A 72,089-nucleotide genomic window follows, 5' to 3' on the forward strand; every position below is an offset into this window, starting at 1 on the left:
TTACAGACTGTATATAAGAACCACAGACAATACTTACAGACTGTATCTTAGAACCACAGACAAAACTTACAGACTGTATATAAGAACCACAGACAATACTTACAGACTGTATCTTAGAACCACAGACAATACTTACAGACTGTATATAAGAACCACAGACAATACTTACAGACTGTATATAAGAACCAGACAAAACTTACAGACTGTATCCAAGAACCAGACAATACTTACAGACTGTATATAAGAACCACAGACAATACTTACAGACTGTATCTAAGAACCACAGACAATACTTACAGACTGTATCGAAGAACCAGACAATACTTACAGACTGTATATAAGAACCACAGACAAAACTTACAGACTGTATCTAAGAACCAGACAATACTTATAGACTGTATCTAAGAACCACAGACAATACTTACAGACTGTATCTAAGAACCAGACAATACTTATAGACTGTATCTAAGAACCACAGACAAAACTTACAGACTGTATCTTAGAACCACAGACAAAACTTACAGACTGTATATAAGAACCACAGACAATACATAAAGACTGTATCTAAAAACCACAGACAATACTTTGACTGTATCTACGAACCACAGACAATACTTTAACTGTATCTAAGAACCACAGACAATTCTTAAAGACTGTATCTAAGAACCGCAGATAAAACGTACAGACTGTATCTAAGAACCACAGACAATTCTTACAGACTGTATCTAGGAACAACAGAAAATACTTATTGACTGTATCTACGAACCACAGACAAAACTTACAGACTGTATCTAGGAACAACAGACAATACTTATAGACTGTATCTAAGAACCACAGACAAAACCTACAAACTGTTTCTAAGAACCACAGACAAAACTTACAGACTGTATCTAAGAACTACAGACTATATTTACAGACTGTACATCGGAACCAGACAATATTTTCAGACTGTATCTAGGAACCAGACAATATGTACAGACTGTATTTAAGAACCACAGACAATACTTTTATGCCGTATCTCAGAACCACGGTCAATACTTACAGACTGTATCTAGGAACAACAGTTTAAACTTGCAGACTGTATCTTAGAACCACTAAGAACCACAGACAAAGCTTACAGACTGTATTTTAACACCACAGACAATAAATACACAGTATCTAAGAACCACAGATTAAGGTTTCACTACAAGTATCACTGACAATTCATATTTTACATAGATCCTATAATACACACATGCACATCTAACAACAATAATTCAATATACCAAATATATTTGACCTATTGCTTAATATAGTACTTGAAAAAAGACCAAAACACAACAAACTTAACATTGACCAATGAATCATAAAAATTAGATCAAGGTCAGATGAAATCTGCCAAACTGACATGTTCCCCTTTACTAGTCCAAATAATTATGACGTCTGGCAAGGCTATTTTAATTTTTTTTCTGGGACGCCTTCTCAAGGCTGAAAAAAATTAAAATAGCCTTGCCAGACGTCATAATTATTTGGACTACCCCTTTACATACATAACATATAGTTGACCTGCTGCGTCCAATATTTTATAAATAATAAATAATGATAATAAATAAGCAAGTCGGCAAGATATACAAACAGAGACAACATTAGCTCTAATGAGATTTTAACCGACATAAGAATGGATCTAATCACAGAACTTTAAGGTCAAGGTCAAAAGAATCCGGTCTGACTGAAATGTAGATCTTTGAAAAAGACACACTGACAATATCTTAGAATCACAGACAATTCATACATGTATACATGAAGACTCTTTTTAAGAAAACCATATAATTCACAGATTGTATCCTGTTCTAGTTTTACTTACAAAAAAATAGGTGAAAATAGTAAAGTCATCATTTAATAAAAAATAATTTCACACAAAAAGTCATGCTTAGCTACAATACTAAGTTCAATTCAGGCTTTGGGTTGCACTCAATTCCTTCTGTAAAGAGGAAATGAACTTTAAATATGATAGTTGAAGCAATTTTCTCTCCGTTTTCTATCTTTTGCTGTTTTATTTTCTATATGATGCAAGTTATATTTAAACTCAGTATCTATTACTGGAACAGCCTTCCTTTTAATAAACATATTGGATACAATCAAATCAATCAAAACATGTTTTATTAATTTTATTCTTTATTATAAAACTTTAAATTTTTTAAATTTGTATATATATATATATAAATGTAAATGAAAACATTATCATAAATACCTAACAAGAAAATTATCTATAAATTAGTGACATGCATAAAGCACAATTTATATTTATCATGCATAATATCATGGTACAAAACAAAATAGACAAAAAAGTAACCTATTAAAAAATATGGAGCAAGAGGGCACAAAGTGTTTTTGAGAGATTGTTTTTAATAGGAAGACAAATTCAATAGATATCTTTATATTATATTAATCTTTTATAGACCAAGTAAATTTATCAACAAATTTACAAGTTTCAAAAATTAATAATGAACAAACAATTTATCTTACAAAAAGACAATGTTTAATACATTTTCTTTTATACATTTAAATAATTATGAATGAATTAATTGTGACTTTTTGACTGAGGCTTGTTACTCTAAGTCCTATGGCTTTTTTTTGTTTTTCAACACATATTGTCAACAATCAACAAACATAAATATGATTAGTCAATTCCAGTTTATATATTCATCTTAATTTAAAGTACAATTATTTGCAACAATGAAGTATTAGCATATCATAATCATTATGTATGTTTTTCTGTACATGTATTTATGACATTTAAAAATCACGTTTTGAGGTATATTAAATTATATGATAAACACATCCTCTATGCAATGAAGACAATCCCAATAAAAATACTAAGATTTAGAACTAACCTTTATGAGGGTGGTAAAGGGTTATTTTCGTGCAGCGTTTTCGGCCTTTTTATTTCACGTGTTTTCGTGTTTTTGTGTTTTATTTCTCGTTTTCTCGTGTTTGGTTCGATGTGCGTGCTTCGTATTTCCCCTTATTTATTTTCCGTGTTTCGTGTCGGTGCTCTTAATTTCTCGTTCTTGCATTGTTCCGCATTTGATTAAAAAGTAAATTGGAACTAACTCAAAGTCAGTGAGTTATAGTACCTTTTGAAACTTGTGTAATATAATAGAAATTGATGTATATTGTTACCATTCTACTTTCTATTGTATATGTATGCTCTACATGTAATAGAGTCCATCATAATAATTTTTTTTTCAAATCAGATGCAAGTAGCATAGGCTAGCCTAAAAAGTGACCACAAGGTCTTTAAGTCCATTAACAATGAACTGCTGAGTAATAACTGCTGGTACTTTTTTTCTTAATGTTTACGATTTTATTCCTCGTGCTTCGTTTTTCCCGATTTTCATTTTTCGTGCTACGTTTTTGCGATTTTTATTTCACGTGTTTCCGTGTTCAGTACCCCCCTTTACCACCCTCCTTTATTATACAAAAAAAAATCACTGTTGTGACACAAAGTTTTTTTTTTGTATGGAGTCTTAATAATTTGTTTATATTTTAGAAATTTATATTTATTTATGCCAAGACTCTCTAATCTTTTCAGAGAGGCATTCATAGTGGACAGTCCTTATGGCATATATTTTTTTCATAACTAAATATAATTGGGGTGGATTAATACTACACATATCAAGAAATAATAAAAACACAGGTCATACTTACAAGGTATTCAAGAATGACATCTTAATCCTAAGAAATAAAAAAACAAAACAAAGTAACCTTACTAAAAACCTTCAATAGTTGTCAATGGTACTCACGTAGGAAAAGGTATAAAAAAAAACAATTACAAGATATCTAAAAAGGAGCAATTACAAAACAGATCGGTATATTAGAACAATACATTACATAAATTTACATAACTCTATCGTAGTGGTAAAATATCAAACATAAGCTCAAAACTAAGTGCAATAAAACAAGTCTTCTCTGTTCTTTAAAGCCATTCTTGCCATTCACTCTTTGACACTTGTATGGCAAGCACTAAGAAGTCTTGATAAACCTAAAATAGAATTGTTTTCATGTAAAATTCACAAAAACTGGTTCAATTATTGAAATAAACATACATAATAAAATGGAAAAAAAAGTTGAACTGTTCAGATCACATTCCAGATAACTGACTTTTCCAAAGATATATTAAGTCAAGTTGGAATGATGTCTTAGTTCTGGTTTTAGGCATGTTGCAAAAAATCTCTTTTTTGGTTTAAAATATTTTACAAAGTATAATGCAATATTATATGACTGGAACATCTTAAGCTCGAAAGTTGGATCAAGCTATCAAAAAATTAAGTGTGATAAAGTGTATTTAAATTAAAAAAAATATATCCTTTTAAAATAAAGGGCAGATAATTACATTGATTTGATAGGACACTTTGTGTTTTGTATTTATTTTTAAAGAACAGAAGGCTGCGGCCCCCTATTTTTATTTGATGTTTCAAATGTTCTTATAATAAGTAATTCTCTGATTAAATTTAAATGTAATGCAACTGGGTGAGTATCGCAACAATAAAAACTTGTATTCTAGTTACTAAAACATAGATATGTTAAGACTCCTGATTCACCTGTACTTTTGTGGAGATCTAACTTCGTAATATATGTAAAGAATATAACAAGGACTTTTGTGATCCTAGTTTGAAACAAGAGTGAACACAGAACAGCATGGATAGGATTTGCCATTCTGAGTGTATTGCATAAAACTGGGAGTCAACCCACTAAAGGATACCCCACCCCCATTCCAATTCATCTTCTGAAATATTTCAGACCAATATGATTTTCCTTCATGCACATTCCCAGGCGGTGTACTGCACTTGATATAAAATTTCAACAATATCGATAAAGCAGATAAGGAGAACATCCACTTATCTTACTAAACACTGTTGCAACATATTGCAACATTATACAATTAAGATCCATTTCCCCCTTAAAATATTTCAGACCAGGATTATTTCCTCCATATACATTCTCTGGTGGTGTCAGTCAACTGTGTTAATTTACATCAATATCCATCAAGGTAATTAAACATAGTTGCACTTACAGGTCCTGTTGCCACTTATTGCAATATTAAACTAATTAGGTTCAATTATCTCCCTTGAAAATTATTGGATCTGGACTATTTCCTACAAACTAAGTAAATTCAATTATCTCCCTTGAAATATTTTAGACTGTGTAAAGTTTCATCTAATTGGTACATACATTACGGAGGAGTTAAGTTTACAAGACATATGAAACAGACAGACAGACAGACAGAGTGATTCATATAGTGGCGGATCCAGAACTTTTCCTAAGGGGGGGCTGACTGACCTAAGGGGGGGGCCCACTCCAGTCATGCATCAGTGATTTCCTATATAATCAACCAAATTTTTCCCACAAAAAGGGGGGCCCGGGTCACCCAGCAACCCCCCCCCCCCCCCCCCTGGATCCGCCTATGGATTTGCTGAAAGTATTTTTGAGTTATTGTCCAATAACTGGAAAATTCCCCCTTTTGTAATGAATAAAACCCCATAACTCTGAACTATAAAATCTAAAATTTATATAATTCTAAAGGGAGCTTACATCAATAGATATAAACAATTCACCAAAGTTCAATAAGAGCTGCAGAAAGTATTTTTGAGCTATTGTTTGAAAACTGGAAAATTCCCTTCTTTTTAATGAATAAAACCCTGTAAATGGGAAACACAAAAAATCTAAAATTTATAAAAATTGAAAGGTAGTTTATGTCAAAAGATATAAACAATTCACCAAAAATTTTGATGAAGTTGTTAAATTAAAGTGCTTGTTTTTCAGAGCAACTAATCCTAAATATACTTCAGTCTCAAACATAGCATTTTTTTGGGGTGATTGATACCATTGTAGGTCCTGGATTTCTTTCAACATCACCAGACAGCTGTAGGATTAACCTTTTGAAGTTCTTCCAGTACCTGCTTGCTAAAACCTTCACTATTGTTACTTCATTACATCCTGAAACAATAAACATATAGATATATATTTGTATCATATATGTAATATTAAAAACAGTAGTTTTATATATTTGATAAATAGCCTGCTGTTTAATATGTATTGCTCAACTTTGATGAGTACCCTTTTACACTCCTACTCGGATTTCACCTTTGTGACAGTAGTGATTCAGACAAAATAAAACGGTCATTAGGGCATGAAGCCATTTATTGAATTGCATCATTGTTTGGCATGTTATGTCACAGACATCAAGCGTTCATATTCTGGCACACGAAATGCAACTATAAAAAAGATCTCAATGAAATACCATACAAAACACACAAAAAATAAAAATAAACAAAATAATTCTATGAACAACATGACTCAAACTGTAAGGTAACACAGGTGCTTCCAATAAATAAATAAGCGTTTCTCTTTAACGCTTTCAAAACAGAAGTAAATCTCAGGTGCTAGGGGTCAGAAAGCAGTTGATATTTACTCTCCTGTTTAAATATATGATAAAGCGTACAAAACATGACAAAATCCGTATCACATGCCATACAAGATATCTTATATAGTTAAAAAGATATCTTATACAGTTTATAAGATATTTCATATAGTTTAGGAGATAATGATGATAAAATTGAGAATGTGTCAAAGAGACAACAACCCGAATATAGAACAGACAACAGACAACGGCAGAAGGTCATTTCCACATCAGACTGTGCTGGCTACCCAAACTTTAGATACACCAAACCAGACCCTTTTCAGAAACATGAAATATGTGGTTTCATTTATACATTTCAATGTGTTCTACAAGGATCACCAGTACTATATACACCTTTCAAATAAAACTCAATTACCAAACTATATTCTGACGTCGCGTACGGTGTTGGTGTTAGTTTTGGTAACGTTAGTTTGACGTTATTTTTCATGCATTGTATAAATAACGTCGTACGTTTTTTTCATTTCGTACAGCTCAATCATACAGCATAATTTATATGAGCGGTTTGCTTGACTTGCTACGTATAGAACCGAAATGCAAAAGCGGCACATATTTTTTTTAAGTACAGTTAAATTAAAACGGAAAAATAATATTCATTGAATAAGTATCCCCTTGGAGTAAAGATATTTTCTCTTTCTTTTGATTGTAACAGGATATTTATGATTAATCCGTTTCCACTTTGAGGGTGCGAGTGCTTCCTTGTAGTCTTATCCTGCTCTTTTTAAAATCTAAAAGGGTGACTTTTATGTGCAAGAGATATTGCTCTCTCTTAACACGGTTTAGTCATTTATCACCCCCTTCAGACGGACTATCATGGTTTCACAAGACCATCATACTCGTAAATGTTGTCAAGGTCTTATTCTTTTATCCGCTTTCGATAATTTCCGAATAAAGATTTTATAAGTTGAATCGTTTGTTTCGTCGCCTGTATTAAATGTCAAAAGAATCAACAGTTACAAGCAAATTCAAAATTAACCACAATAAAATTAATTTAATCAAATTTGCCAATTTCATAAACAAAAGGAAATTTAATCTCAACTATGAACAAGAAAACAGATGGGCGCAGATAATTTTAGCGAAAAACTACTAGGGGACATTTTAGCGCAGACATTAGAGCCCATTTTAGCGCAGGATTAATCCGTTCAGCTGTATTTTCGAAAGCCCATTTTTAATAGCGAAAACTTTCCTAGTTGAATAATACTAAAACCACGAGCATTAATTTATGCTGGCTTAATATCAAAGTTGTATGTATATTTATATGTTTACTTTGGTTCATCATGGAAATAAAAGTAATTCTATAGTTGTCACTCAGCTATTTACGTTTTTCTTGATACTATCATCAAATTGCAAACAACAACTTTTATAAAAATACAATGTATAGGCGAATGTGCACAACAATCTATTATAGCTGACTATGCGGTAATGGCTTTGCTCATTGGTGAAGGCCGTACGGTGACCTATAGTTGTTAATGTCTTTGTCATTTTGGTCTTTTGTGGATAGTTGTCTCATTGGCAATCATATCACATCTTCTTTTTTATATAGACAAGATAAAGAGAAAAAATCAGTTCCTACTGCAACTTTATGAACAGTATTGTGTGAGGAAATAAATTTTGTACAGGGGATATACACAGAGCCCATTACGTACGTTCTCTGGAATATAAATTCCAGGCTAGAACGGACTTTTAAAATTTGATATACCAGATCCCTTTTGCACTGATTGTGCATGGGTTTTCTCTTCTAGATCTCGCGCATGGGTCTTTGTTTTTAATAAAAAGTGTGCAAACAAAATAAATATTGAAACAAATATATAGGAAGGATGAACTTAATGATGTGTTATTAATCCTTGTATGTGCCCGTCGAAATTGATAAAGAAGCATGCCAGCATTTGTTTATCCTTGCATGATCCTATGTCTCTAGAAACACACTATCCATTCTTTCTGATTTGAAACTATGATGTGCAATATAAATTGATCCTTTTTCTATTATAATCGTTCGTTCTGAAGACACCAGGTCCCATGTACTGAATACATAACGTTCAAACTAGTCCCGCAAACTGCCTCAAATACATGTAATAGATAAAAGGGGAGGAAGAGGGTTTCAGAAACATTTAACCTGTTAAGAAAGTTTTGAATAAACATTCAATGACATATTTGTCGCTGGACGTCAGATAAACAATGAATCAATACACAAACAAATGCGCAAATTTGGGTTACGCAATGTTTCAATCAATCTCATTATTATAATTAAATCATACTATTGGTAGAGAAATTCACAATTTGTTACATCAAATTGACTATTTGTTATCTCTAATTGATATTAAATTGTTATATCAAATTGATACTCTGTTATATCAAATTGACAATTTGATAAATTGTTATATCAAATTCATAATTCGTTATATCAAATTGGAAAAAGTTAATAAGCATGACACGTAAATGCTTCCGCAATTTTCGACGTTAGGCACTACATGTCAAGTTTTACAGAACGTAACGTCAAAACAAGTAAAAAAGCATGGTGTGACATTATGACTAGACAAAAGTACTCGCTGACTGTGTCGTTAATACTTCCGACATGTGATCGAAAATGGGTTCAAAAAAATCCCTGAACAATAGATTTTAATGTTATATAGTATTTTTTGTGCTATTATTATTTCAAATTTTCCTCCCTCCAAAACTGTATAATATGACTTATCATACTTGTAACAAAAATGTAAAAAACGGCGTTTTGTGACATTTTGACTAGACAAAAACAAAAAGATCGCGTTTATTTGTTTTTCAATATTTTCTCTTAAAACTTCGACACAATTTTTTTTTATACACTTAAAAAAAAAGTTTTCTCGTTTGAATAAAATTTCATATCGTAGAAAAGACTGCAACTGCCTATTACTTTTCATAAGACACTTAACAAATACGCCAAAACGTCAGAAAACGGCGAGTGTGACATTTCAACGGATTTAATAAAATGAACAATTTAGGACATAATTTAAACAATACTTACTAATTGAAGACATAGCAAGTAGTATATTTATTGTATAATTTTGACACAGGAAGGATGGATATGTAAATTGTGGTTTAGATCTGCAGCATTCGTTCGAATTTTTAAGAACTCCAAAAAATATGCGAGATTTGGGTTTTGTGACAGAAATACAAATTTCAAAAAATCATTAATTCTGCCACGATCTTTTGAAATGTTGTGACAAAACTTTTTATTTTTTTTCCTTATTATATACGGAATAAAAAGATATATCATTTTCGGAATAATTTATTTGAGTTACCTTTTAAAATCACTCTTAACTTCACCCCTATCCATATTTTTTTTCGATTTTCGGCTTGACCACAAAACAAAGTGAACTTTTCGTCCTGGTCAGACGCGTCCAGTTAACGATGACGTCATAAATAAAACATACACCATTAACACCAAATACTACTCTTTCTAGGAGTACAATTTTTTTTTAATGAGTTCAAAAAATTACAAGAATAACTTCAAAGCAACGCTGATAATATGTCGCGGTGTTACTTGTCTACACGCTCAAAATCAGTGTTATTAGGGATCATTCGAGTAACAAAATGAATAAAAGTATTGATTTGAAGGCATATTCCATTTCTACTTTTAATTACGCACATTTTGATATATACATTTATATAGTTATCAATTCCGAAACTTCTAACAAATGCAATAAAGGCGAACTGGAAAGCAAAACCCGTATTATCACCAACACCGTACGCGACGTCTCTATATATTTTGATATTTACACCTTAGTTATGCCTATTCTGTTTTAAATACTTTCTACTTTCAAGTATGTTTTTTTTCTGGCCCAATTTGGTGGTGGTACATGTTTATATAAAGTCTATCCGAATTTTTTGGCTAAAAATTCTGCTCAAACCAATGCTTAGGGCGATCTTATACTTGCAGTGATTTTTTTTTGGCTCTGTGTTGAAGGCTTTACTGATAATAGTTATGAAAAAGTGCAATAAAGCCCGGATCCTTTGATTTTTGTGTGTGCTTATAGTGCCTTGAAAACAAATAAAATCCTGTGGACATCCATACTCTTATTATGGGAAGAAACATCCTACTATATCCTACTAAGCTGTATCTCAAAAACTGTAGGAGGAGAAAGCCGGAAAAAACAATGTACTCTTATAGAGAAAAACAGACAGTGGGATAGACAGGGTTAATTAATTGAGCCTTTACATTTTTTAACATTTAGTTTACCAAAAAAATAATGAGACAAATGTCAAAAAAATATAATAGGCACAACAACTGTGCAAAATGTTATTGGCCTAAGTGTTTTGGGGCTTATACAAGACAAATCTCATAATATGAGATTTCTTACAACAAAATATACGCTGAATTTCACATTAATATAATATACACATTGCACTCCTTCCTAAACATTTTGAACATATATATCAATAAAAACAAATACTGATTTTAAAGAATCACATTAAATTCCTTACAATACCAAATCCTTAAAAATAAGTTTTTCTCAGAGGATTTGCATTTATATGAGGTCAATATTGCAATACTTTTAGAAATTGTTGACTACGGTACATTTGGTTGTGGATTGAGAGTTGTCTCATTGATAACCAAACCACATCTTTTTTTTTTATAAAGTATCATTCCTCCCTTTAAGATTATTATATAAAATAAATGGTGATATGATGTTGTCAACTACATAATATGGTAAACAGACTTTTTCTACTATTCTATAAAACTGAAAAAGTCTCACCCATAATTATAAAGACTATGTTATCCTTTAAAGTTTTGCTACAGATCATATCATCAATTGTTCTCTTAAGTAAGAACTTTATGTGCTTCACAATAAGCATGATTGACAGTTTGTCAAAGTAGCAATAAACATTACGTTAGTCATACAAGAGAAAAGCATACCTTTCTTCTCAACATCAGAAATAGGACTAAAAAAAAAGCTTGATCACAATTGTTGTCTTTTCTTTGAGCACATAGACCAACTCTTTTTGGTACATATATCCCTATAAAAAGAAAGTTAAAATGGAGATTTTAGTTATCCCATAAGTTAACTATAAGTGAAAACAAATACATAATCTAACTAGGGTATGTAGAAAACCCTACATTAAACTTGCTTTACAAAACACTGTCAAGAATATTATTTTGTCTAGACCATCATTAGTTATTCCATGTGAAGGACAATTTTTTTTTTCAAAATAATATTGTAATACTAAACTCTAGTTACTAACTAAATAGTAACACATTATTCATTTTTTTTTAAATTAATTTCATTGAATAAACTGTTCTGCTTTTCCTTCTCTAAATAATAACTCCTGACATGAAGATGCATGTAAAACTAATAGAATAGGCTGGACAAAATGCTGGAGGTCATGCACATTAAGTTAAAAGGTAAATTGGGAATCTGTATACATGTACTGTCATAATATTATTGAACTATTAACCCTTTTAATCAGTACAATAAAATAAAAATGTCTTCCATAATAAGTTAATATCCTTAATCATCTAAACATCTTCCTCTTATGTCAGCAGAAAATAATACAATTATTGATATAGCTATTCACATTCAAATCATGCAAAAAACTGTAAATATGGTTCATATGAACCAGTAATTCTATAGATTGAAATTGCCTTAGTACATCAGCACATGTATACAAGTATCTGAGTATGTTTTGAAAATGTAAAAGATTAGTTTCCCATGTAAACTTACTGGTGATTCAGTAAAAACAAACATTATTGAAGCAACAATATACCTGTAACCTGTCTCAAACCTATTTATATTAAATTTTTGCTTAAAAGTATCATTAACATCTCATATCACCTTGTAAGGGAAAAGTAAGAGTGTGTATTGAAACTGAATCAATGCCACTTTCCTCTTTTCGCTGGATGTTGAATCTTCCAGTCTAGTGTGTGGTCTGTTTCGGGCAAAAACTATCTAATCTTTGGTGGACTTTTAGTAAAGCAGATTCTTTTCATTCTACAATAAATAAACAAATTTCAATATATGTTCTATTTGTTTTACATGCAATGTATCAAGTTTCATTAAAACCATTCACATTGGGAGTTTTGCTTGAAAGATACATTGTACTACAATAAGTCTTCAATTATCTCCCCTTTATAAATTATGACTCAAATAAATGGGGAATGTGTCAATGGGACATAGACGATGCACCCTAGGCATATCATATAAAGTTATAAAGGGACATAACTGAAGAAGAGTAAAATTGACCCTACCCAAATGTGCATGTTGATTTGTGGTGTCAGATCAGTATTGTGTATAAGTTTTATTACATTTGTTTGAGACTAACTTATGTTTGAGAAAGGAAGCAAAAATTCAGCATTTATTTCCATTTTTTATGCTTATTACCACAAAATACTTTTGTTACACAGCATAGTTATGATCCATTTGTAAACTTTGGGAAGTACGGATGTGCAAAAGGATGTAGAAATACAGCTGGACACGGGTAGAACTTTGTGCCCCCTCATTATTCAAGGTATAAGAGGAAAAACCTTGCAAGATGATCTCAAAACAGACAGACCAACATGTATCATTATTCCTATGTTATCGTAGTTTGTTGTGGTATTAGTTAAGAAATAGTTCATGGAAGCCAAAGATTGTTGGAAATTTACACATGGCCTTGGCTGAGATATTCAAATTTTATCCTGAGCGTTAGTTGATAAATACGGTCTTTACAAAATTGAAGTGAGGGTTGGTATTTTGTGTGTTTGGCTGTTCTTTTTTACTCCTTGTTAGATCAAGCTCAAACATTCTAATAAATCTGTAGCTTGCATGGATTATTTCGTGAATAACTGCTCGAGAAAACCTGTTTAATTTTTTTACTTTTCAATCCCAACATTTGACATCTTTAATTTACATGTGTTTCTCGTAAGCGACTGTCAAATTCAAAATTGACATTTCTTAACCAAAGAGCCGCCATGTTGACTTGCTGAAATCTGTAAAATGTTAGTATAATGCATTAAAATAGAAAATAAAACATATAAATACATCAGAAATCCATTTATCATACAAATTTCTATTGTTCACGTAATGGAAAACCTTCAACTCTAGCGTTTTCATTTGTATGACGTCATGTTTTGAAATGACTTGAATTCGCCAAAAATATTAATAGACTTTCGCGAATTTAATTTTATTTTGATATTGTTGATTTCTCTGAACTCTTGGGCATTTATTTTTTATTATGCATCTGAAAAAGAATAAAAGTTCTTTTGTCTTTTTTAATTGCCATTTTTAAAACAATAAAATCGGCAAAGAGTTTGCAAAGTAGGTTACAATACATGTGGATTTACGTGGGAGGTATGTTGTAACATCCATTATTATGTACATCTCTGAGTCTGTGCTAAGTATAGATATATTGAGAATTTTATCACGGTGTTGCATTTACTTTTCTACTTGGCTTGAGGTACCTGTCACAAGTCAGGAGCCTCTGGCTTTTGTTAGTCTTGTATGATTTTTAATTTTAGTTTCTTGTGCATAATTTGGAGTTTAGTATGACATCCATTATCACTGAACTAGTATATATATTTGTTTAGGGGCCAGCTGAAGGACGCCTCCGGGTGAGGGAGTTTTTCGATGCATTGAAGACCTATTGGTGACCTTCTGCTGTTGTCTGTTTTATGGTTGGGTTGTTATCTCTTTGACACATTCCCCATTTCCATTCTCAATTTTATTGTTCTTACAGAAAGTTTCAATTACAGAGGCATCCTGGTTTCAAAACACTAGCGTGAACATTCCTTGGACGAAAACTTTATTGTTTACATCAATGCAGGATTCAAATACACCATAAATCCTCCAAATAAAGTACACTGGCGGAATCAAACCACTGTTACATAACCACATCCTTGCATTATAGGACTAGTTGCATGTTCTACAGTTAGCTATTCTATACCAGCTGAACCCTTATTATATTAAAATTAAGTTTTAGTGGCAGCGATTCATGCAACATAATTCTGCAAGTTTTGTGCAATAAACAGATAAACGTTCTGCAATATAATGTGGGCTTCTGGATCTCTGAGTGTGGTGTTATCAATAAATAAATAAACTAATATGTCTTGGTAAGCTTGCATTTAATGTAGCACCATTCTCATATTATCCCTGATAAACAAATGTATTTTTTCATGTTGTTTTGCCTTCAACTTTTGAGGGGGAAGTTTTTGCACTTGCAGTAAGACATATGTATTTCATTTTAATATTTTGGAGTAGATAGATATAACATTTCTCTATTAATCAACCTCATGAGAGCAGGTTTCTGTCTCCTGTTATAAATTGTCCCACTTTCTAGGCCAGAATTTAATTAATTTACGAGTCAAAGTGAAAGTGAAAGTGAAATTGACTAAACGGAAAATAAATTTCACAACTTCCGGTACAAACGTATGTATCAATTCCGGACAGTACATTTTGCTATCGGCCTCAGCTATGGGCTGACAGAGAGGTTGCGCGTTTTGCAGTTAAAAACTACGTCGTTAATCAATATAAACGTTTGACAAATATTTATGTTTAGCAAATATAACTCAATTTTTCATAACACGTTCAATTAGATTCATCGATCTGCGGGTGGGTTTTGGTTAAACAATTCAAGTTAATCAGTATTAGGGCAATTACATGTGTTCCAGTTTAAACTAAAGACACTCGTTTAATATTCTACAATAAAACGTGCTTTAAGTCAAATCAAAAAGGGACGGGACGAGGAATGAGAATTATTGGAAATAAACCTTCGTAGTATGTAGTAATATCAAGTAATATGTATAATTGTTTACAAGTATAAATGATCATAAATGCATTTAATTCTAAACTTACTTGAATCTTTATTTTACATGATGCAGCGTTAGTCGTATCATGACAAGATGCAAAAGTTTGGTCAATTAATGTAACAATGACCTCTACACTCTCTGTTTGCATGTGGCTTGAAAGTTATGGGGTATTGTTTTTTTGTATGATTATACAAGAAATACAATGATTGGTCAATGTTCAGCCTCTGTGTCATACCAAAATATCTGTGTTATTTACTTGAATAAGATAACCCCATACTCAGTTTATCCTATGTGCTAACATTGTATAATTTCTGTGTTACCCTTATTGAATAGTATAACTCCATACTATATGCTAAATTTGTATCATTACTGTGTAATCTTACTTGAATAGGATAACCCCATACCGTATACTAGTCTAGCATGGTTATAATACGGTGTTACTCTATTTCCATAGAATAACCCCATAACATGTGTTAACATGGTATACCATATGGTCTATTGAACAACGTAACTCCACTAACATAAGATCTATTGAAGAGGATGACACGGGTTGCATCGGGTGATCCTGGATATTATGTTAGTTTTTTGTTTTTCTCCGTATATAAGAAAATAGCCATCCATTCGAAAATCTAAAAAGGTAAGCCGAAAAAAAGGCATTTCCCCTATATACCTAAGTAAATTTGTCGCCAAAATTGACGTTTTCCTATGAAAATTCCAAAAAAACAAAAATGGTGACCCCCATTTTTTATTACATATTCCGATGTAACTCGATTCAAAGTACACGTATGCCAAAAAATTTGGAAATCGGGAGATATGCCATTCGGTATCGTGTTACCTTAAAATCCCTAGGAATATATTTCCTAAACTTTGTTTTAAATTGCTGTATGAAAAGAGAAAGACCACTCATTCATTTTGGAATCATAGGTGAAGGTAGCAGCATGCAGCTATTGATAGACTAAAAGTTTGATATATTTTACTGTGGGTGTAACTGTTGCCTTTTTAACCATGTGTCCAACTTTTACAAAACTTGATCGAATATAAATTCAATCATATAAACCATTCTATATTCTCTGACTACAGTTCTTTTGTGTCAAACCTATTATGTGTCAAATATTTAATTACAATCCAAATTCAAAAGAGCGAATATTTTGTCCATTTTGGCTTCAACTGTTCAGGGTTGGACCTCTGTGGTCGTATCAAGCTGCGCTTGGCGAAGCAATTTATTAAAAATAGATTTCACTAAAACTAGCCAATATCACTGTGCTTAAACGGCTGTGGGTAAATTAAGTTACCCACAGCCCAAGATGGCGGACTCTAAACTCGTTGATATCTAATTCATACAAAATGTACCTTTTGCGACGTTTTTCATGCAGAATGTAAATATTTATAGGATTATTGAATAAAGAAATGACTAACAATTACCATAAATTTGTTAATATAGAGTTCACTAAAGCGCATGGTCAACTTTAAAAAATGCATAAGATGTCCGTAACTTTTTGATCGAAACTAAGCAGACTGTCCATAACTTTATTTTTAGATGTGGGTAACTTTTGATATAAAATTTTATTAACGCATTATACTTACACCACAGACATTTTATGTGGGGTTTGTGGTACTCCATCCTGGTTATGGTTTGAACTTTTATTTACTGATGTGCGTCTTATCGACATTTTTCGCTTGTCAGACCAAGGCTTTTCCATACTCTTAATGTTTTGAGTTTAATTATATGTTTGCGGGTTTACCTTCACCTCTGTTTCTTTCTATGTGTATTTTGATGAATACTCTTTGACGCGGCTCGGTATTTATACATTCCACCAGTTAGTTGTAGTGTTATGATTTTTTGAATATGTTTCCTAGTATGTCTTTTTTTCTCTCTTTGTATGTTATCAGGGGTTGTTAGACTATTAAATTACCCTGTTGTCCTACGTAGTTATTTATATTTTCATATACTATGTCGAATTGTTACACTATGTTGACTGCTCTTTTCCTTTTATTGTCACTGACTTTTACCTATTGTGTCTTTTAAGTTTTATTCAGTTTGATGAGATTTAATGCAACTTGCATACAAATGAAATATATGCAGCTAGCTGTAAAACTAGGTTTATTACTATACTATATATAAAAATATTAATTTTCGCGAACCATTTAGGTCACGGAAATTCCAAAATATGGCATCAGTAAGGAGAGTTGTGCAAATAATGAGAATACACAGAACTCCCATCCAAATTATCTTTAGCTAAAAGTATTCATCATTTTCTATTTTATATGTACTAACAACATTCCATTTTTCTATAATTTCGATTGAAATATTCCAAAATCTGAGTTAAAATCGATCGAATGCCCCAAATAAACATTGTCTGATTGGTTGAAGTACTGTGGCGTCGACGATTAGCATAATAAGCCTCGATGTAAAGAATAAGCTTCGATGTAAAGCACACGCTTCACATGAATAAGGAGAGTTTTACAAATAATGTGAATACACAGATCCTCCATCCTATTTATATTTTGCTGGAAATGTTGCAGTTTTCATCATTTCTGTTTTGATTCTGCTCACAACATTCCATTTTTTCTATAATTCCGATTTAAATATGTGGAACCCGCAATAAAAATAGATGGCCTCAATGATCTAATAGCAACGCAAAAAATTCCGTTATCCTGAGTTCTACGATGTTACATTAGCCTGGGATCCGGCCCAATCTAGCTGCGCGTCGTAAGGTCAAGATTAGCCAGGATCCCAGTCTAAATTAATGTTACATAAACCAACCAAATCACACATATACAGAACTTTGCGCTCAAATGTAATTCTTGGTGAAGTATACGGGTAACTTCGTTTACGGAAATTTATACACACTTTATAATTAACATATTACCTGGCTTTTACATATTCACGTTTTTTTATGCTGAACTGTAGTCGAATTCAATTCTATACATATTTTTTTACATGAAGCAATAGGAGTAAGAATATTTATTTAACCAGCATCACAATGAACAAAATTATTTACCGGTATTTTTGTGAAATTTCAGTTCGATAGGTTATCAATTAGAGAAATTTTGGTAAGTATTACTTATTTATGTTAAGGTTCTACTGATGTGCTTCTCTAGACCTGTTTGACGGTCCGTTTTATCCCATTTATCTCAATACTATGTCCGATGACAGGAATGTCAACTCGACCTATTCGTGTCGAAATGAAAAATCCAATCTGTTTGATGAAATAATTTCTTCTTCAACGGTTCATGCATTATTTTTGTATAATTTGATAACCAATCACATTCACGTTGCATGTTTGCATGAAAATGGTTATGTACATGTATTAGTGAATTGTAAGGGCGATGCAGCATGCGAGGTCAGTGCGCGATCACGTGACATTATTATTTGTAAACAAACATGCTCCCCGTGTAACACGTGTCTGAATTATCCTTTCAAAGTGTTATGACTCTTTCAATCACTATTTTATGATATTTTTGTTTTTGTTTTTAGGTTTGCATATCAGTAGTCCAAATGAATTGTAGAAATAGTTCCGAGTTTTTTTTTTGTTTTTTTTTGATAGCCTATAGAATTAGAAGGTAAGTCTACATAAGTTATATTTACATGTAACTAAAGTCTAAAAAGATGACTCCACTTTCCCTCTATATATTAAAACCTGCTTACCAATTTAAAAAGCATTTGCTCCCCTTGAACGCTAATTTGTCATTTCCCTTTAAATTTGCTCAAAAGTCATACTTATAGTCCATTTACATTACTAAGATGTCAAAGAACAAATGTATGAAATATTTAATCGCCGAAAATCTCTAAAGACAAGTAGTTGAGATTTCCCAAATTGCAAAAGTCGTAGGAATATTGTTTGTTGTCAATACGTAGTCAACTACGTATCTATATGTCAGTAGTCTATTATATATAATGTGAATACACAGAACCCCCATCCAATTACGGTTATTTTTGGAAAACAAATAGTGTGATTTGTCAAATTCAGCTGATTTTTTAATCGTCTGGAAAAAAGTGTACATTTTATGAGGGGGGATAATCCCGAGCTTAAAAACACCCGATCCCGGAGTCCCGATAAAGGTCCTATCCCCCCTCTTTTATGGTCATGTCTAAGAATTACTGTTTAATCTTCATTTGGCAAGAATACTTCAATAAGATACCCCCATTTCTACCCTCATACATGTATATGGACAGATCATATGTTATCCTATGTCATTTGAAATTGTGACGCCAGAAAGCATTCCCCCCCCCCCCCCCCCCCCCATTCGATAGCTGATAATTGATTTTCTGTCAAAATCTTAATGAGGTCAAGGTGAATTCCGAGTATTGTCTGATAAGTTAAAGTCCGAGAAACTCGAAAAAAGTAAATAAACAAGGAGGAAAATAAATCTTTCTATATATTTCTTTCGCCAAATTCTTCAGCAAATGACGAATTTTTACCGCCACAAGTATTATTTTTTCGCAAATTGGGAAAATGGCGACCGCCAGCGGAAACCCTGTGTGAGGACACCCTATCAAGCTTGCGCTCGTGTTGTGTTAAAACATTTTTAGTATGCTGAAAATACCAACAATAGAAAAATAAACAAATAATCGATATTGTAAAATATCATTGGTTGAAGAGCCAATGATTTACATACATGTACATAAATACATTTGTATAACAACCATAAAATACAACTAATTTGATTTACACCACAACTGTTGGAAAAAACCTTTATGTCTATCATGTGCACTTAAGTCTCGTATAGTCTATCCACTGCATGCCTGGGCAATTTGGATTCCCCTCCAAAATCCCGGATTCACGCTACCCTTGTCGTTGCTGGCTGAAAATCAGTAAGTGTATACATGCTACATGTATGTGTAAAAAATACTTGTGTAGTCTACTTGTTCAAAAATAAAAACGAACAATGATGTTTCAACAGTTTATCTGCTATGATCGGAAACAACCCTCCGAACTAGGCGATTCGGGTACCCCGACGTTATACAAAATGAGACCCGAGTTTTGCGGATTTATCGTGATTTTTTTCATATTTTTCCCAATTTTGTCTTCCATCGATACAATGAATTATATCATACTAGACATCTACTTCGTTTTGTGAATATGTATTCGATTCAATCTCTATCATCAGTTTAAACATTACATCCGCGTATGTCGATTCTTTGAAAGTTACGGACATCTCTATTGGTATGATGAAAAAAGTTACGGACAAGTTGTTTTGAAGTTACGGACAGCCTAAGTGTTTTTTTTAAATCGGGCTGTGATCGTTTATTTTGTAGAATTTAATCACCTTTCCAGTTTAAGGGTTTCCCTAAACGATTAATACAACTTTTAAATTCAGTTGTTTAATTGATGCATTCGTGGTATTGTTATTCTATAGAAGAAAAGTATCTAACCGACGCAAGGCGGCTCCATCTTGGGCTGTGGGTAACCACAGCCGTTTAAGCACAGTGAATATATATGGACACATCTTAAAGTCTAGTTATTATCGCCGCCATCTTGATTACATTATAGCTACGAAAAGAAGTTCGCCAACGTCAAGAACAACTACTGGAAATCCTTTAGACCAATCATATCAAAGTATTCCCTAATATACAAATCATATAAGAATTATACATTCTTACAAAGGATAATCATAAACTATCATTAAATTTCACCAATCATTAACCAACTCACTTATTGGTGTTCTACTTCTTCTTTTATTTGAAACATAATTAATTCATGCATGTGACAGTGTTCAAATATAATCCGGTTTTAGGCCTTACTAATGGAGTAGTTCATTCTAGGACAATTGGTTTGGAACGCAGCATTTAACATCAATAAACATTGTGCAGTAGTCTTGTGCATAAGTTTAAAAAAAATGGAAATTGACAGCATTCTCTGGGCTTGATTAAAAACTGTTTGGATGTATTGAGAACTCAAAGCGCGTCGTGGAACTGTATATATTGACCAATATTTTAATACCCCGCCCAGTCAAGTGAATTTTGTATTTCTTGAAAGCAAAGAATTAAATGTGTTTTTTTTTCTATAATCAAACACACATCTCCTGGTATGCATGCAAATTACCATGTACAGGCAAAAGTACCGTTGTTCTAATGATATATAAATACTCTTATATAATCAAAAACAAAAAGGGCAGATTTAATCTTTAATAAGATAATGGTAGCACCAAGAAAAGTGTCATAATACTTGATATCAGATAATAAATGTTTTATTTTGGTGAATGTGTAGTTACATTCAAACTTGAATGTGAAGGTTTAGGTTTATCCAAACAAGTCTTGCCATACGCAAACACTTTAGCTTCCATAAATTGTAAGTATTCTTTGCCTCTTAAGGCAATCTTTACTATCCGTCCAATTGTAGGTTTACTGCACTTAAGTATAAGGAGTTCTCCACTTCTAGCCGGACCTATGTAATAAGTGCATGCCGTCATTTTACTTAATGTTGGACCAACCATAATATCCGCTTTACGGAATCTATGACCTAAAATGAAAATAAAAATGATTTAACACCGTGACCAGTTCCTGCATTTAGAAGGAACTCGTGCAAATGATAAAAATATTCAGAATATTAATACATCCCTGGCATTCCATCAATACTTATCGGACCACAGATGAATTATCACGTTGTGATTGGTTAAATGCCGTCACGTGGTGACCCCCTATTATAAGTTATATGGTTCGCTACTGACCCCGTACGGATCCATATAGGGTTAGTAAAATCCATAGGGGGTGAGGCCGGAGGCCGAGTCCCCTATTAATTTTATTCACCCTCTATGGATCCGTAGGGGGTCAGTAGTTAACCGTATAACGAATTTATCGGACGCTGGTCTTTTTCTGCGGCGTTTTGTTGAAAAATAAACAATGAAACACAACAACATTAATAGATGACGTCGCCATTAACGCGTCATGAACCCCATATGAAACTTACTAACCCCATACGGTCTCATAGGGGGTCACCACGTGACGGCATTTAACCAATCACAACGTGATAATTCATCTGTGGTCCGATAAGAGACCGCATGGGGTTAGTAAGTTTCATATGGGGTTCATGACGCGTTAATGGCGACGTCATCTATTTGGTGTTGTATTTCATTGTTTATTTTTCAACAAAACGCCGCAGAAAAAGACCAGCGTCCGATAAATTCGGATCCATAGAGGGTGAATAAAATTCATAGGGGACTCGGCCTCCGGCCTCACCCCCTATGGATTTTACTAACCCTCTATGGATTCCTATGGGGTCAGTAGCGAACCATATAACTTATAATGCATACAGATTTTTCAATTCAAGATGTTTGACATGACTCACTCTATTGCAATTTCATGCAGATTGAGGTAGTATATTGTTCTTGCCAGAAGCGACAAAAGACACAAAATTCACCTACGTTTGAATGCGATACAGTACAGGGGAGGTAATGACGTTGCTAAACGGTAAATTGTTATTTTTGCTTCGACGTCAAACTGTAACTTATCGAGAAAAGATGCAGTTTTCGACTGATTTTTATCATTTAAACTGATTTAACTAGAAAACGAGTTCATGGACCCCTCTTTCTTAAAATGACATTTGGTTCGATTACGTAAGAAGATTATGTGTGCCAATTTTCATGAAAACGTAAATAGTGCAAAAAAAATTTAATTTGATTAATACATAGCAAAAAAATAAGTTTTTTTTTCTACATTCATGAACATTTGATCAATTTCATTTCAGTTATTTGTAAAAATAAAATGTTCAAATTTGTACAATATATATATATATATATATATATATATATAAAAATCAGAAATTACGAATAATTTAACAAAAAACAGCTTGTGTTTATCTTTTAAAACAAAAAAAGTTATTTATTTCTGTCGAAAGGAAAAAAACTTCCACAAATCCGTAGTTTGAGGAAAATTCTGCAATTTGAATCTCAATTTAAAACAGATATATCATGATAAGGAGGGGTGTTTATATAAAATTTCAATATGGGATCGAAACTGTATCGTAAGCCCTTTTAAAAGAGCATACGATACAGTTACAGGGGAGGTAATGACGTTGCTAACGTTAAGGATGTTTGCTCCTCTATTTTTTGATTTTTTTGCCAGATTTTTGAATCCTCAGGTTTTATCAATGTATTAACATTAAAAAAAATGCCCATTAACCACTACTTTTCTTTTCATATTTTTATTACATATTGTTTAAAAAGCCATATTTCAAAATCTTATGAAATCCTTGTTATTTTTTCATAGTTTTTTAAACAAAAAAGGTGCCAATGCATGTTAAGTGAAACAAAAATCTAGAGAGAACTATTTCCCGCCAAATTTTCAATGGCTTATATCTCGAAAACAAGCACACGGACCCTCCGTTTGCTTCTTTTCTGCTTTTTTAGTTTCTTTTCAAATGAATGGCTATTATTTATTTTTAATTTATTGAACCATAAAATTAATTTTTGACTCTTCACATTGAATAATCCGCTCAAAGAACTTTTTATATTATTCATATTAATAATTACAACGTACACACATGTTGGCGTATGAATACACAACGTCAACGGAGTGGGCGTGTCGCCATAAAAATTGACAACATTGAAAATAAAATTAATAATTTTAACCAATGAGAAGACAGTAAATACACCAAATTTATTTATATTTATATACTATCAATGTATAACAATCTTTTAAAAAGCTTGTTATTTTTAAACAGAGTAGCGAACATCCTTAAATTTATTTTTTCTATTGTACATAATTGCATGTCTTCTCTATACCTATGTATATGGTTTATTGAGAATAAAGATATATATATATATATATATTTTAGCGACGTTAAACTGTGACATAGCATTCTAATGAAGTTGGTTGACCTCATTAACAACAACCCACACCAGTATTGGAGAAATGCTCTTTTGTTCAAACTTAAAAATATCGAGGGGGTCGGAAAGAACCTAACATTAAAAACACAAAGTTTATGACATCGATGCACTGAACAAAAATCATCTGTAAAAATGATTTATCTATCCAATTTAACGCAATAAACAATGAATCTTTACTAAATTATCAATTTCTCAACACTGTTAATTGCAGTTTTATAATAAATGCAGAATACATTATGAAATATTTTTATTTACTTGTTTTGAAGTTCAACAATAGTTGTCTTTCCTTGAAATAGTAAGAAAAAGCGGTTAATTTAAAATGAAAATAACTTTTTACTGATCATGGGCTACAAATATAATTTTTTGATATGTTGTTTGGGAGATTCTATATTTTCTGAAATGCTAAATGGTTTACTACAACTCGCCTGCTCACAGCAGATATATATTATAGCATTCATCATATTTCCAATACTTATATAGTGAGAAAAACATGCCCATCTGAATTTTTATTAGGGTATAAATGACATTAATAGTAGGCATTAACAATTCTTGTTGAAAATATGTTAATGTTTACTCAAAGTATGTCACATAACCAAATATCTAGCATATTGGTTACATAGGGTAAATCACTTTTTCTTCATATTGCATGATTCTTAGGTGGAGTCATACTTAAATACATGGCAACAGAAGTGTTTAATATTACATTAATGATATCACAGAGGTCCTTGAAAATAGTTTATGTTATCTTCTAAGAACCATAGACTCAAAATCAAGTTGCCTGCTTATTGCAGATGAAATTACAAATATTATCATAAACTAAAACAGGACTTCCGAATGGTTTCAATAATTTAGCCATATACTAGTAATGTGATAAGTGGCAGGTGGAATTAAGTATAAAATAAACAAAATCCAATTAAGATATTTATTAGGATGTACTACATGTACAAAAAAGTTAAATCACAAAAATACTGAACTCCGAGGAAAAATCAAAACGGAAAGTCCCAAATCAAATGATAAAACACATCAAACGAATGAACAACAACTGTTATATTCTTGACATTTTCAACCGTAGAAAAAGGTGGATTGAACCTGTTTTTGTAGCGCTTAACCTCTCACGTGTATGAAAGTCGTATCAAATTACATTATATTGACAACAATGTGTGAACAAAACAGACATAAGAAGTAAAATTGTAAAAATAGGGGTATAGCAGTCATCATCGTGTCGCAATCTCAATCAGAACAAAAACAAACAAATATGTATCCTTATGATATCCCACATTTTTATGTTAATTGTGGATTATTTCTTTTAGGCGATTTTTCAGTTTCACATGGGGAAATGGTGGTATACAGGGTTGAAAAATTAAAAGTTTTGATAGAACTAATTTCAGGAAAAGAGCGAGATTTAACATTATCCTGTTCTATCGAATTTTTAAATCATGCACTTATGATTAATACCGTGATATTATATATATAATTGGTACTTCAAATGTTTTCTTTATGTTGTATTTGCATAAATTGTCATGTTTAATGTGTTTATATCTTGGAATACGCATTGTATCATATGTGCTTTGTCCAATAAAATATTTGAATTTGAATTTGAATACCACTACGCGAGTAAACAGTTTTTACAGTATTTCTGAAGAACCTCTTTCACTGCGGACAGAATTCTAGTCAATCTAATAGACAATTCTTTAGTGGAACATGCAGATGAGCCGGCAGTGTACAGTTGTCTGTACGGAATTTTGTGAAGCTTAGGTATCCAATACTAACAAGGTAAGTACTTCGATTTGTTGTTTCATGTAATGTTCATTGAAGCCAGGATGGACTTATTATTTGCCAAAATATCATCCTTGTTAAATTATATGTCTTTGTATGAAACTAGAAAACTTCAACAAATGCAAGTACTGAAGTACTAAACATCGGATGACCGCAAGTTCTTGCGGATGGTCCGACAAGCACTTGTCTCAGAAAAAAATCCCATCTCTTTACCTGAAAGTGAGGTATAAAAAAATATATGTGTTTCCGGTAACATCCTTTTCAAAATAAGGGTAGGTAGGTAAGTATTCGGGGGCACAAACTAGGGTCTGATATAGTATAATGTATCTTCTTTAAGGTTCATCTGAAGGAATTGAAAAATATGGCCGTTTTTACTAAAATTTACTATGAGTACAGACAAACTGATGCATCTAGGAAAGTGTTAAGGCATGGCTGGACCTAGGTATATAAAAGTTATATGAAGTCTATGTTTCAGAAAATTAATGACTTACCTGGATTTTGACTTGCATTTTTTCCAGTCTGCAGAAGAGAGCAAAATAAACAAACACACGAATTTCACTTGAAACGGTCCCCTCCGCTACACAGTTTAAAAGACCTGTTGTTTACAGGTGTCTATTGTCCATTTAAATCAATACTACTCACAACATCAATTATAGAAGGGGAGCTTCTCAAACGTTTTCCCAACTAGGTTTATTTTTGCACCTTCTGTAGGAATGAAAGAAAAAATGAATAGCAAAATCCTGAAAAGTTTCTAATTTTCTTAACCATAAAATGCATCTAAAATTATAAGTTATCTAGGTCCAGACATGCCTTAAAACTTTCGCAGGTGCACAGGTTTTTCTGTACTCGGACGGTAAAATTTGTGGTGTAAATACGGCCATTTTAGCCAAAAGGTTATGATGAATCTTAAAAAGTATTTGATGAGTATTCATTGAAGAAATGAATTTATAACAAGCGATAAGGAATGTTAATTTGCACTTGATGATTTCTATGTAACTGTTTATTTCTTCCTCTGTGATATTTTATCCTGAGGATAATTTGTCACAGTAATTTTTTTCCAAACATGGTATATCACAGGTATTTTTTCCAGAGGAGTGAAAATCTATCTGTGTTTTGCCAGATAGTATGTACCAGTATATATTGCCGTTCCATATTTCACAGAACCTCGTGAAATAAAGTCTCATTAACTACTATGTAGGTAACTCGCAATCAATATATAACTGACTATAATTATAAAATGTTTCACAAAGGTACAACAAATTTGCATAATTTATCAAAGGGAGGTAATTATGGGTAATTTATAATGATTTTAAAGATACTAATATAATATATTCCTGAATCTATTTTATAGTGTAATTTTTCCTTGAATCTTATATTTCATATATTCATTTATATAAAAAGATGACTTACAAGATGATTTCATAAGACATATAACATTTCACAGGTAAATACTATCCAGCTGTTAAAATTGCTTTTGTTCCAATATTTTGTTATGCTATGATTTATCTGATTTCCATATAATCAACAACTACATCTTTGTCCCCAGACAAAACTATTTATATAGTTAAAAGTATCATCATAATCAAATTCTTCCATTACTGTTAACAGTAGAAATGTAATTAATAGTTATCCAACGAGGACGCGGTGTGTCAGTGTAAGATCATCACTGACACACCAAGCCCGAGTGGGATAACTATTTTACATCCCAGCTGTTTTAGAAAAAACGAAAAAACATTTCTAATTCATAAAATTTCGTTTAGAACGCCACACAACCATTATGATATACTTTATATATTACTACATGATTTATACCCTTTATGACCCCCTAACACGATGAGTAGATATCAAACATTATTTCTTATGCAGCAAAAATACTGCAATCTGATTGGTTAATTACCCCGGTGTAAATAACACCCCACCCTGGTTCACCCCGGGATAAATAAATAAAATTTTGCCAAAAATTTCAGAATTTTTTAATTTTTTTTGCCAAGAAATTTTTTTAAATAAAAAAGAACACACAATTTTTCTGATTTTTTCCAAAAATTAAGTAAAAAGTATTTTACAATGCGCAGCAACATAGACTGAAAAAAACGTTACAATGTAAATTTTTCATGACCATTTTTTCAATTTTACATCCTGGTTTCAAAATGAGTAAAGGAAATGTTCATAAGAAATAAATTCGTTATCTAGGTGTAATCAGGGGTGTACGGAATTTTACACCGTTGTTGAAAATTCATACACCCATTCGGCTGCGCCTCAGGGTGTATGAATTTTCAACAACGGTGTAAAATTCTGTACACCCCTGATTACACCAAGATAACTAATAATGTCAACTCGCCCCACTGGCCAATCGGCCCACATTATATCGCTACTTTATAAAAAAAATAAAAACTCTTGTTAACCGACTCGCCCCACTTTTGAAAAAGTGTAAAATCAAATTGAACAATCAATCTGACAACTCACTTATTAACGAAAAGAGTTTAAACCCCACTGAATATAGGTCTGCCAACTCGCCCCACTTATAAAAATATCTTGATATGCTTAAGGACTTGAGTTCGAATCCCAACATATACACTGGATTTTTTCTACGTGAATTTTTATAGATAGTCTTTTCCGTATAATTGTATATTTAAATATAAGTTTTATAGTGGATTTGACATTCCCGACAAAATGTTAAAGAACAAAGGAAAGCATGCAAAACAAAGAAACTCAAACTGGGGTGATCTGGTGGGGGTGATCCGGCTCAGATCACCCATGTTAGAACAAAGGAGCTGGGATGTAACTATATTTCTACCTTTACTTTTTAATTAGCTCACATGGCCCGAAGGGCCAAGTGAGCTTATGCCATCACTTGGCGTCCGTCGTCGTCCGTCGTCTGTCGTCGTCTGTCGTCGTATACTATTTCAAAAATCTTCTCCTCTGAAACTACTAGGCCAAATACTTCCAAACTTTCACTGAATGTTCCTTAGGGTATCTTGTTTATAAATTGTATCCGAAGTTTTGATTTATCTACAAAAATGGTCGCCATTGCTTAAAATAGAACATAGGGGTCAAATGCAGTTTTTGGCTTATAACTCAAAACCCGAAGCATTTAGAGCAAATCTGACAGGGGTAAAATTGATTATCAGGTCAAGATCTATCTGCCCTGAAATTTTCAATTTTCAGATGAATCGGACAACCCGTTGTTGGGTTGCTGCCCCTGAATTGGAAATTTTAAGGAAATTTTGCTGTTTTTGGTTATTATCATTATTATTATTATAGGTAGAGATAAACTGTAAACAGCAAAAATGTTCAGCAAAGTAAGACCTAAAAATAAGTCAACAAGACTGAAATTGTCAGTTGACTCCTTTAGGAGTTATTGCCCTTAATAGTCAATTTTTAACCATTTTTCATTAATCTTAGTTATCTTTTACAAAAATCTTCTCTGAAACTACTGGGCCAAATTGAACTAAACTTGGCCACAACCATCATTGGGATATCTAGTTTGAAAATTGTGTCCGGTGACCTGGCCAACCAACAAAAATGGCCGCCATGGCTAAAAATAGAACATAGGGGTAAAATGCAGTTTTTGGCTTATAACTCAAAAACCAAAGCATTTAGAGCAAATCTGACATGGGGGTTAAATTGTTTATCAGGTCAAGATCTATCTGCCCTGAAATTTTCAGATGAATTGGACAACCCATTGTTGGGTTGCTGCCCCTGAATTGGTAATTTTAAGGAAATTTTGCTGTTTTGGTTATTATCTTGAATATTATTATAGATAGAGATAAACTGTAAACAGCAATAATGTTCAGCAAAGTTAGATTTACAAATAAGTCAACATGACCGAAATGGTCAGTTGACCCCTTTAGGAGTTATTGCCCTTTATAGTCAATTTTTCACCATTTTTAGCTCACCTGGCCTAAAAGGCCAAGTGAGCTTTTTTCATCACTTGGCGTCCGGCGTCCGTCGTCCGTCGTCGTCCGTCGTCGTCGTTAACTTTTACAAAAATCTTCTCCTCTGAAACTACTGGGCCAAATTAAACCAAACTTGGCCACAATCATCATTGGGGTATCTAGTTTAAAAAATGTGTCCGGTGACCCGGCCAACCATCAAAGATGGCCGTCATGGCTAAAAATAGAACATAGGGGTAAAATGCAGTTTTTGGCTTATAACTCAAAACCCAAAGCATTTAGAGCAAATCTGACATGGGGGTAAAATTGTTTATCAGGTCAACATTTATCTGCCCTGAAATTTTCAGATGAATCGGATAACCCGTTGTTGGGTTGCTGCCCCTGAATTAGTATTTTTAAGGAAATTTTGCTGTTTTTGGTTATTATCTTGAATATTATTATAGATAGAGATAAACTATAAACAGCCATTATGTTCACCAAAGTAAGATTTACAAATAAGTCAACATGACTGAAATGGTCAGTTGACCCCTTTAGGAGTTATTGCCCTTTATAGTCAATTTTTAACAATTTTTCGTAAATCTTAGTAATATTTTACAAAAATCTTCTCCTCTGAAACTACTTGGCCAAATTAATCCAAACTTGGCCACAATCATTTTTTGGGTTAGTAGTTTGAAAAATGTGTCCAGTGACCCGGCCATCAAACCAAGATGGCCGCCATGGCTAAAAATAGAACATGGGGTAAAATACAGTTTTTGGCTTATAACTCAAAACCCAAAGCATTTAGAGCAAATCTGACATGGGGTAAAATTGTTTATCAGGTCAACATTTATCTGCTCTGAAATTTTTAGATGAATCGGACAACCCGTTGTTGGGTTGCTGACCATGAATTGTTAGTTTTAAGGAAATTTTGCTGTTTTTGGTCATTATCTTGAATATTATTATTGATAGAGATAAACTGTAAACAACAATAATGTTCAGCAAAGTAAGATTTACAAATAAGTCAACATGACCGAAATGGTCAATTGACCCCCTTAGGAGTTATTGTTCTTTATAGTTAATTTTTAACAATTTCCATAAAATTTGTAAATTTTTACTAACATTTTCCACTGAAACTAATGGGCCAAGTTCATTATAGATAGAGATAATTTTAAGCAGCAAGAATGTTCAGTAAAGTAAGATGTACAAACACATCACCATCACCAAAACACAATTTTGTCATGAATCCATCTGCTTCCTTTAATATTCACATAGACCAAGGTGAGCGACACAACACAGGCTCTTTAGAGCCTCTAATTATATTTGTATTGAGATCTGAAAACAACTCACTTTTACATGTATTTCACTTACCTTATTTAATCATGATATTATTTCACAATTACGATCTTTGAAATAACTGCTGATTTTCTTTCATTTGTTTCATGATAATTTTCTTTTTAAAAGGATGATATTTACTTGAATATTTCAGGAATATTTTTCATTGATTATTTGTGAAATTATTTCCCATTATTATACATTTTTTTTTTTTAACAATTTAGCTTTAATTCAAATACACTATTATTAATTCATAGTATTTGCAAAGGATAAGTTTTTTTCTAATAACTATTCAATAGACTTTCACGGCAAAGGAAAAAATATCACAGGGAAATATTTTCCTCTGGATAAAAAAATAACAACTACTGTGACATTTTTTCCAAATTTCATCCCGATATAATTTTGTTTTACATCTACGTATGCATCATATTTATGGATCGGTTAGATTGGGGGGGGGGGGGTATAGCTCAAACAGTTTCGGAATAAGGGGCAAAAAAATTACACAGGGTTTCCTGGTGAATGGACAATTACTTAAGACAATTTTGAAGATGTCAAAAAAGCTGGGTAAAAAAAAAAAATTATTGGGGGGGGTTGTAAAATTTATTTTTTAAAATTTTGTTAGGGGTGTTCAATACGCCACAGCTCAGTGTATTGCACAAAAGCAAAAAAGGGGATTTTTTTTAAATTGTTATTCTCTTTGGGGGGGGGGTCAATTCGCAAAAGCATAATGTATTGAAGGAAGACAAAAATTCTATTATAAATTCAAATCAGATAACAAATTATCAGTTCTTTGACTACAGTTGTTCTGTGTCAGAAACCATTTTGATTGGTTGAATTTGGAGTATGTGTAAAAAAAACTGACTCGAAAGTTTTATGACTTCATGGCCTTATATTCATTTACTTACCGGCGGCGGGTCTATTCCAAATCTCAACATGATGCACTGAAAAGGCACCTCCGAGGTCTACCCACCAATATGGATTCGTTTCAGAATTCGTAATAATCATTGAATGGAGATCGCCGTCAACACCATTGCGTGAAGGATATCGAGATCTACGGTAAGTTGAACTTTGTCCTGTCAACTTCTTGAGGGACACATCTTCCAAACACATATCAAGTGGAAGTTTCTTTTCTAAGAAAAAAAGAATAAACAGTCGTTATTGAAAGCTGCCCCTTTATTTTTATAAATATAAACTTCGTCGTGACTATATTGTTGAAGTTTAACTATAGTAGCTTGAAAACAAGGTCGATGACATCATTTTTCTTTAAATTTTCTTAAGAGCTTATTTTAAGACCTAACTTCTCATATTTTATTTCATAGACTTCTTTTAATTACAAACAAGTGTTTTTACATAAACAATCTATCCAAATTTTGAAAATTTTGGACATGTGGCTTAAAAATATTCATTTTATCATATTTAAAAAAAGCATGGTAAAATCCTGGGTGGTTACTGACTATCCTTTCGGGTATAGCTGGGCCGACACCACATGCCAAATCATTCCCTGTTCTAACCAGAAAACATTGAAAAACATACCCTGTTGTAAACAAAAATGTTGAAAAACACACCCTGTTCTAGACCGTATAAATTAGATGTAGTTCTAGACCCGGGTTCTACTGTATCTTAAGGGCATACGATACAGTTATGATCCCATATTTACAGTTTGATGAACATTTCCATATAGGCTATTTTTTGCCTGATTAAATCAAATATGTAATAAAAAATATACCTTCATGTGCTACTTTCGAAATACCAGCAGGACATGAAAAAGGGACCCTGTTCTAACTATAATGAAGATAAAATGAGGTAAAATATTTAAATAAATAAATTTTAATATTTCATATAAAACTAAGTGAATCTTCTATGTAATTTTAGAAAATAACTAATTCTTGTATAAAGCTTTTTGTATAAAAAGATATAATTAGAAAGTCTTTAATGTTATGTAACTTTTGATATATAAGTATTAGATGTGAAATTCTTCTTATTTGACACTTAGCGATATAAATAAGGTTTGACAGCTTAAACTCTAGCTTAGAAGTATTTCCTTTAGCAAATATATCTAATTCTTTTCTATTGTTCACCTAGAGTTCTATCTAACCAAATAATCGGATTTCCCTAATGGTTGCAACACAAAGTATTAAGTAATTAAAAATAGTAACCCCAAATCATGTAAAAATGCAAATTAGATAAAAAGAGATCTAACCAATAGAATCTGTTCTTATAAAAATAAGTATTCTAAAAGTCATTTTGATTGGTGAATAAAACAAGTCCAACTAGCACGTGTTCTTGGGGTTTAAAATAGGAAACCCTAAGGGATCAAACATTAATTTACTCGTATGGTTGGACTCGAAATAAACATATATAGACATCTTTGTTTTATTCACCAGGTTCGTAAACTTATCAATTTTGTTTAATTAAAAACATAACGTAATCTTAATAATCTTTTAATGTAAGTTTATAACAGAAATATTTCTTAATTAAAGTTACCATTAATATCATGATAAACTATTTTAATTTTAAAGTATTTTGATAATTGTTAATTCAATTTCATTTTAAGAATCAAACTCTTTATTTCATATTTATGTATTTGATTAATTTACTCGTATGGTTGGACTCGAAATAAACATATATTCACATCTTTGTTTTATTCACCAGGTGGCCTCGAAAGAACACGTACGCGAACGACAGTCCCCCAAATTGTCGTAGTTTGAATACTGTACAGAAACATGTAAACAGACACCAACAACACATAAACCCTTCAACGGGAAAGGGGGCAAGTGCCTTAGTCTGCGCCTCGTCTGCGCTTTCCCCCTCTTTCCCGCACAACAGAAATCCTCCACTATTTGACTTTGTGGCTTTTGATCAGTTTATATTAGATGTTTTGATTTTACAAGTAGTCCAGCCCTGGCCTCAGTGACTCATTTTTTTTTTTTTTTTTTTGTCACTGAGTCCAGCTCGCCCTCCATTACCTTCAATGGTGCAAGCTCCCGGGTAGATTACCCGGGGACGATAGAGACAATGCCAGAGCGCTCAAGTACGAAAAATGTATCACAAATAGTAAAACTTGATAAAATAAAAAAGTTGCATACCTGAAATGCATGTACACTAAATGGAAACTCATCTTAACAGAAGGAAATCCCTTGCAGTCGGAGCTGTGGACATCTTGTTTACATCAGTAACGCTATATTACGGAACGTGACGTTTCTACGCTATAACGTTAGACGAAACGAATTCAATGTATCGATACTGATTTTCAACGTTTAAACTCGTAACACGATACCGAATGGCATATCTCCCGATTTCTAAACTTTTTGGCACACTTGTATTTTGAATCGAGTTACATCAGTATAAGTCATTGTATGCATAAAAACTTGGGTCACCATTTTTGGTCTTCTAATGTGATTATGGACTTTCCGAATTATTTTCCTCTAAGTTCAGTATTTTTGTGATTTTACTTTTTTTTTATAGGAAAACGTCAATTTTTGCGACAAATTCAGATATTGCTTTTTATCCATCAACAGAATTTAAAAGGTTGGTTAATCCGGATCCAGTTCCAAATATCCACCACTCATAATATTATGGCTAAAGCTAAAGCAAGGTCTGCCAGTCGAGCTCTAAGTTTATTAATTGTTAAATGTAAAGCACATTGTGGTTTCTAGCAACGTATCTTTAAAACATTATTTGATACTCTAGTCTGGTCAGTAATAAGTTACGGTGCATCCATTTAGGGCATTCGTTCTTTTTCTTGTATCAACGCTGTCCAGAACAGAGCTATCAGGTTTTGTATAGGCAAGTGTACGCCAAATGATGAAATTAACGGGGACATGGGCTGGAGACCTCCTAGTGTAAAACAATGGACATGTGTATTTGGGCATTGGGGAAGATGTAGTGCCATGACCAACGACAGAATAAATTATAAAGTTTTCGAATGGTCACATAAAAATGCTGTAAATAATAAGAAAAACTGGTGTAATAGCTAGAGTCATGAAAAAAAGTTAAAGATTGTTCTTTGATTTGTATACTAGTATTGATAGTGTGCTGCATAAAGAAAATTGTTCTACAAATTGAAAATGTTTTATTTAATAAATATATTGCAGAATGGCAAACGAAAATTTTGTCACAGAGTAATGGTAACAAGCTTCGTACTTACATGTATAAGCGATATAAATCACAATCATTTTATAACTTGTCTATTGACGAAAAATTTATATTTTTACTCAATAATGAAGGACTATTAAACTGGTTCCCTGAAAATTATTCTAATTTCAACCCATAAATGTATATGTAAACAATAAACCGGTTAATATAAACAAAACAACGATACCAAGATCGACGCTCGTGACACTTTTTACTTCCAATATTCCCTAGTGAAAAACAGATACCCGGAATAAATACACGGTGGAATGAAATTACGCTAACATATGCACCCTCTATATAAGTAAAACACTCCGCGCAAAAATTCCAGTTTGAAATTGTGCATGTACGACATGTAAGCCGGAGTCTGCATTCTGCGTGTTATTTTATATCATGTATCATAATGCCAAATCCAGCAACCTGTTATTTCCACAAAAAAAACTGACGATATACGCAGCTTTAGTACAAGCATGCAAGCAGGTATACAATTTAAAAGACTGTCGTCCTAATAGATAAGCCGTATATATGAAACCTATATATACCCAGTACAAATTGGACTGCTGAACGGTTAAAACAATATGATGGTGCTATTTTATAAGGAATGTGGTGACAATTCATGTATCAGTGAATATGCAGTGTAGTGAAATGGTAAACTGGTGTTATCAAATGTACCAATGTTAGCAAGCCATCATGTACGTTAGTTGGTCTTTGGTGGAAAATTGTTTTCATTGTCAACTATACCACATCTCCTGATTTCATTATGGTTTGATTTTTCTCCAGAAGTTCAATTACAAGTTTAACGACTTAAACAAATATGTACTAGGAAACTAAAAAATGTCTATGGTTTTGATGTCGTTAATTGCATAGCCTTTGCTATATTGTTGTATATCCCATATCTCCATTTATTCACACAAAGAAACACCAACACTAAAAAAAAATCCAGAAACCATATCGGTTCTATATCGGATTTCTTCTGTACAGAACAATGAATTTCAGAGACTGTTTTTACTTGGAATACAGGGAAAGTTATTCGAACAATAACCATTTTTTTTCTCATTCCATGCAAACAAACTAATTTTTATATGATCATGAGTTTCAACGTCTGTTTGTGTTTTGCTTGCTTGCTTTTTTCTAATTTAATCCGTATTCTTTCAGTCCAATAAATTTCGTTTTTCTATTTTTCTATCGGTGTTTTTTGTGATCATATTCAAACGGATGGGATTAACGAAATTGCATTAATAGGGTTACAATTCCCGGATTTTCATACATCAACCTGAGTTTCTATAATTCATAGGGATACGGCGTGCATTATAAATGAGAAGTTTTTGCAAGAATATAAATGAGAAGTTATTGCAAGAATATAAATAAAGTGTTAAAACTCAATCCGTAATGCATAAGAAGATATATACATGTATATGTATATATAGAGATAAATCTTGCAGATGCTTAGGTATCAATAGAATATTTAAAAATGATATTTTTGAAAGTCAACAATGAGCAGAATATTCCGGGTAAAACGATAAAGCAATCAATGTCAAATAACCGTTACGTTTTGCAACAAATCTGTCGGCACTCTACATCTAGGGAAATTAACAATTAAAATGTCACATAGTTACCAAAACTAAAATAATTTTTATTTTCTAATGATTTCATAATTAAAGAACTTGCTGCATTAACTCGGATGCATGAACGTTTTCTGCGGGTATAAAAAACATTATCCCCGGCTTAGTATATATCTAGGATTTTGATTGGTTAACGCACGTCGTTACAAAACCCATAGCCCCTGGGTGTTGCTAACCCATATCCCCGGACGTTGCTAACCATTATCCCGGGGAACTTCACGCAAGTTTTCCTTAGTTCCATGATTGCTCCTTGTGAAATATTGAATTCTGTAGATTATCCATTATGTTAGTAATTAAATATTTAATTCATTAACGATTTTGTCCTATTATGCCGATCATTTACACCCATTTCATTAAATGCAATAGCAGCATCACTTGACTGACACATTTTCAAGGAATAGGACTCACTGAACTAGCTATGCAAATGACCCACGTTGACGTCACACCATCTATGACGTAACTCTCACAACATTGAGCGCCAAATTTGACTCAATCCAGTTTCTCTGTCTCCGTATTAAAAACGTCTTATATTTGACTACCTGTAGGGTTCTACCAAAGGTAGTACCCTACACCCCGTAAAAAATATGTAAAATTTCCAAATTTCAATAAAACTTCTTTAGATAATGAAAAAAACGTTGTTTTCACGTTACACTTTGTACCCGAATTTCCATAAAACTCGCCCGATTCGGACTAAGACCGGGGATAAATTCGTTATCTACGTGCATATCCGTAGATATGGATATTTTAACACCCTTCAGTACCCTGTACACCCTTCGGCTACGCCTCATGGTGTACTGGGGTACTTCAGGGTGTTAAAATATCCATATCTACGGATATGAACGTAGATAACTTATATTCACACCTGTAAAGGAATGTTTTCATAGTTGGCCATATCTTCTAGACTAAAAAAATAAAATCTTAATATATAACTCGAACGATTATTCCGTTTCTTCGTAAATTTTCAGTCAATGACGGGACAATATGAAATCTCTTCATCAGCTAATCATTACACTTTTATTTTTTAACAATTTTTCAATCCGAATGTTAACGGAGTTGGTCTGGCCCTGATACGATTTTGGAAACTGGACTTGTAAAATGATTAATCACCATCCAAAATACTTTATTTTGGTCCATATGTTAATAGCGGGTATGTGTTTCTTTAATTTGAAAGAAAGAAAAATGTATTAAATTGCATTAAATTACAATGTTAAATTGAATACACTAATAAAAGACTTTAAGTGAAAAACAATTTCAGACTTATCGTTCGCAGAAAAAAAAAGACTAACCGCGTTGAAGTATTAACAAGAACTTTAAAAAAAAAATGAGAGAAAACGAAAATCGTCAGTATTAAAGTTTTCTTCAATTTGTCATAAGTAACAATTAATTCATATTCAGAAAGGTTGATCTATTATATATTATCGCAAGGAAATGGACAGAGCCGCCTGTTGGCCGTACGGCAACCACAAATTAAATATTCGGGATTTTTCATGGAATTTCGGGATAAAAAAATTGTTAAAAAAATAAAAGTGTGATGATAAATTAATGAAGAAATTTATTATAATAATTGTCCTGTCATTTACTGAAAGGAACCATGATATGTGGAAAAGTTAAAACTGATTAATTTGGTTTGAACTTTCTGTCACTTGCCGGGAACTGAAGAAAAAAACACAATCAGTAAACTTTATCTGAACAACAGAAGGTACACATATATAAACATGATTTAAAGTGTCATAATTTACCAGCAGCATTCAGTGCCCTAAGGTCCGCGTTTAAATAGTTTGAGGTGCAAAATAGTTGATTTAACGAGTTTAAACGTTGAAAATCTTTATCGATACATTGAATTCGTTTCGTCTAACGTTATAGCGTAGAAACGTCACGTTCCGTAATATAGCGTTACTGATGTAAACAAGATGTCCACAGCTCCGACTGCAAGGGATTTCCTTCTGTTAAGATGAGTTTCCATATAGTGTACAAGCATTTCAGGTATGCAACTTTTTTATTTTATCAAGTTTTACTATTTGTGATACATTTTTCGTACTTGAGCGCTCTGGCATTGTCTCTATCGTCCCCGGGTAATCTACCCGGGAGCTTGCACCATTGAAGGTAATGGAGGGCGAGCTGGACTCAGTGACAACAAAAAAAAAAAAATAAAAAAAAATGAGTCACTGAGGCCAGGGCTGGACTAATTTTACAAGTTGTTATGACCAAGATGACTTATTGCGTTTTAGATATTCTTATTTTTTTTTTTCTTATTAATAAAACAATTTCATTCTTTAATACTTTACATTTTTCGATCTCTTCATCTTTAAAGTAAGAGCGTTTGTGGTTGTTTTTTAATTATTATTTTTATCATCGTTTCTTTATTTCTTATATATGTGGGAAGCCCGCTTTTCTTGGTGGTCTGCTCGAACTCCAAACATACCCGCGTCATTTCCTCTCTCTGGAGTATGCTCATTTTCCTGGGTACTTTGCTCCGACTCCAGAACTACCGCAAGTCATACCCTCATTTTCTTTTATATTTCTTTAGTCGGATTTCTTGTTTGTTTTACAATGGATAGTTTTCTAAAACATTTGATTGCAGTTAAGATTTTACATTATGGTTAATGATTTTCTTATGCTAGAATACATTATGTTTGATATAATCAAGGTTTCACATGATGACTAGCTAGGTCAACACTTTTAGCACTAAATTAGGTCGGTACCATTCTAATTCTTATGATTAAACTTGTACATTAAATTCTTACATACGGGAATCTTAAAACACGTGTTTTACTCAACATTTTATCGTAATTGCTATAGAACCATTAAAAACTTACTCAATTAACCAACATTTATTCTTTTTTACACGTGCATTTCTCTTTAAATTGCTATTTATTTTTTATCTATATTTATTCCTTATAGGACAATGTGCCATGTCTCGGCATTTTCTGCTTTTTTTTTTATTTAAGTCTTTAAACAACCAACGTCTTACAGATTTTATTTTTTTTATGTACATTTATCTTTTGAAGGTTAAAGTTTAAGGCATTATTTTACGATTCTCATATAAACATATAAACAAGGGTATTTCTTTCTACTCTTTTACGTTAAACGCGTTCGAGACAAAAAAAAATGGTAAAGTTGTTTCACATTCAAGTATGTGAACCTGGTAAAATATAATTGGGTTTGTGTGCAATAACTGGAATAATGACTAAAATGATGAGGATGAAAAGATGCAGAAAATGATATTTTCTTTCCTTAATTGGGGGCCCTTAATCAAACTTTTAGAAATAAGATTTTATAAAAATATTCATACGCGATCCAAATAACCGAATATTTAAATATAATTTAATTTTGAATGTAACGCGTCTTCTGATTGTCTGACGTTAAATAATAATAATAATATGTTATTCAATATAATATCAAGCATATTTATAATTACAATACACAATATATTCGATACATAAGGACAATACTAACACATATTATGGTAAAATATATTGGCATTTTATGAGTGCAGTATCCTTAAGTGTATGAAATAATTTGCTGATATTTTATCAGGGATAACCCATGAAAGCTCTAAAGCTTGTTTCCAATGGGCTCCCTTCTTGTAAAACGGCTTATAGTGTTCGGCATACAAAAAAAGATAACACACAAATTAATATGACATAAAAATTCATATTAAGGATGTACTTAGGTGAGGTTTTGGCATTTGTGTCAAATGTTCGGACTCTTGGTGTTTTTTCATACAATACAATGTAAAATATTTTGCCCCATAACACCCATTTATTTTTTCATATAAGATTTAATAGCTCACGAAAGGTCATTTACCAAAATTAAGATTCTTGATTTTCTTTCTTTTGTTTTGAGACCCAATAATACCAATGCAAATATAAGGTAAAAGTCAGAGTCAGCCTTTTTCCGCCATATTTTAAATCTCAAATATCTCTAAAAGGAGGTCCATATCAAAATTTTTAGCTTAATTTTATCCTTTACGAATGTTCTACCGGCTTATAGTATCAATTCAAAATTCTTGATTTATTAATTTTCACCCAACCTCACCTAAGTACAATCCTTAAAATAACATTAACGGTACCAATTTTTCTGCACCAGATGCGCATGTCGACAAATAATGTCTCTTCAGTGATGCTCGTGGCCAAAATATGTAAAATCCAAAGCTTATATAAAAGATGTAGAGCTATAATCCAAAATTTCCAAAAAAGTATAGCCAAATCCGTGAAAGGAATCAGAGCTTTGCATGAGGGAGATACATTCCTTAATTTATAATATTTTTTAACATTTTGTAACAGCAAATTTAATAACACAAAATAATCCGTATTTTCATGCCAGTACCGGAGTACTGGCTACTGGGATGGTGATACCCTCGGGGACTAACAGTCCACCAGCAGAGGCATCGACCCAGTGGTAGTAATAACATTAACGGTACCAATTTTTCTGCACCAGATGCGCATTTCGACAAATAATGTCTCTTCAGTGATGCTCGTGGCCAAAATATGTAAAATCCAAAGCTTAAATAAAAGATGTAGAGCTATAATCCAAAAGTTCCAAAAAAGTATAGCCAAATCCGTGAAAGGAATCAGAGCTTTGCATGAGGGAGATACATAAAAGTAATTTATATAAAAATATGATTAATAATATAAAAAGGAGTCTGATGAAGCGGCACTATAACTTTTGGTTAAGTGCTCTTTGACGCTAATTTTGAAATCCTTAATTTTCTTTATTTTTTTTAACCTTAATTGGCAACATATTCCAATCTTGTATGCCATTAAAATAAAATGTGTCTTTTTGTTGACTTTTTACTGGAGAAACCCAGAAGTTATATTCACTATTTCGTGTAAAAGGATGATGTAAATGTCTCACCTTTGTAAAATTTGCAAAAATATCAATATTTAGAAGTTATATTCTTATAAATTGGTACTTTTAAATGAAAATGTACATTAAACATCTGCATTCCTGCATCAAATTTTGCTAACTTGATGGAAAATCTGGACCTTTGATTCTCTGTTTTTTACAATCCAAGATGGAGGAAGACACCCATACCACCTTAATGTCATTTTTCTGTTACACTAAATGGTAGCAATAAATGCCGAAATGCAAAGGAAGATGCATGAACTGCAAACATTTAAATGTAAAAAAACAACATTACGTTACTTTTGGAAGCGTCACCTTGGTCGAGTCCCAAAATATATAGGATTCAGATATACAATTAAAAACTATTTAATTTCAATTGTTCGTTTGTTCATTTAATCCATCTTATTAAAATAATAATAATTTGTAAAACAAAACAAAAAAGATTGTGATAAATGTTTGTTTAAATTTAACCCATAAGATGACATGTATGGTTAGCTCGTACTGGACCATACGCGTATACTCATCGTGACGGTCCGACCGTACCGTCGTAGGTCGGACCGTACGAGTATACGTATACGGTCCGGACCGTATGCGTACGGTCCAAATACTCATATGGTCTGGAACATAAATAAGCCAATATGTACAGATTGATAAGAGACGATAACAAGTTACGCAATTATATGTATGTGCATTAACGAGTTGTGTGCCACAGGGCCGATGATCGGCCCAAAGTCATACTCCTTTCAGTGCCAAAGGGCCGATTCATCGGCCGATTGAAATGATGTTATGAACTACGTAATGTACTATGACGTCGCCGTTTTTGTGATAAATTTAATTCCTCCGTCTTGAAACATTCGCGCGTTTTTTACCAAGATTAAAAGATATGAAGGATCATGAAAGGGGACCTTTTTTATGAAAATTATGAAAATTGAATTATGTAAGAATACATTTATAAATATGTATATAATATTTAGAACTATAGAGTCTCAAATCCACTCTTTTTCCCGACGCTATTGCAGTAGGCCATTTAGTAGGGGTATTTATGTATTCTAGGCTTACTTTCCTAAACTGGCTAAAGTTTTTAAGCGTTTACTTTGCAAAAATTGTAAGAATATAATACAAATAAAATTGTAAATACATAAAATATAGAAGATATAGAAGATAGAAGCTATTCAAATACATTTACAAGAACGGATTAGAAAAAGCGCAAAAAAAACTCCAAAACTTAAAAAGATGAAAAAGTACGCAAAAAGTGCACTACACATTAATGACGTAATTCGTTAACGCATCCATCGGATTATGGCTAATCCTTATCCGTGGTTAATCCTCCAGTTTATTCGTTTGAGTGAGGGATCACAAATAATTTAACCAGAATGTAGGACATATAAAAGAAAACTGCAAAGAAATTTCAAAACCATTGCCTTTTTCATGCTGATTTTCACAATTCATTCGACAAAGAAGAAGTTTGTTTTGATATCATACAGGTATGCCAATGTTCCATTAAAACGACATCAGAGAATTTTAATGCATGGACAAAATTTCAATAATTTCTTTTCTTTGTTGCTGCGTTTAATTTTTCTAGGCTTTATACGGCATACTTTTATAGAAATTTCAAAGGCAAAACTGTGAGTGAGTTAAACATGAATAATAAATCAATCATTATAGTATACATAAGATATGATACAAGGAAAAATATTTAATACTGAATTTATAGTATGAAAATGCAATGTTCTGTAGAGCTACGTAAATAAATATTCTTGCCGGATTGTGCCGGCCAAATTAACATTCCAGGTCAACATGACACTTTGAATTCATACATGTAACATGTTTCCTAGTAAAATACATGTTCTTTGATCATCGGTGCATGTCTGTACTCATTTATTATTTGTCCCTTCTTCCAAAATAAAAGAAAGCAAAACCGCAAACAACCTGAAAACTTTGTGAATTATAAATTCTAAATTACAATCACAGTGACTTATTATTGTACGGTTGTCAAGAATTAATGAACACATTATTTTTCATATTAAGACACGACAGAAATTTCCTATTAATTAAAAGAACTCTGACAATGTTAGATCAGGTCTTCATTTAATACAATTAATTAATTGATGGCATTTCCGAAGATCATATAAGAACAAAACAACATTTTAGAAAATTAGCAGGTCGAAAACAAGATATTGATCTATATGTTCTGTACAAAATGTCCCTGGTGGCAGGAAAAGGTCAAAAATGTATATGCATGTTTGCTCTCTGTCGTAAAGTTGTTCATATATATCATGTAATAAATATAAGAAACGCAGCAGACAATGTAGGAGCAAGTTGTTCACAAGCTTTCTTAAATTTACAACTTGAGTAGTGACAAAATAATTTACATCTCTTTTCATATTACCGAATTTTGACCCGGGAGAATATGATTTAAAGACAGGTTTGCCTTCTCCGGGTAGGGCATTTCTTGTATCAGTTTAAGAGAGGGCAATTGAAAGAAGTAACGTCAAACTTACAATCGGTAAAATTATTTTGCCATGTTTCATGGACACATAAAATAGTTACCCCTATTCAAGGCCCATAAAAAAGATTTTATTTTACCTCATTAAGCTGCTCTTACTAGAACCGGGACCAGAATATCTTATAACACGTAACTTCTAAATATTATAACTTCGCGATCAAAAATCGGTAAAATATGTAAGAAAATGGACTTTTATTAAAACAGGTTTATCAATCCCGCCATTTTTAGTTAACATCTTTTTTGGCGCTATTATACTTGTACTATGACGTCGCCGTTTTTGCGTTATCGTAAAGACAATCAAAAAAAGAATTGGCACTGACGGGGTTTTGTTTAAAATTTATTTGGCAGCGATAGGGATGGCAAAATTATACAACATAATTACTTAGGCAGCAACCATTTGATTTTCTGGGGGGGGGGGCTATGGGTTTTTTTGGAAAAAAAAATTTGTTTCCAGTTTTTGGAGAAAAAAATAATTTGTTTTTGATTCTGAGAAAAAATAATTGTTTGTTTCACCCTCAGCTGCCACTATATGTAATGCTAAAATTGAAAGAAAAAAATTGTTTTCGACTTGTCGCGAAAAAAATAGATTGTTTTTCGCCACAGGCGAAAAAAAAAGTTTGCACAGAAAAAAAAACCATAGCCCCCCCCCCCCAGAAAATCAAATGGTTGCTGCCTTATTATCCTTGTATGGCGAATTGATATTTTTAGGCTTTTGATAATTCTTTAGCTGATTTAATTCATATAGATCTGCAACAAAACAATATGAAATTTGGAGTGAACAAAACATTATCCTAATAAAAAAAAGTCTCACAGATTTGAGTAAATTCCAAGTTAATTTCGGAAAGCAAATAAAAATGGCATCCAATTCATATTCCATTTTTCCCTACCTTTGTGTCCCTTTCCCATGATTTTGTGGAGCATCGTTTCTTGTCTTCCAAGTGTTTCTCTCATCATGCTCTCGACTTTCAGGATTTTCTTTTCTAATACTTCATTACTGACCAGTTTCCCTTTATAACCGGAAATTTTCAGTTTGCATGCGGACGACAACATAATACACCCGAATATCAAACCAGTAGCATAGTATAGCATTTTACCAAATTTCATACTGCTGTTAACAGCCATTTGAGCTGTAAAAAAAGAAACACTGGATAATTTAATATCACGCAAAATTTCATTAAAAAAGCTGTTAATGTATTACTCAAAAATTCGAACGATCTAAAGTATATATATATATCAATTCCTGTTATTGAAAATTCACTTGGAAAAAAAAATATACCACAGAGCATACAAGTCTACCATCTTACCTTGTCTGTTCGTCTAGATCGTTGTTGTTTCCTTCTAAAACAGCAATGTGACTCATACTCAAGCCCGCCATTCTGAAGTTGGGATACTTTCGCGGAAAAATGAAATTGGCGGCAATTAATAAAATTTTCTCTTTTTTACGGTTTCTAATTTGCCGGTTCAGTCGGAAATGATGTGGTATCTTTTTGTATATCTAAAATTGAACTATATATATATTAATATAAAAGAAAAATAACTCAAATCATTTGGAAAGCATGCAAGTCCTTAGAAACGACTGCGTTTGCCACTTTTTAAAGATAACAATACCACTGATATTAAAGCCCGCCATTCTGAAATTGCGTTTATTTCGCGGAAAATATAAATGGCGGCAATTTGGATTTTTCAAGTTTTGTTTGCTATTGTTTGAGTAAGATATTGACGTTTCTCTAACGTCACAGTACTCAAATTGCACCGAGTACCCAAATTGCACCTATTGGACAGATATCATAGCTGCAGAAATCTAAGATTCTTACAAGTTTTCTTTGTGACTACACAATTTGTACTTTTATGATTTGACATTAGGCTCTACGCACGTCTTTCAACATAACTGAATATATTTAAATATGCACAAAACGTTCAAAAACGTTGAAAAAGTAAATCTACGGAAACGTCGACATGCGAGTTTCTAAAAACAGATATAGGAAGATGTGGTGTGAGTGCCAATGAGACAACTCTCCATCCAAATAACAATTTATAAAAGTAAACCATTATAGGTTAATGTAAGGCCTTCAACACGGAGCCTTGGCTCACACCGAACAAAAAGCTCTAAAGGGCCCTAAAATACTAGTGTAAAACCATTCAAACGGGAAAATCAACGGTCTAATCTGTATAAAAAAAAAAAGAGAAACAAGAAACACGTATAAATTACATAAACAAACGACAACTACTGTACATCAAATTCCTGATTTGTGCAAGTCCATATAGAAAATAATGATACTTCTTCAAAAAGAATGGAAACTTTTGTCAGAATCATTAAAAAAAAACGAAGGCGTAACAACTGTCAACTTGTCTTATGTGCAGTTTGGGTAAAGTCACGTTATATCTTTTAAATTAAGTGTGTGTCTTATGATAAAAGATAATACCCAAATTGGCCGTTCCGGTTTAAAAAATACGATGAAAACTATGCGGAATTATTTGGGGTTTTTTTTCTTCCGTCTTCACAGATAAATCAAGATTATAATAATCTTATTTTAAAACATGATTATTTTTTTAGTGTATAGATCTAGCTGAATTGTGTTTCCGAATGACCTTATTTCTGTTCCGAATATAAGACGAGATTTGTTTTGGCTCGGTTATTTATTTTTGCGTACAGGACGGATTATTTATTTTCTGCATTGTGGAAGCATGGTGTAATTTATTTTCATTTTCATAAAAACAAGGGACTGATTAATTATTTTCCCAATTATATCTATAATATTTAAAAACACAAAATTCTTAAGGAAGTGAATCTTCTGAATTCCAAACTGCACATATTGGATGCTACAAGAAGCCTCTTTTAAAAGTAACAGCAAATATTTTGCCGAGCGGAGCGAGTAAAAAAAATAGGCAAAGGGTTTTGGGGCCGCTGCCCTTAGAACCTATAGAAAATGATGCAAACTTATGCAAACTGTGTGTTTTCGAGACCCCTTCTTAATCTGAAACATATATAAGTTGAAAAAAGAATGATTTAAATTCAAAATATCTGATTCATATCAATGGTGAGTTATTTATTTTCAAAATTCTCCTGCCCCTACCCCAGAATATCAAATGGTTGTCTGCTAAGGTTTCAACTCCATCGTGCAAAGTAAACCGACAAATGATTTTTCTTTAAAAAAAAGCTTTATGTCCCTTTGGTCATAAAGATCATGCATCAACTCTATCTGTTCTTTTACAACCTTGGCTTTCAAATATTTAGTGCTATGCCGAAAAGATGAAGATAACTCCAAAATATGATCGCTTCGGGCGCATGAAATTTATAACTTATTTTCTATTTTCTCACTTTAATAGCAGATCTTTTTCTAGCCAATGGTTATCTTGGTCTGACCTCGGTCACAAACTATCAGTGGTGTAACATTAAGGGAAACGATACTATTTATTTTGCCATAGGCGATAATATTATCATAAGCAACACGGCGCACACATGTGGAGCCGGATCTGCTTACCTTTCTGGAGCGCATGAGATCACCCCTTCCCCCCCTTTGGTAGGTTTTGTGTTTATTAGTCTTTAGTTTTCTATGTTGTCTTCTGTACTTTTATTTGTCTGTTTGTCTTTTTATTTTTGCCATGGCGTTGTCAGTATTTTGTTGATCTATGAGTTTGACTGTCCCGCTGGTATCTTTCGTCCCTCTTTATACTTTACTAATATTTTCTAAATATACCCCTTTTTATAATAGAAACTTGGAAAAAACAGATATGTGTGATGGAAGTAATTTATTATTCTGTTTTTAAAAATTAAAGCCAAATAGTATCATGACCAACATCCAACAGAGCTTCTTTATGTTTTATCCATGACCACCGTAATTTTATACCAAATTTAGGAAATTTAAGAAGTCCTTTCGAATAGTTCTCTAGAAAATATTTCAATAGGTTTCAAAATTTAGATTGTAAATATACACACTGCAGCTATTCATAGATTAATAAAAAAAAAAGTTTGGATGATAAAAATCAGTCGGAAACAGAATCGTTTCCCAAAATATAACAATTTACGTTAGTAACGCCATTACCTCCCCTGTAACAGAATTCGATTCGCAATCGATTCGAATTCAATTCGAATTAAACGTACGTTTGAACGAGGCATTAATTGACTTCCTTCAACTGGGTACACAAAAAGCCAACCTAATGCTGGGAAAATGTAATAGTACCATTTTCCTTTAAATCTTTGCTGACACAATATGGGAGAAAGATGTAGTAAGGGTAACTTTGTCTGCAATAGGAGACGTTATGAACTCGTGCAAGATCGTGATTTTAGAGAAAAATAAAGATGATTATGAATAGTTATGAAAGGATTGAATTTATAGAATTTGCACCGCTAATCAATGACATTTCATTCCAAAATAATCCACGAGTCTATTGTCAATAATAATTAATACATTTGGTATGTAGAAAACGCAAAGTTTCATTATTCCGTAAATGATTTAATTCTGAAATCAGTTTTTCTTTCCCTTATTCTTATTTTTTTACTATTTTTCTTACATTTTAGGACCTCCTTATTTTCTTTTCTTCTTTAATACCTTATTGGGGGGGGGGGGTTCTATTCTATAACCCATCCCATATATCACCTCACCCTCATTTACGTTGATCATTGTGATATTCTTATCTTAAACTGAGTATTACCGTGCATATTGTTAGTATATGTGTTTTTCAATCTACATCAAATTTATGGGAGGAGGGTTTGATTTCACAAAACATGTGTAACATGTGTTAAACGCCTCATGTTTGCAACTGTCCTAAACCAGGAATGAAAGGCCTTTTATTGTTAATCTAGTATATATTTTTTTTAATTTTGGTTTATTTATATGTTTCGGAGTTTTATGTGATGTCTATTTTCTGTAGTCAGCACTTCAGTGATGACATGCATGTCAATTATATATATGGTTATTTTTTTTATAAATTTACTGTTTACAAAAGTATGTATTATTCGAAATACTAAGAATTTTCTTATCCCAGGTATAACTTTTTTGGAATTTTGGGTCCTCAATGCTCTTCAACTTTGTACTTGTTTGGCTTTGAAACTATTTTGACCTAAGCGTCACTGATGAGTCTTATGAAGACGAAACGCGCGCGTCTGGTGTATCAAAGTCATAAGCCTGGTACCTTTGATAACTATTCTCTGAACTAGTGCACATTGTTGTTTAAAGGCCAGCTAAAGCCCGCCCCCGGATGCAGACTTTTCTCGCTGTGTTGAAGATTCATTTGTTGCCTTGGGCTGTTTTCTGCTCTTTGGGAGGTTTGTCGTCTCTTTGAACCATTCCCCGTTTCCTTTCTCGGTGTTATAGATATAAGAACGTGTAGTATGAGTGTCAATGAGACAACTCTCCATCCAAGTCAAAATTAGTAAAAGTGTACCATTGCAGGTACGGCCTTCAAAACGGAGCCGTGGCTCACACCGAACAGCAAGCTATAGTATAAGGGCGTTTTTCAATAAAAACGTACTTTCTTGTCCCAGCCACTTTAAAGCCCGCCCCCGGATGCAGACTTTTCTCGCTGTGTTGAAGATTCATTTGTGGCCTTGGGCTGTTTTCTGCTCTATGGGAGGTTTGTCGTCTCTTTGAACCATTCCCCGTTTCCTTTCTCGGTGTTATAGATATAAGAACGTGTAGTATGAGTGTCAATGAGACAACTCTCCATCCAAGTCAAAATTAGTAAAAGTGTACCATTGCAGGTACGGCCTTCAAAACGGAGCCGTGGCTCACACCGAACAGCAAGCTATAGTATAAGGGCGTTTTTCAATAAAAACGTACTTTCTTGTCCCAGCCACTTTAAAAAAAATGTTTTTGATCTTTGCAAGTAATTTTTTGTGCAGTCAGTACATTGAATTAGATATAACATTTTTAAGCAAAGAAACAGTTTATTTTTAGAGGGATTGATAAGATATTGATTCCCGAATGGTCCAAAACAACCAAAATGGCATGTCCCTAGACCGCCTGTTCAACATTCATACTCTCAAATATCGTAAAAAAATGTAGAAATAAATATTAATTTTACTTAATATAAGTTCTTTAATAATTCAAAAGTATGTTTAGAGCCAACATATTTTAATAAACAGCTTTTAACATAGGATTTTTTATTTTAGAAGGTGTGTCCCTAACACAATGTCCACTACGAAACGAAGTCATTAAAACTTGCTTATAAACAGTTTTATAAAATCAATGTAATTTTTTGTTTGCAAGAGATATAAACATTAGGGTCTTACAAAAGAAGTGATGCTTTTATAACGGCAATTAAACTGTTGGTAAGAAAAATTGACCGGTGAAAAATTGAGCACATCAAATGGACCAGAGTGATACCGTATTTTTGTAAATGTCCACTACGAAACGGGTCAAATCTCCTTCAGTAACTGGTTTTTAAATTATGAAAAAAATATCAGTGTACAGCTTAATAACGCTTTGATGAATACAGTCAGTCTTGTTACTATTGCAATATTGGGGTTGTGAGAAAAAAATAAAACATGTGAATACGTCCCCTACGAAACGGTCCCCTACGAAACAAGTTTGGGAGAAAAAACGTTTCGTAGTGGCACTACCACTACCATGCAGTCTTTTTTTACTCTTTTTTCAATTATATTCGTGCAAAGCAAATAACAAAGGTTAGTTTCATGTAATTTTTATTATGTTTTTATTAACATAGAATAGGGTTGATGTCAACTACGAAATTTTTTGTCCACTACGAAACGGTTTTGTCAACTACGAAACGCATCAAAATGTCCACTACGTAACATGAGTTGTACCTTCATATGTGAAGTACTGTCTAATCTTTATCAATAAAAAATGGTTCTCCAATTCAGAAAAAAATGAGATTTTCTAGTATATAAAGTAAACAAACTGGAATGTCTATAGGAAACATTTAAAGTTGCAAAAATATGTGTGTTTAGAAGCAGTTTCTTTTTTCCCCTACGAAACAGTACACAAATTATGAAAATAATATAATTTTAAAGAGTATTTAAGATTGCACTTTTTGTTTACAAACAAGTCTATAATAGAGGTATTCAAAATAACTCTTGAAAATAAATTTTAGACTAGTTGATTTTCCATTTTTTTTAGGTCTGAAAGGAACGCTTTTATTGAAAAACGCCCATAAAGGACCCAAAAATAACTAGTGTTACACCATTCAGCCCGGAAATACAACACCAACGGTCTAATCTATAAAAATAACGAGAAAGTTTTCACACGAGGAACACTTGTGAACCACATCAACAAACGACAACCACTGAACAACAGGTTCCTGACTTAGAAAAGGTGCAAACAATTGCAGTGGGGTTAAACGTTTTAACATGCAGGCGCCAACATTCATCCACACCTGAACAATTAGTGACACATCACAACATGGAAAGGCACTCTTTAAAATATCAATATGACTGCATTAAATATAAACAGATCGCAGAGTCAAATGGAAACTCCCAAGAAGGTATACAAGCGTTCATCCATGAGAGCCTAGAAACATATAGCGTATGAATACTGTCATCACTTTTTATACATGGTAAATTACACAAAGCATAATGCATATGTCCTTATAAATTTGAATTATCTTATATGACCAAAAACAAAACAAAAAAGAGATTTCATCTTTAATAAGTTCATTCATCAGCTAAACAAGTCTTTGAATACGCAAACACTTTAACTTCCATTAGGTTGAACCATTCCTGGACTCCTATGGCAAGCTTGACATACCGTCCATTTGTAGGTTTACTGCAATTCAGAATAAGGTACTCTCCGTTATTAGCATGGCCTTTGTAATAAGTGCAGAGCTTCATTTTACTTAAAGTTGGACCAACCAGAATATCCATTTTACGGAGTCTACGACCTAAAAATGAAAATGTTTATAAGACAGTATAAAAACGTTATCATGTGGCAACTATTATCAAATATGCAAGTTCCTGCATGGAGAAGAAATTCGTTAAAATCAGAAATGCCTGGAAAGCAGATTTTTCAATATATGTCACTATCTTTCAATTACTGGTGAAACAAAAATGCCGTTTTTTCTTGAAAGAAACTTAGATATAAGATGTGGTACGAGTGCCAATGAGACAACTCTCCATCCAAGTCACAATTTGTAAAAGAAAAACCATTATAGGTTAAAGTACGTTTATTAATTTGCTGACCTACTGCTTGTTATAGTTTCTAAGAAACAGAGTTAACCAAAAAAATTAAACATCAACCAATGAACCATGAAAATGAGGTCAAGGTCCGAAGACACCTGCCAGTTGGACATGTACACCTTACAGTCCTTCCATACACCAAATATACTAGATCTATTGCATACAGTATAAGAAAAACAGACCAAAACACAAAAACTTAACAATAACCACTGTACCATGAAAATGAGGTCAAGGTCAGATGACACCTGCCAGTTAAACATGTAAACATTACAATCCGTCCATACACCACATAAGCTAGACCTATTGCTTATATATATATATATATATATAGATATATGGACTTGACCACAAAAACTTAACCAAGAAAAGAGGTCGAGGTCAAGTGAAAACTGTCTGATTTGCACGAGGACCTTGCAAGGTACGCACATACCAACTATAGTTATCCCATTGCCCATAATAAGAGAGAAATTAACATTACAATTAATCTAAAAAAAATATTTTAAGTTGTTACTGAACAATGAAAATGAGGACACGGACAATAGACATGTGACAGACAGAAACTTCGTAACATAAGGCATCTATAAACAAGGTATAACGCATCCAGGTCTTCCACCTCCTCAAATATAAAGCTTTCAAGAAGTTAGTTAACACTGCCGCCGCCGCCGGATCACTATCCCTGATCATCCCTATGTTGAGCTTTCTGTAACAAAAGTCGCAGGCTCGACAAAAATCATTATAATCTATTTACCCGTACCGAAATAATGTGTTTGCGGATGAATCCAACCCACATTGTAACTTGCAGTAATCCGATGTTCAGTACATCAGTACTTTGATTTTTATGTATATATGCCTTTAGACGATTTACTTTCCTCGTTTGTTTAAATATTTCATCTGATTCCTTGTATCAAAACATACTATCTCCTAGTACAAATTAAAATATTTCTGATTTCGTCATGCTCGTAAGCAAGTTACGGTAGATCTTAATTTTACTAAAGATTAATATTCTGAGATAATATGACCATTAAATATTATTCCAAAAAATACCTTGATTTCCATTTTTTTTAATTTCCGATTTTGTACACTTTGAAAACATCAGGCATTCATTTACTTACCAACGTTATCTGCTCTGTTCCAAATTTCAACATGATGAACTGAAAAGGAAGATCCAAGGTCAACCCACCAATATGGCTTCTTGTCAAAATTTGTCATAAACATTGTAGTGAGATCGCCGTCAACAGCATTGCCAGAAGGGTATAGAGCATTGTGGGAACTTTGACTTGTCATTTTCTCGTGAGACACATCTTCAATACGCAAATGACCTGTTAGCGGATCTTAGAAAAAAGAAAGAATAAAAAGTCGTTGAACTGCCCAGCTTTATATAATTAATAAGTATAGAATTCATTGTGACTTAATTCTTCAGTGTTGGTCTGCAAAATTATACGTTTTGAAAAAACAATTTATAAGCGAATGTTGCAATGCTAAATTGAAAGCAAACTTTAATCGATCATAAAATAAAAAGGGTGATGCCTCTATAATAGTATAAAAATATTGTGAATAAGTTAACCGATATAACAACTTATGTTCTTGGTCACTGAGTCTAAACGGCTGTTGTTATTAAGTTACCCACAGCTCAAGATGGCGGACTCTAAACTCGTTGATATTTAATTTATACAAAATCTACCTTTTGCATCGTTTTTCATGCAGAATGTAAATATTTATAGGATTCTTGAATAAAGAAATCACTAACAATTACCATAAGTTTGTTAATTTAGATGACGGAATGATATTTGCATGCTGCGTTCACACGTAATATGAATTCGATTCGCATTAACTGATTCGTACTAATTTCATGCCTTGTTCACACGTTTATTTAATTTGAATTGCATACGGATCGAATGGCATGCGAATCGAATGCTCTAATCGTGTTCACGTACCTTTTTTTTTTTTTTAATTCGAATTGATTCAAATTGACTAAATCGCATTATCCAATTCGCATTTGAAATGTGTTTTTGTTGGTTTAATTGATGGCAGAGTCATCGGATACATTTTTCAATCAAGATACCCTATCGATGGAGTATAATTCTATTTTGCCTAATAGATAAAGTGAAGAAGATTTTTGTAAAATAAAGAAAATTGACTATAAAGGGCAATAACTCCTTCAGAGGGAATTGACAATTTTTTGTATGTTGTCTTGCTTGTATAGATCTTACATGGCTGAACATTATTGCTGGTTACAGTCAATCTCTATGTATAATTATTTAAGATAATAACCAAAAACTGCAAAATTTCCTTACAGAACAGAAGTCAATAACATACTTGGTGGAGACACGATGTACGGGAAACTGCTTCGCAATCGTCCATGCTTTATGCGGTTTGATTGCAGAATTAATATGTCTCAACATATTTCATCAATTGTTTTATTTCTAGCAATGGTGGCCATCTTGGTTGATGGGCGGAGCGTCGGATACATTTTTTAAACTAGAAACCATAACTTTGATTTAGGCCAAGTGTGGATTTATTTTATCCGGTAGTTTCAGAGGAGAATATTTCAATAAAAGTTAACGATCGACGACCGCCAAGTGACGAGAAAAACTCACTTGACCCTCTAGTCAGACTCCTGGTGAGCTGAAAGTGTATATTCAGTGAACGAAGCAGTCTCAGAATGTCTATAAAAAGTCTAACAAATGATCATTTTCAGTATGATTTTACTTAAAATTAGATGCCTATCATATTCCTTATCGTACACTATACCTTTACACGGACTTTCCAGCATTTGGTTAAGCATCTCTTCTCTCTTTTTAAGCGTTGTATTCAGCATGGTCTCCAGTTTCAGTACTTTCTCTAATAGTCGGTTGTTTTTGAGGAATTTCCCTTTATAATTGGAAAGTCCAATTTCGCAAGCAGACGACAACATTGTACATCCGAATATCAAAACAGTAGCACAATATAGCATTTTAGCAAATGTCATACTGTTGTAAACAGCCAGCGGTAACCATTTGGGCTGTAAAAAAAGTACTTGATAAGATAATGAAACAACAAACTGTTTGTGAATTACACAACTGATTCAAATTCTTAATATAATATAAGTGAACCGATTAAATGCATATACTTAGGAAATACTTATTTTTCTGCTATTGATAATTGAAAACGAGTAGACTACCATATGATAATATAGAGATGAGAAACAATTACCAATGAGGCAACTATCCACTAGTAGAAATGAAGTGGATGTACGTAAGGCAACAGTACGACCTCCAACATTGAGAAAAACCAATACTGCATAGTCGGCGATAAAAGGCCCCGGCATGCAAAAATGTCACTGATATATTTCAATTGAAAAAACTTTCGGCCTAATAAGTAATTCATAACAAAACAATTTGCGAGAAAAAAAATATGCCAGACAAGAGCCAACGACGACAAATGAAAAACATGCTTCTCAGTCAGAAAGCAGGTATATGTATCACAACTTACAAGAGGATTATGTTATAGATATTTTATATCTTTTGAATAGTTTTGCGGTGTTTCGTAAATTTTCCCCTATCTTTTGTAGAAAGCCCCGGCCTTAACCTCATGAGACAAGATAATATAGAAAGAATAAGATGATCGTTATTTCTGTGCGCTGACATTACCCTGACACAACTTGAGTATGTGAAGATTTAGATATAAAGGGAAAAGCAATTCTTGACAGCGATTATATCAGACTTTCACGGATTACAGCCAACGGAAAAACAATTTTACAAGGACAGTTTTATGAATGGCTGTTTAAAGAATGTTATTTGCCGGACTAAAATTATGGTTTTTTAATCCTTTATTTATTTGCAAAACAGACAAAAACCAATTTTGGTTATGGCAAATACATTGACAAAACAAACATGATCAAACATAATGAAAACTCGACAATATTATAAGAGATATATATGATAAAAACAGTTATTGTTCTCCTTTCCTCAGTTCTAATGACTCTTTAATAAAAGAAACAACTGCTTTTACATCATTTGGTGTTGATGGATTTAGTATAATCACGAGTTTATCAGTAAAATTAAGTGTATTAAAATTCACATATTTTTGTATATAATATTTTAGAAAGATTTCTCTTTTATTTTCGTTTATTTTACAGTTAAAGAAAAAATGAAATTCATCGTCTAAGATATTACATATTTTACATTTTCTTTCATTTCGTGGTATTTTGGTATATCGTCCTGCATTAGAGATTTAAGTATGAACTGCATGGACGATTCCCAGTTGAAAATGAAATTGCTTTGCTGCAAAGCGTGAGTATTTGTTTTATCAATCAACATTATTAAGTTAAAATGTTTATATTTTTATATTTAAGATTTTGAATAAATTATTCCCCCATTTAGTTTACATCAAAAGCCCAAACCATAATTGATATTTAATTTCTAGAATAAGAAAATGCTATATAAATTGGCCTAAAATTTAAGCTAAGTTTTGGGTAACTCGATCCTATCAATTATAACTGTCTTGCGTGACATTTTTATAAGTAAAAATACTCGTGTCGAGCTGCAGACTCACCTGATTTATTTCCAAACCATAAACAAACTTTTTTTATCAGGCCTAAATGATAAACGGATTTTTTTAACCTTTATAATAAAACGATATTTTTCCAGGCTAGAAGTCTCGTTTATAGAGGGAAGGAAATCCACAACAAATGTCGCAAGTTGACAATTGACAAGAACTGATGTACGCAAATATTTTATTTTGAAGAGCAGCAAGGACGCATGTTGGAAGAAGTCGACATAAAGAAATCGAATCTACTCAGAAAAAAAGAAAATAAAAGCCGATTATACGCACCTCTTATACTCTAGAAGTAACAGCGTTCAAACATCAACTGTAGGAGGAGTTATGTGGAATAATCATACATCCATATTGTGACAGACGGAAGGACGGACGAACAGGGGTAAAACTATATGCCCCCTCCCAAAACCACACACGATTTTTAGCCGGTTGATTTCGCGGAATTTTTTGTCGTCACTGAAGACTGATGCAACCCCTGCATGTTGGAGATAGAGCTTGACGACAACGGACGTTTCGAACAATTTTAATTGTTTTTGGCATAATTAACCTTGGTCTCCATCTAAAATGGTCTTAAATGAGGCCAAAGTTTGTAGCGTGCGATTCAGGCTCCTGGTGGCTCTATCTATGTTTGGCATGTACAGATTCGTGTAAAATATGACTGGATTTCCGTTTAATGATCTGAAGAAGATGAATATAAGTTTTTTTCCCAATAAAGACCATGTTAAACTTTGAACCTATGAACCTTTGTAACTTCATTTGTATTCAAATTCAAATGTCCTACTGATGATTGAATTATAACTGTCTTGCTACTGTTGGTTCTGATGAGATTCTTAAAGCGTCTTCCCCATTGAAGCCTTTATTAACACTTTGGATCCCATGTTCTTTAACCCAAAGTACCCCAGGACAACTATTTCTACAAATTTATATTCCCTATCATCTAAGGATCATTCAGTCTCTAAGATTGGTACCATTGGCCTGGTGGTTCTTATGGAGAAGATTTTCAAAGCTTTTTCTATTGGAGCCTATGTTAAACTTGGTTTCCATCGGCGTCTGTCGTAAGCGTTTTTTTAAAACCTCCTCTGAAACAACTGTGCAAAATTCTATGAAAGAAGGACGAAAGATACCAGAGGGATAGTCATTCATAGATTGAAAACAAACTGACAACGCCATGGCTTGTCATGTGTACACTAGTCTCTCGTCCTTAGTGAATGGAATGTTGAATAAAATTGATTTTTTTTATATGACTTTACCTTATATAGAAACTATAAGCTAGAACTTTGGTTCAGATCATTTCACTTCTATCAACAAAAACTTGAATGAACCTTAACTTAGATACATGATTTTTTGTTTTTAGTTTTCAACTAGCTTTCCACTTTGTCTTCACCCGACCTACAATAAAACCCTTGCCAATGTTGGTCGTCCGTTTGGTTGTGCAGGATGTATAAATACGCAGTCACGTCTGGTCAAAATGGGGACATTAAACCCGATGCCTAGTTGTAGAGAGAATGCCACTCTTTGAGGAGTTCGTAGTTGATCTACTGAAAGGCAAAATTTTTGCTACTCTCCAATAATCCATCAATTTCCAATGCGTGGCATCCTCAAATTTCCAGACCTTCATCCTGTACGACACCCATTACAGGACCTAGCTCCCTGTTGTATTTAAATTATTGTAAAATTAAGAAATAATTGATGCCAGCTATACTTTATTGTAGTTTTAACATGGGTAGGCATTATATTCGTGATTATTTTTGCCAGAGCGATAGCGAGGGCTAAAATAACACGAATATAATGCCTACCCATGTTAAAACTAAAATAAAGTATAGCTGGCATCAATTATTTCGATTCTGATTAGGACAATTACGGTAATTTCTATGTTCGCTGTGTATAAGTGTACGATCTTCGTGTAGGCTCTTCCAGCAACCTCGCTGGCGATTTTTATCCAACTAGTTCAAACCAGTTTAATTTCGCAAAGTTGTAGGTTTCTAAAATTCAAAATTGAAACAGAAATTAACAAATTAATTTATCAGCCTAACTAAAACAATATTTGAGTCACAATATAACAGAACATTTATATTACAACAGTCTTTTCCTTTGAGGTCAATTTCTGACACGCACATTTTCAAGGCAGTTGTCAATGGCGGTGGACGCACAAGGAGAATCGGGTAGGTCTTTATTTTACTAAATTAATCGTAAATATTTCGCCGGTTAATAGTGTAGCATTGGTAAATATGTTTATATTTGATAGAGGATTCCTTGATAAAGTTGTGCTGACATTTGAGACTTGGAAGGAGGGGCCCTTTGACAGAGATCCATTTATACTTGCGGTGGCTACACCTTGTAAAGTTGATCAAAGGGCACGCCTTTGTGCATCTGACGATTTCAAATGCTGTATTACATGATGATTAAAATTAATACTGGGTGACAATCTTGTTGCATTTGTAAAATGGATTGGAAACCTTGGTGGTATATTGGTAATTACGCCTATTTTTTTTTTTATAGGAGAATGGGGTTCGATTCCCTGCTAGGGTCAATCCATTTATCAGAAATATATGAAACAATTTTGTCATTTCAGTACAACAGTAATAATAACCTATACTTGATTTATATTTTATTATCGTAACATATGTTTCAATGAAATTATTCTATACAATGACATGCCTTTTTAAAAGGAGAGATGAAACGTGTTTTTCAGAGGGAGGGGTTTTGAAGTTAGAACAGCCAACATGAACGATGCGGTATCTAGGTCAAATATGTCAATTACGAATTGTAACACATTGTTGTCATTGTAAAAGTATAAGGAACAAAATGTGTATCATTTTAGTGTTTGAAAGTGGTTTAATTTAAGGAAATACATTAAATGCATATCAATTTGACGAAATTCATTTTTCTGCCGTAGTCAATATACGCATGTGCAAACTAATTTTATTGGATAATAAAGTATGGTTTCTTTACAAAGCTTAAGAAGCACGTCATATTAGAATTGTGATTTTGTCCTGAACTTGCATAAATATTTGACACTGAATGTTTAAAAATCAATCAATCAACTAGCTTCCAGTAATTTTGAGTACTCTCATATATGCGTGTAATGACCACAATTATTCAAATTTCGAAACAGGTAGGGATTTTACAGTAGAGAATATAAAGACATATGAATATCTTGAATTTTGTTACCATAGTATGAACAGAACAGAACTTTTGCATTAGGCATCGACTATGTGTGTATATGTTTGTGGCTAGGGTGAAGGTTTAAGAATCGAAAGATTGATGGTTGATGTCTAGCCAAAAGGATAGTTTTATTATATAGTAATATCAGTGTTTACGTGGCTAATTTTTTTTTAATAAAGGATTGTCAAAATGTACTATTAATTAAGTTAAACGTGTATATCAGTCAGAACGGAATAGATATAAAAATACCAAACCGGGTGTACTGCTCAATTAAAGATATACGCTGATCTACGCTGGGCAATGCATATTGTATAAATATTTTTTTAATATATTTCCATTTGTACTGCGTTATTTAATTCACCAGTCAGATGTTATGGTAAATTATTCATAATTCTTCGAACTTTTCATCATTTATATTATAATTATCATGATTAAATAACCAGTAAATTTAATATTTTTGTATATAAAATTTTGCTGCTAAAACGCTGAAAACCGTTTTCCGGTCCCCTGGACCTGCTGGGGACCTTGAGCAGCCCCCAGACCCCCTGTTGATTGGTGCCTACAGTTGGCTGAATACCTGGCTACGCCCCTGTTCAACCTCACCACAAACTGGGGGTGATCTCAGGTGCTCCGGAAAGGCAAGCAGATCCTGCTCCACATGTGGCACCCGTCGTGTTGCTTAACTTATTATAAATCCGGTAAATAGTCTAATTCGGTAGGTCACATTCGTGAAAAGGGAAGGGTATTATAGTTAAGACATTAGGAACATATCCGATATCATCTGTGAAACAGTTATTCCATGTAACGGTCAACTAACTGGTGATGGCGTCTGTAAAATTTACGAAGGGGTGATTTCAACTTCACCATTTGGAACTCTTGGTTTAAAAGCTTCCTTGTGAGCAGCAATTCTCTATCAAGTAAATCATGATAGGAAACACAAGCCCTGGGATATCGTATTTATTGTGAGATAAATACTCCGTATACAGACGCTGCTGGAATGTTGCTGCATTCCATCTTTATTACTTTATTAGCTTCATTTGATGGAGAATAGACTTGGATGATTGATGTCTTCATAGGTTTTGTATTTAGTCTTGCTGTTATTATTCTTTCATTGACTGGATTGTACTCAATGAGTGATTAAGATGCTTATTTGTTGAAGATGAGGGCAACTCCTCCGTTGTGTTTGTCATCTTTTCTACCAGAGTATATGATTGTCTCTCCTGTATTTGTCAAGTGCTTTCCAAACCGGGTTTGGTATTTACCTAGAAAGTGACAAACACCTGACTATCAAAAGACATGAAAAACACATTTTGTTTTCGACAAATTATGAAAGTTAAGATCTAAAAAACATCTTTAGATGTTACTTGTAATGAATTAAATACAAAAATTTCAAATTTAGAATTTGAAATAGGTCAAGGTCACAGTTATTTAACAGCTCTTTTTTCTGAAATTTTTGCTTTGACCTTTGACCCTGATTTAAAAAAAAACGTGACAACGATGACAACGATATTTCGATGAGGTTTGTTATCCTCTTTCCAGTGATATAAAATATAGCCGTGTGTTATTCCGTTAAGGCAAATCGATAAAATTTGTTGACTGGGCACCCTACTAGTTACAATGTGTCAAAAGTAAACAATTAAACTAAAACCTATGACAAACAGATGATTTCAACTTCCCAATTATCAATTTCCCATTTCTCAACATACCCTCTGCTCCAGTGTATGGTGTTTACATATTTCAATTGATCAGTTATACTTGTGGATGTTCACAATACACAGACTTCATATACAAAAGTGTGCTCCTTACACAGAAACTGCTCCAACAGAGTAATGAGGAGGAAAGATTAAAAATGACAATCTGTAAATGTGTTTGTGTCTAAACTAACTAACGACATTTTTACGTCATAGATTGTGGTGTAAAATATGTTGTCTGTCTGCTAAGTACCGAACATGACCTATTCCAGAATATGACTGTTTTACCGAGTGTGAATTTGCATTGCTATACAATGTGTCGCAGTATTTTATACATCCAACATTCATGTATCTGTTTTTGATGTTTCTATCTAGGTTTCGGATGGATAATGTGTTACGTCTTAATTATCGTTTGTAATCCACAAAATTATAAAATAGCCTTTCAATACCGTCATTTTCATGATAATTGTTTGGACTGGTATTGTGAAAATAATTGTATAAAGTTCAAGATTGCATATATAAAGTTCAAGATTGCATATGCCTTAAATAAGTGAGTCACTGTGTGTGCTGTCTGTCGTTGATGGGAAGATGTTCTTTGTTGTTTTGCAGTTTGCATGTTGTGTCGACTTTTATATTATTTGTTTTTCTTGTATTTCTCAATGAGATGAGTGTTCTGGCATGTGTTTGTGCTGTGTTTCTGTTGTCACATAGTGTTTTCATTTAAGCGATATTTTTTAACATTGCCATTTGTTGGAGGTTTGGTTAGCCATAAAAACCAGGTTCAACCCACCATTTTTTCTTAAAATGTCCTGTACAAAGCCAGGAATATAGCAGTTGTTATCAAATAGTTTGTTTCTATGTATGTTGGTGTTTGTTTTTGTTGCACTTTAGTGTTCATGTTGTTCACTTGTTTTCCTCTTATAGTTGGTGCTTCCCTCGGTATATACATATCAATAACCTCGCAGCTTTGCACATTTAGAGAGAGTATGTCTTGTCTTTCATGATAACCATCTACAGAATTTATAATATTTGTTTTGCTATGTTTTTATCTTTTTAGCTCACCTGGCCCGAAGGGCCAAGTGAGCTTTTCTCATCACTTGGCGTCCGTCGTCGTCGTCGTTAAATTTTTACATTTCTTCTAGAGAACCACTGAATGGAATGAAACCAAACATGGCATAAATGTTCCTTATGAGGTGCTGACCAAGTGTTGTTACTTTGTAGCCGATCCATCATCCAAGATTGCCGCCAGCAGGGGGGACTTAGTTTAACATAGGACCCTATGGGAAACGCATACAAATGACTTTTTCTAGAGAACCACTGAATGGAATGAAACCAAACATGACATGAATGTTCCTTATGAGGTGCTGACCAAGTGTTGTTACTTTGTAGCCGATCCATCATCCAAAATGGCCGCCAGTGGGGGACTTAGTTTAACATAGGACCCTATGGGAAATGCACACAAATGACTTCTTCTAGAGAACCACTGAATGGAATGAAACCAAACATGACATGAATGTTCCTTATGAGGTGCTGACCAAGTGTTGTTACTTTGTAGCCGATTCATCATCCAAGATTGCCGCCAGCAGGGGGGACTTAGTTTAACATAGGACCCTATGGGAAATGCATACAAATGACTTCTTTTAGAGAACCACTGAATGGAATGAAACCAAACATGACATGAATGTTCCTTATGAGGTGCTGACCAAGTGTTGTTACTTTGTAGCCGATCCATCATCCAAGATTGCCGCCAGCAGGGGGGACTTAGTTTAACATAGGACCCTATGGGAAATGCATACAAATGACTTTTTCTAGAGAACCACTGAATGGAATGAAACCAAACATGACATGAATGTTCCTTATGAGGTGCTGACCAAGTGTTGTTACTTTGTAGCCGATCCATCATCCAAAATGGCCGCCAGCAGGGGGACTTAGTTTAACATAGGACCCTATGGGAAATGCACACAAATGACTTCTTCTAGAGAACCACTGAATGGAATGAAACCAAACATGACATGAATGTTCCTTATGAGGTGCTGACCAAGTGTTGTTACTTTGTAGCCGATTCATCATCCAAGATTGCCGCCAGCAGGGGGGACTTAGTTTAACATAGGACCCTATGGGAAATGCATACAAATGACTTCTTCTAGAGAACCACTGAATGGAATGAAACCAAACATGACATGAATGTTCCTTATGAGGTGCTGACCAAGTGTTGTTACTTTGTAGCCGATCCATCATCCAAGATGGCAGCCAACGGGGACTTAGTTTAACATAGGACCCACCAAGAAATTCATACAAATAATTTCTTTTAGAGAACCACTGAATGGAATGAAACCAAACATGGCATAAATGTTCCTTATGAGGTGCTGACTAAGTGTTGTTACTTTGTAGCTGATCCATCATCCAAGATGGCCGCCAGCAGGGGGGGGACTTAGTTTAACATAGGACCCTATGGGAAATGCATACAAATGACATCTTTTAGAGAACCACTGAATGGAATAATACCAAACATAGCATGAATGTTCCTTATGAGATGCAGACCAAGTGTTGTGACTTTGTCTCTGATCCATCATCCAAGATGGCTGCCAGCTGGGGGCTTAGTTTAACATAGGACCCTATGGGAAATGCATAAAAAAGTCTTCTTCTAGAGAACCACAGAATTGAATGAAATCAAACATAGCATGACTTGTCCTTTCTTTTTGAGGTGCTGGCCAAGTGTTGTTACTTTGTAGCCAAATTTTATCTGTTTTTATATGATTTCAAAAACCCAAGTAGAATCAGTTGAGCGATACAGGCTCTTGAGAGCCTCTAGTTTTTTTAGCCAACACACTTATTAAGTAAATTTTTGTTGACAATGATAAGGTAACCAGATTTCAGATTGTCAAAGAATCTTTTTTATGAAGTATAATAAGCTTCTTGTGATTCTGACTTGAAATCCTCAACATTGATATTCCGCAATACGTTTGTAGTTAATTTTGGTTTCAAATGACGTGGTATAAGAGAGAATAGAATAAGATCATTCCTTTATACATAGATAAAATTCCTAAAAGGAATTTCATAATGACCTCATATCGACATTGTTCCAACCTATTTCAAACTCAACCGTATAAAATATTCATGAAACATAAATGGAAAAACAAAACATTTTTTTTGCACTTTTATTTATTAAAAATTAAATACTGCTTTGCCTTATTTTCTTTTAACTGAATTTCAAATTCTGGCCTATTGCATTTCATGACTTCTACATTCACATACAGGGAACCATGTTTTAACCAAATATATTCCATATAAAACAGGGGCGGATCCAGCCATTTTAAAAAGGGGGGTTCCCAACCCAGAGTAAAGGGGGGTTCCAGCTATATGCTCCCATTCAAATGCATTGATCGGCCAAAAAAAAGGGGGGTTCCAACCCCCGGAACCCCCCTCTGGATTCGCGCCTGTAAATATTTTTATTTGCAGTCAACCATGTTTTCAATTATATAATCTATGTTTTGAATTACTAACAATTATTCATTGTACACACTGATTGATAAGTTAGTTATCAAAAGGTTTAGTTTATGGATTTATGCAGGGTGATATTGGTTATGTTACAGTGAATTTTTCTCCAACCAATGTGACAGTATGTCATAATTTTTTTTCTCAATTTGCAATAATGAAATACACAATGCTTTTAATTACCACTATCATATGCATTCCATAACATTCTCTTTATTACTTTCTTTATTCTTCCTCTGTTGAAACACCGAGTTCAAACACAGTTTCAGATGTATCCTGAAGTGAGCAATATTCTAAAATTGATAACCTTAAATGATTTCAATCAAAAATACATTTGAATTGTAAGAACACAATATGCCTATCAGTTAACATTATTAACATTATTTCAATCACATATTTCCGTAACATACCCAGTTATTCATATCTACTAGAAAGATATGTTACAAAATGCATGTTCACAAATTTTATTCAGTTCCTAAAAAAATTATTTATGGAACTTCTTGCACTACAGAGATAGATAAATGGCTCTTTACACATAAACATAAAATGCCATTGTGAAAAGAATAAAATGCATTTATTTTTTCCAGAAGACTTTTTTTTTTTTTTTAAAGTTTTGACAAAATTTAAAAAGTATTTTCTTTATAAATAAGTTCAAAATATTTTAACATAAAAACATATTCTAATCAAAACAAAAACAGCACCAAATACCTTCTAATAATACAAAACACATTTATATTAAAAAAGATAGTCTTCTTTATAATGCCATACTAATTCAAAAGATAAAAATGCACCATTTATTTCATAATCATAAATTTCATAAGTTTTTTTTTATAATACACTTACAGAACATTTGTACCGATTATCAGGTTGTCTGCATGTTGATATCGTAAAATATCAGCTGTGAGACATAATATGAAGCTTTTTGTCGAGTAAGCGCAGCGAACGAGATCAAAAAGCCTTCATATTATGTCGAGCAGCTGATATTTTACAATATTAATATGCTGATAACCTGATAATTGATTTATCCGGCTGTATTTGCGTCTTTTGGAAGTATTGTCTTAGTTTCATCAGCAACCGGAAGTTGACTTGATAAGTTGGGGTCAAACTTATCAACTTCGGTTCAAACATTATGACGTCGCTGATATGTCCGGGTCAAAGTTATTAAGGCCAGGTCAACGTATTTGACGTCACAAAGCCGTGATATGGAGTTTTATTAAGAGCTGAGCAGATTGATATAGACAGTTGGACGACCGATAAGTTAAGTTATAAATCATTAAAAGCTATATATTAGGGGTTGTATAGTAAAATGACCATTTATTAAAACAGCCCTAATTAAGGCCATACAAAGGTAATCATCTGGTTCTCAGATAATAGTTTTTTTTAAGTTAAATTCAGAAATTTGAAAACTGATGATTATTGTACAAGTTTTTGTAGACAGATGATTTCTATTTCAAATGAACATTTCATTAATCATATATGGAATGTAAAAATCCTACCACGATCTCATACATTGAAGTTGTTCAGGAATTATTTGTGACACTTTTCAATAAGATGATATCTCCTAGTCCTGCTTACACACAAATGTAAATGACCAATATAATTTTATAGTTCAAGCCAGGTGCTCCGCAGGGCACAGCTTTATACGAACCTTGTGGTCGAACCCTGAATAGTTCGGGCAAATTTGGTCACAATACTGTCTGAATTTGGATTGTGATCACATTTTTGACATAATATAGTTTTTGTCACAAAATTAATGTGGTCAAAGATCTAACAAATCCATTGCACAATACTGATTTCTTCTTGAAACTTTTAAAAATTCGAAATTTGAAAAATTTTGAAAAAAAGAATTCCCTTAATAAAATAGTAAACAAAAAATCCCCCCTTTTTAAACCCCCTTGGAGCAATAATTCTTAAACTCAATCCCATGCTTACCTTTGTAGTATTGAACCCTGAAGTACAATTTCAGAGAGATCCATACACTTAAACACAAAGTGATAGCCATGATTGTTTGGAAAATAGAAACGTGCATCTTTTTGGCCCTTTTTTGGCCCCTAATTCCTACAGATTTTAGGCAATTAACCCAAAACATAATCCCAGCCTCCCCTTTGTTATATGATACATTATGGTACAATTTCCGAGAGATCCATACAATTACACACAAGGTATTGTCTGGAAACTAGAAAAATGCTTGTTTTGGCCCTTAATTCCTAAACTTTGGCCCCATAACCCCTAAAATGAATCCAAACCTTCTACTTCTAGTTTTAAACATTGTGGTATAATTTTAGAGTAATTGAAATACTTGTACACAAGAGATTATACTGAAACTAGAAAAATGCTTGTTTTGGGCCCCTTTTGGATCCCTAATTCCTAAACAGTTGGGACCATCATCCCCAAAATCGATCCCAACCTTCCTTTTGTGGTATTGAACCTTCTTAAAAAAATTCTTAAAGATCTATTCACTTAAACTAAAGTTATTATCCAGAAACCAATGTGTCTTTGGACGACGCAGACAACATCATACCATTATACGATCCCAAAAATTGTTTGGGGTCGTATAATCAGTGCCTTTTGATAAACAGAGATTCCAGTTCTCTTCACAATCAAAAAACAGAATATTCAAATATTATGTTTACATGATTATTTCAATAAAATTATAACAAATATGGAGTGGTTAACTGACAATAATTAGCAGATGTGTGTTTTTGTTAGAACCAGATAGTTAATTCTATAATATCTTAAATAATAAAATAAAGCAAATCATTATTGTTTTTTATAAATATTTCAGTCATATAATTGACTATTTATATCTAAGTTTAAAAAAATCAATAAAAATTGATAGAAAATTAAAATATAGGCGTCGCAGATTTCAGTACAAGAATTGTACTATTTTTTTCTTCTAATATACATTTAATTTTATTACATTGATACAAACATAAAAACATATTTACAAATATCACAACTGAATACGAAAACTTAACAAAATATATAACAAACAGTTAACGTAATAGCTGCAAAGTATTCCTTCTGATACAAATCACTAATCTTACACAATATTGGTTGTTTATCACATTCAGATGTACAATTTTGAATATAGAGGTTAATTTAGACAAAACAGTTCAATAAATAAAAAATTATCACAAACAGAATAGAAGCTGAAAACTTGCTTTTATTATAGTGTGTACTGACCTTTTGGTATATGAAAAGTTTTGTTTTTTTAAATTGGGATCAAAACTCTAATTTGGAATTAAAATTAGAAAGATCATATCATAGGGAACATGTGTACTAAGTTACAAGTTGATTTGACTTCAACTTCATCAAAAACTACCTTGGCCAAAAACTTTTACCAAAACTTTAACCTGAAGTGGGACAGACAGACTAACAAATGGACAGATGAATGAACGGAGGCACAAATCGAAAAACATAATGCCCCTAAGTGGGGCATATAATAAAACTTTGCAACTATTACATTTCCATCATAACATCAACAAAATAAAATAAAATGTGATAAAACATAGAGGTATATTGGCACATTTTAGCTCTATATCAATAAATAACTGCAAGCAAAATTCACAGCACTTTAAGTAACTTTATGAATATCGATTTTTTAATTAGACTTCAGAAATTTATACAAGTTACAATTTGGTTGTTATTCCATATCAATATTATAAATGGAAATTTTCATTTATTGTTATCAAACTGCTAAATCATGGGGATTGTGTGCCATTAAAAGTAACAAACCCTGTCAAAATGAAGTAATCTAAAGCTGCTTTGCTTAAATGAACAAAAATGAATTACTTATTTTTCCATACAAAACACAATCAAAATGTACAACTCTTTTATCAATTCCATTCATACAAACTGTTTTATGAGTATTTTGATATGCTTGTTGCAAATCTGGTCCCACAATGCATCAGAATGTTTTTATGACAATTGTTGTCATGGGACATATCAACATACATGTACCTTAGTCATTGTCATTGAATAAAACATTCCATGCAGTATATAAGATGCATTAAAATTAGTAAACCAATACCTATATACGCACAACCTGATTTTTCTTACAAAACTACAATTTTAGTACTAATTTAAGAATGCCAGATATAGATTCATGGCTTGAAGTAAGATGGCGACTAAAAATAAAATATTGCCTTTTTAGTACAAAAGATATACATGTGGTTTATACTTTTATTTGCAGGGAAAGGATGTCAACCTCTTTCCCCTTAATTTAACCCTGAATCAACCTTTTTCTTTTTTCTTTTTGAAAAAAAATAAAAAGACAAATAGTATATATGCGTGGTACATCTATAATTTTATCAACAATAAGTATTTTCTATTCTATTGACTATTAGTTGTGTATACGTTTGAGCCTTTTATATACATATATGTACTAATTTACTTTAATAGTAAGTCAAAAAGCTATAGATGTGTTTTATAAATATTCAATTGCAGTTAATACAAAAATAACCTAATATAAAAATAAACAACTTTTAATAGAATTAAACTTTGTTCATGTGTGAAAGAGAGGCTGATGACATCATAGTGATATTCAAACTCATTGGTTGATGATAAACTGATATCGCTGAATTTGGCTGAAAGTGTATTCCGGTACAAAACTTAGTAGCCATTTTTAATTCAAATTGTTAACATTTCACAACAATAGTCATTCTTTCTGTCTGTTAAACAAACATCTTAAAACAAAGGCGCAACTAAAATAAATCTTTATTAGAAAAATTATTGTATAAACTGTAATGCACCATATTTGAATAATTCCTTACAAATTGAGCGTATTATTCTACAACAACTTGAGGAAACCAGATATTTTACTTTTATACCCTTATCTTTTCTAAGATCATATAGGAAATATTATCTTCATTAAATATGTCAATCCATTTCATCAATATGACAACATGACATTCCTACTTTTATCCCCTATAATATTTTTTTTTTAAATCCCAACAATATAACTGAAATTTCAGAATAGGAAACTATTCCAGTTAAAAACAAATATTGGGGGAAAAAATCCACTTTTTAGTATTTTTTTTTATTAAACAATTGGAACCAGCCAACTTAATTTTTTATGTCAACGTTTGTTAAAAAAATTATAAAAACAAACAGTTAAAATAAAATCTGCACGGACAGTATCATACTGCCCATACCATAAATAATTATACCATAGAAAATTATGTATGATTTCATTTATATTGTGGTTGACATAAAGGTCAAACATACACATAATAAAAATTGAACCTGTTGACTCTTTGATCGAAAAATCGTCTAAAGATTATATATTTTGTAAGAAGTATGTACCATATTTACCATTTTATTAGCCCTTGCCCTAACACACCACCTTGCAAATTTTGACCAATCAATCTTCAATCATTAAGCAAAGAATAAAATTGAATAACTAACTGTATTTCTTTTTGGAAAAAAAAATGTAAATGGTTACTTTTAACTCTACCAAACAGATGTGAAGAAATCTCTTTTCATTTGGTTACTAATAGACTTCTTCATTATTCTTGTTTTGGGCCAAACTATGAGTATACTAACTAATTTTGATGAAGCAGTGTTGATTTTTTTCTTAGACACAAGCAATTTCTTCAGATGGAATAGTATAAATACATTTAACTTTTAGTTTTCATTAGATAATTCAATAATTCACAAGCATGGTTTTAACAACTCTATTGCACGTCCCCTTTAAGAATGTTTCAGTTCCCTAGAGCTTATAAAATGATACCTATGGTGAACTTGAAATTTTAAAAGAATTATCTCCCCTGACTGAAACAGATGAAGTAGAATTAAAATCAAAGATCATACAAAATGTTTTCTTGTGATATGGAGAGTATTTTCTGCAGCAATATCACAGTTAAGAGACTATATGTCCCATGACAACGAGATACCATCTTGGAAATGTGCCCAATCAAAGGCAACGTCGACTTCAAAGTCATAAAAGCATTCATCATTTGCATATTCCCGTCAGTGTTGATGGGTTCGTCTACTTTCTTGAACATGTACAGGAGAAGTTGATGGTGATGTTCCAAACAATGATCTGAAACTATAAAATAACAACGCTGTTGAAAAATACGTTTTCTGTTATCAAGGAAAATAGTTTGTGTTCTTCTGCACTAAAAACAAATGGGATAGCTATTTATAGATTTGAGTTAATTTTCTTCTGCAATATTTCCAAAACTACAATTGAAACATTCTTAACTGAACATGCTTGAGAAAAAGAACAATATCAAATGTTGAAATTGCCTTAGTTCTTTGCTGGTTTCCTTTCAAATATCTCACAATTTGGTATTGACACTTGTTTCTTATAGAAATTGGTTTTTCTTTATATACAATATGTTTAAGAGTTTTAGTTTAATAAGAAAATTAAACCTTAAATTTAATTTTATTCATGATTTCTTGATTAATCTAAATTATTTCTATGTATTTGGTCAAAATTGTCTCATGCAAAATAAATACTATGTCATTTTAGTTGCAGTGGTCATTGATTCATAAATATATATATTTTTTGTACTTATTTAATTTTTTAACCAATGTCCAAACACAGTAATATATTAGAAATTAAGGAATTTAAGTTATTTAATCATTTGCATGAAATCAACAACATATACATAAAAGCTAACATTTAAAATTATCAACATTTTTTTCTCTGGACAATGCACATGCAACTCATAAATGGAACTGGTGGAAAATCTATTTATAGATTTACATGTTTACATGTTTACTTGTCTCACAATAACAAATTAAATTTGATTATAAATATTAAAATCAGAAACAACAAATTATTAAGTTGGTCGCATATAAATCTTTAAAAAAAATTCAAGAATGATAATTCATTTCACAAAACATTAAATATGAATGGAAGGGTATATGGGAAGTATGTCAATGTATGATTTATCTCTAATAAAAAAGTTTCCATGCTTATTTTCAA

At 32.7% G+C, this 72,089-nt stretch overlaps 3 protein-coding genes and 1 long non-coding RNA gene across 9 annotated transcripts in view; all 4 read right to left on the bottom strand.

The window, feature by feature from the left end:
- Positions 1-1,859: 1,859 nt before the first annotated feature.
- On the bottom strand, positions 1,860-15,436 carry LOC139529065 (uncharacterized). 2 transcript variants are annotated; one of them, XR_011665746.1, is made up of 5 exons: positions 15,262-15,436; positions 12,268-12,423; positions 11,352-11,452; positions 5,867-5,979; positions 1,860-4,024 (listed from the first exon to the last, which is right to left on the bottom strand). It is a non-coding gene; the product is annotated as an uncharacterized lncRNA (long non-coding RNA). The 2 variants fall into 2 exon arrangements; XR_011665745.1 differs by lacking the exon at positions 15,262-15,436 and adding an exon at positions 14,697-15,023.
- Positions 15,437-21,332: 5,896 nt separating this feature from the next.
- On the bottom strand, positions 21,333-45,582 carry LOC139527614 (fucolectin-like). 3 transcript variants are annotated; one of them, XM_071323145.1, is made up of 4 exons: positions 45,436-45,582; positions 45,019-45,258; positions 31,930-32,154; positions 21,333-21,679 (listed from the first exon to the last, which is right to left on the bottom strand). In XM_071323145.1, the coding sequence occupies exons 2-4, from the start codon at positions 45,251-45,253 to the stop codon at positions 21,408-21,410; spliced, it is 732 nt and encodes a 243-aa protein (XP_071179246.1). In that variant the 5' UTR covers positions 45,254-45,258; positions 45,436-45,582; the 3' UTR covers positions 21,333-21,407. The 3 variants fall into 3 exon arrangements, with proteins under 3 accessions (XP_071179246.1, XP_071179247.1, XP_071179245.1); XM_071323146.1 differs by lacking the exon at positions 45,436-45,582 and adding an exon at positions 45,420-45,433; XM_071323144.1 differs by lacking the exon at positions 45,436-45,582 and adding an exon at positions 45,408-45,432.
- Positions 45,583-51,722: 6,140 nt separating this feature from the next.
- On the bottom strand, positions 51,723-55,292 carry LOC139527615 (fucolectin-like). Its single transcript, XM_071323147.1, has 3 exons — positions 55,017-55,292; positions 53,378-53,596; positions 51,723-51,970 (listed from the first exon to the last, which is right to left on the bottom strand). The coding sequence occupies exons 1-3, from the start codon at positions 55,231-55,233 to the stop codon at positions 51,744-51,746; spliced, it is 663 nt and encodes a 220-aa protein (XP_071179248.1). The 5' UTR covers positions 55,234-55,292; the 3' UTR covers positions 51,723-51,743.
- A 13,064-nt stretch (positions 55,293-68,356) lies between these two features.
- The window catches only part of LOC139529066 (RILP-like protein 1), a 19,322-nt gene continuing 15,589 nt past the window's right edge, over positions 68,357-72,089 (bottom strand). For all 3 annotated transcript variants that reach the window (XM_071325310.1, XM_071325308.1, XM_071325309.1), the window contains one exon: positions 68,357-71,204. In XM_071325310.1, coding sequence (XP_071181411.1) covers positions 71,126-71,204 — 79 coding nt within the window. In that variant the 3' untranslated portion in view covers positions 68,357-71,125. The remainder of the gene's footprint in view (positions 71,205-72,089) is intronic.

The sequence above is a fragment of the Mytilus edulis genome, chromosome 6, assembly GCF_963676685.1.
Source record: "Mytilus edulis chromosome 6, xbMytEdul2.2, whole genome shotgun sequence".
Lineage (NCBI taxonomy): Eukaryota > Metazoa > Mollusca > Bivalvia > Mytilida > Mytilidae > Mytilus > Mytilus edulis.

Excerpts from the sequence above, each read along its gene's own strand:
- LOC139527614 (XM_071323144.1), bottom strand. Across the intron at positions 32,155-45,018 it reads CATGGGAAAGGGACACAAAG|AAAAGAAACTTCCACTTGAT; the intron begins GTAGGGAAAAAT and ends TTTTTTTCTTAG. Across the intron at positions 21,680-31,929 it reads TTGGAATAGACCCGCCGCCG|GTCATAGATTCCGTAAAGCG; the intron begins GTAAGTAAATGA and ends TTTTCATTTTAG.
- LOC139527615 (XM_071323147.1), bottom strand. The coding sequence starts at position 55,233 with ATGACATTTGCTAAAATGCTATATTGTGCTACTGTTTTGATATTCGGA. Across the intron at positions 53,597-55,016 it reads GCTGGAAAGTCCGTGTAAAG|ATCCGCTAACAGGTCATTTG; the intron begins GTATAGTGTACG and ends CTTTTTTCTAAG. Across the intron at positions 51,971-53,377 it reads GAACAGAGCAGATAACGTTG|GTCGTAGACTCCGTAAAATG; the intron begins GTAAGTAAATGA and ends TTTCATTTTTAG.